The 72,089-nt window shown below is 42.2% G+C and overlaps 1 protein-coding gene and 1 long non-coding RNA gene across 2 annotated transcripts; both read left to right on the top strand.

Annotated features, from left to right (window-relative positions):
- The first annotated feature begins 22,535 nt into the window (after window positions 1-22,535).
- On the top strand, window positions 22,536-23,702 carry LOC146389356 (syncytin-A-like). Its single transcript, XM_084922927.1, has one exon. The coding sequence runs from the start codon at window positions 22,580-22,582 to the stop codon at window positions 23,630-23,632; it is 1,053 nt and encodes a 350-aa protein (XP_084779053.1). The 5' UTR covers window positions 22,536-22,579; the 3' UTR covers window positions 23,633-23,702.
- A 13,838-nt stretch (window positions 23,703-37,540) lies between these two features.
- On the top strand, window positions 37,541-38,525 carry LOC146389357 (uncharacterized). The gene is made up of 2 exons (XR_014798965.1): window positions 37,541-37,649; window positions 37,830-38,525. It is a non-coding gene; the product is annotated as an uncharacterized LOC146389357 (long non-coding RNA).
- The last annotated feature ends 33,564 nt before the right edge of the window (window positions 38,526-72,089 follow it).

Consider the following 72,089-nt stretch of genomic DNA (forward strand, 5'->3'; position numbering starts at 1 on the left):
GTGGCAAAACCCTGTCAAATCTGCGTCGGTGCACTTGTTGAACCACTGCTTTTAAATCCAAGACCCCAACTCCCATCAAAATCATTTTCAAATGGTAACGATCCCGAGGACTTGTTCTACACAACAGCGTGTTCTTCATGTTCCTGCTGTCAAAATGTGGCAACAGGAGCAATTTAAAAAGTGGGGTCATCCCGGCTGTTGAGACAAACTCTTGACTGAAAATATAATGTATTTCTATGGGTTGGTTAGAGGGTTATCCCTCCACTTGGATTCACACAATTCAAAAAGTTTACATCTCTGAGCTTTGAAAGACACGGTGTTGGAAAGACAACAACGACGTTTTGAGGGTAAAATGGTGGCTGTAGAGCAAACACTGTGCACACAGCAGCAGTTAAAAGAGAAGATTTTAAAAGAAATCTTGGCACTGACAGAGCTCATCAAGCAGGCAGGTGTGAGTTGTTATAGCATCCATGGCATCACACACACGTGCACGCACAGACATGCGCCTCACTTCTGCTGCTTTAAATAAACACAAAAGTACGGTGGCCCCTAGAGACAAAGCACGTACAAACTCCAAAACACTTGCAAACTCAAAAACACATGCAAACTCCAAAACACATGCAAACTCCAAAACACTTGCAAACTCCAAAACACATGCAAACTCCAAAACACATGCAAACTCCAAAACACATGCAAACTCCAAAACACATGCAAACTCCAAAACACATGCAAACCCCAAAACACTTGCAAACCCCAAAACACATGCAAACTCCAAAACACTTGCAAACCCCAAAACACTTGCAAACCCCAAAACACATGCAAACTCCAAAACACTTGCAAACCCCAAAACACTTGCAAACCCCAAAACACATGCAAACTCCAAAACACTTGCAAACTCCAAAACACATGCAAACTCCAAAACACTTGCAAACTCCAAAACACTTGCAAACCCCAAAACACTTGCAAACCCCAAAACACTTGCAAACCCCAAAACACTTGCAAACGCTAAAACACTTGCAAACCCCAAAACACATGCAAACTCCAAAACACTTGCAAACTCCAAAACACATGCAAACTCCAAAACACTTGCAAACCCCAAAACACTTGCAAACTCCAAAACACTTGCAAACTCCAAAACACATGCAAACCCCAAAACACATGCAAACTCCAAAACACTTGCAAACTCCAAAACACATGCAAACTCCAAAACACTTGCAAACTCCAAAACACTTGCAAACCCCAAAACACTTGCAAACCCCAAAACACTTGCAAACCCCAAAACACTTGCAAACGCTAAAACACTTGCAAACCCCAAAACACATGCAAACTCCAAAACACTTGCAAACTCCAAAACACATGCAAACTCCAAAACACTTGCAAACCCCAAAACACTTGCAAACTCCAAAACACTTGCAAACTCCAAAACACATGCAAACCCCAAAACACATGCAAACTCCAAAACACTTGCAAACTCCAAAACACATGCAAACTCCAAAACACTTGCAAACTCCAAAACACTTGCAAACCCCAAAACACTTGCAAACCCCAAAACACTTGCAAACCCCAAAACACTTGCAAACGCTAAAACACTTGCAAACCCCAAAACACATGCAAACTCCAAAACACTTGCAAACTCCAAAACACATGCAAACTCCAAAACACTTGCAAACCCCAAAACACTTGCAAACTCCAAAACACTTGCAAACTCCAAAACACATGCAAACTCCAAAACACATGCAAACTCCAAAACACTTGCAAACTCCAAAACACATGCAAACTCCAAAACACTTGCAAACTCCAAAACACTTGCAAACTCCAAAACACTTGCAAACTCCAAAACACTTGCAAACCCCAAAACACTTGCAAACCCCAAAACACTTGCAAACTCCAAAACACTTGCAAACTCCAAAACACATGCAAACTCCAAAACACTTGCAAACCCCAAAACACTTGCAAACCCCAAAACACATGCAAACCCCAAAACACTTGCAAACTCCAAAACACTTGCAAACTCCAAAACACATGCAAACCCCAAAACACTTGCAAACCCCAAAACACTTGCAAACCCCAAAACACTTGCAAACGCTAAAACACTTGCAAACCCCAAAACACTTGCAAACCCCAAAACACTTGCAAACTCCAAAACACTTGCAAACCCCAAAACACTTGCAAACCCCAAAACACTTGCAAACCCCAAAACACTTGCAAACGCTAAAACACTTGCAAACCCCAAAACACATGCAAACTCCAAAACACTTGCAAACTCCAAAACACATGCAAACTCCAAAACACTTGCAAACCCCAAAACACTTGCAAACTCCAAAACACTTGCAAACTCCAAAACACATGCAAACCCCAAAACACATGCAAACTCCAAAACACTTGCAAACTCCAAAACACATGCAAACTCCAAAACACTTGCAAACTCCAAAACACTTGCAAACCCCAAAACACTTGCAAACCCCAAAACACTTGCAAACCCCAAAACACTTGCAAACGCTAAAACACTTGCAAACCCCAAAACACATGCAAACTCCAAAACACTTGCAAACTCCAAAACACATGCAAACTCCAAAACACTTGCAAACCCCAAAACACTTGCAAACTCCAAAACACTTGCAAACTCCAAAACACATGCAAACCCCAAAACACATGCAAACTCCAAAACACTTGCAAACTCCAAAACACATGCAAACTCCAAAACACTTGCAAACTCCAAAACACTTGCAAACCCCAAAACACTTGCAAACCCCAAAACACTTGCAAACCCCAAAACACTTGCAAACGCTAAAACACTTGCAAACCCCAAAACACATGCAAACTCCAAAACACTTGCAAACTCCAAAACACATGCAAACTCCAAAACACTTGCAAACCCCAAAACACTTGCAAACTCCAAAACACTTGCAAACTCCAAAACACATGCAAACTCCAAAACACATGCAAACTCCAAAACACTTGCAAACTCCAAAACACATGCAAACTCCAAAACACTTGCAAACTCCAAAACACTTGCAAACTCCAAAACACTTGCAAACTCCAAAACACTTGCAAACCCCAAAACACTTGCAAACCCCAAAACACTTGCAAACTCCAAAACACTTGCAAACTCCAAAACACATGCAAACTCCAAAACACTTGCAAACCCCAAAACACTTGCAAACCCCAAAACACATGCAAACCCCAAAACACTTGCAAACTCCAAAACACTTGCAAACTCCAAAACACATGCAAACCCCAAAACACTTGCAAACCCCAAAACACTTGCAAACTCCAAAACACATGCAAACCCCAAAACACATGCAAACTCCAAAACACTTGCAAACTCCAAAACACTTGCAAACTCCAAAACACATGCAAACTCCAAAACACTTGCAAACTCCAAAACACTTGCCAACTCCAAAACACATGCAAACTCCAAAACACTTGCAAACCCCAAAACACATGCAAACCCCAAAACACATGCAAATTCCAAAACACAACGGAAGTGCCCCAGGACGCTAGGGGCAGTGTTGAGCTTTTGTTACCTAGTAACTACACAAGCCAGGAAGTACCAATGACCGGATTTGGGGTCTGCAGCCTTAAAGGCCGCATTTTAAGGCCGATTACGTCACAGCGAGACGGCGAAGGCTGTCCCAATTCAAAGGCTGCTCGAAATGCGGCCCTCAAATGCGTCCCTGAATTTTAAGGATGGGTCGGTGTAGCCTTCATGGCCCAACATATCCCAGACTTCATAGCGCCGCGGTGGTGTGGATAATTTTGCCGAAAAAAAATGGCAGAAGCGGAGTGGACGAAGAGTAAACTTTCAGAAGTAAGTACTGAATATGATGTCACTTATTTATGCGCAAATGTTTTACTTTACCTTTACTTCAATATATACGCCGTTCAATAGTTGACTTTAATCTTACAGAGAATGTGATGATTTTATGGATAATTAAAGTCAGTCATATATCCACAAACACAACAAGCTGAAAGTCAGTGATGCTGCTCGGTTTGCAGTCCTGAATATGACGGCACAAGCAGGATTCACTGCACTGTTAATGTTAGCTATGTTATATTGCTGCCTCTGTTCGGTGGTGTCGAGCCAAACGGACTTTAACGTGTGTTTGAACGAGCTGACGGTTCACTCGTTAAGCTGAAAGAAAGATGCTTTAATCACAGCAGTCACACATGTGTCCACTGTACCATCTGGGAACTCTTCTTGTTTCGTAATAACACAAACACTAAATCCTCCTCCTTTTGTGCTGTTGTGTAGCAGTGTGTACACCTGAGACTGTCACCTGTCTGTCTGTCCTGCACTCTCTCTCTGTTTCTTTCTCTCTGATTGTGGAATAAAAGTATGAACATTCATTTATAAGTTACACTTGTGTTTGAATCCTGCAGCTTATCACACATTTGATTTCCATGTGTGACGACTGCAAGTGTCCAGAGTGAGGACAGACTGAGGGACCCACTGCTGCACATCATCTGTGAGGCTTTGCAGCCCTGATGATCCACCAGGACAAACTCAGCAGTGTGTGAGGAAGAGGAGGAGGAAGAGCCAGCAGCAGCTGACAGATGGAGAGAATAGACAGACTGTTCCCTGTTTGTGAAGGACTGCTAGGAAAGTTTAACATAACTGTCTGTCCTGAATCAGTCTTATTAGGTAATGTTCAAATAATGTTATCATCCCAGTGTTTTCAGTGTGGGAGAAAGTACTCAGGGCCTTCAAGTTACACACTATGAAAGGCAGCAACAAGTTTAATGTTCAGAAACCTAAAGTCTGTATCAGCAGCAGAATGGAGCTAAAAATAAATGTTTGTTTCAGTTCTATGAAGCTTTGAGTATTTTGGATCAGTAGCTGCTGTGTTTGTTGCATCATATTGCTGTAATTGTTTATATGCTTTATATATTCTGAGCTAAGTTAATCTATAGTGTTACATCATATTCTATAAGGATGTTATGTGTTTGTAGACTTTCTGCCCAGTTTGACCCATTTAGCAGAAGTCAGCCAGTTTAAGGCTCTGATATCTATTCTGTATGACTTAAAGCAGTTATGACATGGTCTGATTTTCTCACCCAATAAAGGAATATTCAATATATCAGTCTACTCTTCATTTTATCAGAAACAGTTATCACAGCTTGTACATTTTCTTTTTATAAATATATGTAAGCAATGAGCCCAATTTAGTAATGCCAACATACTGAAGGAACATTTGTCTCTTATATATGATACACCTATATATACACTGTCAAAGATACTTGTCTTTGAGTGAAGATTTAAGGTGATAAGACATATAAATAACTGCAACTTGAATCTGTACTGAGGCTCAGTATTTGACACAGAGTTCATGTTCACTGCTGTAATAGCTAATAATGATTAATATAATAACTATAATATTAGCCATATGATATTTACATTACCAAAGTGATATGACTTTAGTCTCATGAACAACATCAGCTAATTGTTATTTACTAACTAATCTTAAATGACTGTTCAGTACAGAAATGAAGCCCAACAATCATGTTTTACTGTCCAGTGGTCTCAGCCTCAGATACTCATCAAATCACACAAAGCTCTTGTAGAAACAAACAAACAAATGAACAAAATATGTTCTCCTTCATTTCTGTCAAACCAAGTTGTATGACACGTTTCCAGCGGTTAGTATCATGGTTGCTAGGCAACCTGGGAAGCGCGACAGGGACTAGACCGTCCCATACAGACAAACTTGCCGTTTATTCCCAAGAAAAAACTACAAGTCGTATTGACAAAATTCTTTCACTGTGACCGCCAGCAATGTCCAGTCTACCAAATTCATGCCTGTGGAGTTTATTATATGGACTTGGTGACAGTATAAAGACAGCCTGTACTTCTGGTTTTCAGACGAATTTTGGGATCCATTTTAACATTAGAGTCTATGGAAGAGTTGGAGGGAGGAAACTGTGCATTGGTGACATTTATGAAAGGACCATAACAAATACTACAATAATAAACACATTGGATGAAAGAGGGCAACGATGGCTACGTTTTGAGGGTAAAATCATACCTGTCGAGCGAACATTGTGGACACAGCAGCAGTTTAAAGAGAAGATTTTAAGAAAAAAATTTGCCCTGCTCCCACTCTAGCAGTTGAGCTGTCTCACTCTAGCCTCCAACATTCCCATACACACCCATTAGAAACTCTGAAATGTAGATATTGAAAAGATAAATACAGGTTGAATAGTTGAGTGTCTTGACTTCATTTTAAAGTTTGAATGGTGGCTCTAGGTCAACGTATGTGGAAGTACATACAGTTGAAGGAGGAGTAAGTTGAATGAGGATTTGAAGGGTCTACCCATTGAAATACATTGTAAATGTTTGTTAAATAAAGTTGAATAAATTAAAAAATATTAATGTTAAAAATGAGAAAAATAGAAGCAGTCATGTCCAAAAGAAGAGGAATCTAATGGTGGTTGAATGGTTTTTCTAAGTTGAACGGCGTTGAAGGAGATAGATGCAAAAAAACGTACGGAATATGAAAAGTAGAAGGACAATACTGTGAATGCTTGAAAAGCATTGGGCAGGAGAACGGAGGAGGTGACAGTGGGTCAGATGAGCAAAGAGAGAAAGGCTGCCCATGGATGAGCAGGTAACAGACAGCAACAGTAATAATTGTCCCTTTACCTGCATGTGAATCTGTAATGCAATCGCATCCCTACCAACACTGTTCATCCTGTTAATGTCATCTGCCACCTCCTTATTAAAGTGATTTGAACTACATCACTGTGGAGTACCATTCCTTCTGACCGAGGACGACTCAGCTGAAGCGTGATTGGCAATCAGTGCAAACATATATTACAGCCAGGCTGATCTTTATTGTCACTGATGGACAGATTCATTTGGTTTTTGTGTCGTTCAGACTTCAGTATCACTGCTGCAGGTTGGATGAACTCTTATACTACGAAACAGGTTTGTGTTTCTTTTATTTGACATGATTCACTAGGAAGTTCTGATCAGTTTGTCTTTCCTGTCTCCTTTTAGTCTGAAAGAACTTGGTTTAAAGGTGCTTTTATTTTGGAGTCCCCTCTGACTATAATCATATATTTAATGTGAGGTATTGTTTGAGTGGAGCCTTTGAGTGGTTTATCTACACGGATCTATATTCATCAGGAGAGGAAACATCATGTTTGTATGACATTATTGTTCTTACTGATCAAACCAACAGAGTAAAGATGTTTAAAGGGTTTAGTGTGAAGACTGTGATCCAGGTCTGAAGGAGATCCACGTCACCATCAAACCTGTCGCCCACTCAGGACTCAAAGTCTTTGTATTTTCTGACATCACTTCCTGTGCTGTAAGTCCAGCCTCCCTCAGTTTGAGCAGCTCTGAGGTTAATAAGACACATATAAGAGTCAGAGTTCAGCATCAGCCCACAGTCATGTTACAGGTGACTCCAGGCTGCCAGCGTAGCTGAGACACTGACAGAGGAGCTGTGAGTGTGAATGTGATGAAGCATCACTCAGTGTTTCACATCCATCATGTTGAAAACACTCAGAAAGTGTGACTGTGTGGCTGTGACGTTTACAACAGTCTAACATGTGCTGTCAACCAAACCATTTCATGTTTCTATGGTAACTAAATCATTAGGATTGAATCTGTTCTTGTTGAGGTGACCTGTTAGTGTTTGGACTCTGATCACGTCACAAGATCACGTGAGATTTCAAACCACAGGAGAATCACTGTGGTTATAAGAGGCAGACACCCACACACACACCACGTGTCTGCTGTTGTTGTTTATTGTGTTCAACCTGTCAAAGATACAAACATGAAGAAAAATCAGCACCAAGCCCTGTAATCATACCTGTGCTGCTGTTTTTAGAGAGTGTGGTGTCGCTGTGGTCAGCTCTGCTGCCTCACAGCAAGAAGGTCCTGAGCAAGAACCCAACTTTGTGCTGAACATTGGGTGGGGAAGGGGGGGGGGTCAACATCTCTGTCTAAATAAATCAATACACTTGTTTTAAACAGCAGAGGACCACGGGCATGTTTACTGTCAGCTCTCCACTGCTGCACTGCCAGATGGCAACAACACCACATGGTGACTCTGCTTATTTATGGAGATATTCAATCATTTACATCACTGTACTGACACCAGTAACTATATATTACATGATTGTATCGAACATATTAACAACATTATTGACATTGTTAAATAAAAATGGATGAATATATCGTTGCATTCTCAGCTGCTCATGTGTCTGACTGTTGTGAGCCAAACACAGATCAGTTCAGTGTTCTGACAGTGTGTGTTTGCACGCACAATTATTGTGTTGTTTTTACCTGCTCATCCATGTGCAGCCTTTCTCTCTTTGCTCATCTGACCCACTGTCACCTCCTCCGTTCTCCTGCCCAAGCTCTGCACCGCCTCTGTCACCACTTTCACTTTCCTCTGCACCTCCTCTGTCACCTCCTTCACTCTCCTCTGCACCTCATCTGTCACCTCCTTCACTCTCCTCTGCACCTCCTCTGTCACCTCCTTCACTCTCCTCTGCACCTCCTCTGTCACCACTTTCACTCTCCTCTGCACCTCCTCTGTCACCTCCTTCACTCTCCTCTGCACCTCCTCTGTCACCACTTTCACTCTCCTCTGCACCTCCTCTGTCACCACCTTCACTCTCCTCTGCACCTCCTCTGTCACCACCTTCACTCTCCTCTGCACCTCCTCTTTTGCCTCCTCTCTCCTCCTCTCTGCTTCCTTGTGTCCCTCTTCGATCACCTGCTCTGCAAACCTCTTGTACCTGATATAAAAGCTCAGGTAATGTTTAACTGTTTGACAGAGGTGTGATATTCACATGGTTTTGGAGAACGCATGTTCCCTTACCAAGAAGCTGGAAAGCATTGAAACACCTTTTGCCTTTCCTGGGTATAATCACCAGTCACCTTGTTATAACACCTTGAAATGTTTCTACCTCTGAGGAAAACATTTATTATTTCATGATTTTGTTGTGTCAAGAAAAAGAGTTTTCTCAGTGGCCACTATAATGCTGTGATTGTAGCTAATCAACAAGCTAAATGTAGGACATCCTAGTTAACATCAAAGTTTGCAGTGATTTATGGTGGCAGACGTCAACCAACAGGGCAAATACTTCCTTTTTCTTACATTGCAATTACTTTACATTCAGTATTTCACAAGTTTTTGGAGCTAAGCTAAATAACAGCTAACCAGATGTTTCTGTTAATCCTCAACTCAGCGTTTCAGTCATAGACTACATCTTTTAGACTACATCTTTTAGACTACTACTACCTCCACAGTAGTCTTTTAGACTACTACTTTTAGACTACATAGACTACTAACAAGCCTACAAACATGCAGCATCATTCACCGTAGATCTGTGTGTGCAGGCGTGTGTGCTGGAAATGAGTGGAGTCATCTCTGAACCTTACTGTCTATGCTCTGAACTAACCATCAGCAGCTAGCTGTCAATGACAGAGTTAAGCAGGAGGGATGGCAGATAGCTAAACAATGCTACATGTGTGACTGTATTGTAGCAAATAGCTACTTAAGTTATAATTCAGTGAAACTGACATTGATCTTAGGCTACATCACTGGCAGCCTCTGGCTTTTCCTCAAATGAGGCTCGGCTGCCAATCTAACAACTAACTAACCAACTCCAGTCAACAAATCATCAGCTAACTTAACAACACAGGTATTTACCTCCTTTAAGTCGGACTTTTTTCATTTTTACATGCGGTTGGTCTCGACCAACAATTAAATAGTGTCGCCTGTCCGCCTCTTTTCATGTCTGATGTCTCCACAGTTCAGTTAGCAAGCATTTAGTTAGCACCAGTGACTGCACTAACAAACACGCAGCAAATAGTGAAAGTTCGTTAGAGAAAGCCGGTTGGGTGGGGGGGTTACATTACTAGATGATTGTGTCTCTCTGTGTTATTCCACCTTAATAAATGACTTCCTGTTAGCATTGAGTGCTTCTGTAGGACTAATGTAATTTTCATGGTTGGATCAACTCATTTAAATGAAGCTGGACTCAGATTGGGTCATTGTTTTTTTTAACCTTCCAGCAAAGTATTTGTCACACTAGTTAGCAACTAAGTGTGAATCTGCAGTAAATAAGTTGATTGATCATTAATGAATAAAGCTGGTCAAACACATCACGTGGACACATGTGATTGTGTGTTGTAGTATTGATCCCAATGCTGGTATTAGTACTGGATCAATAACACTGGATGGATGCGTTCAGCATGGAGCCCCTGAGCTGTGTTACAGACAAACATGGAAACTGACAGGTCTGTGTCATTCACAGTCTGTAACACTTCTAAACAACAGAGGCTGACCCAAGTGCCTCAGAGCCAGGCACGCTCACATCACAGCTCTCTAAATAAGCCAGTTTCAAAATAAGAGCTGAAAGCTGTGTTTGGTTGTGTTAGCTTCATTTTCAAATGATGAGCTTTCGACAATGAGTGAAACAGTAAGAGCATTTGGAGAGTTTGGAAACATCCCATTAAGAAAGAGAAATCAAACATTTGGATTCATTTTAATGAGCTCAGACTTGTTGAAAATGCAGAGGAGCTTCAGAGAAACACAACATACTGAGATTCACTTTGAAGCTTTGAGTGGAAAAAGACAGAAAAACAACATGTGGATCCTGGAATAATGGGAGCTTCCATATTTAAAGGACTGAAGAGGAAGAAGTTTACAAGGAATCATTTGGAACAGTTTAAAACATCAACTGATTGAATCCATGAATCTGAAAATGTATTTCTGAGTGAAAGAGACAGACATGTACAGACTGAACTATCTGTTCAACAGTCAGAGTGTTTCTCTAACAGGAGACACTCTTTACACTCAACTCAGCACAGGGACACTGAGGCACCACAAGACCAGAACATAAATCCAGGATAAAGAGTTTGAGTGAATGTGGTGTTGAAGGTGTGGAGGTGGATCAGAGTGTCAGAGGAGACTCTGTAGAAGGACAGAGTGCCAGCAGGACAGTCCACATACACTGCTGCTCTGTTAGAGACAGAGGAGGAGGAGGAGGAGGAGGAGGAGGAGGAGATGGATGTTTCTCTGTTATTGTGCCTGGCAAACTGAGGAGCATCATTACAGCAGAACAGACTCCAGGACTGATCATTCCATCCAAACAAACAGTCATCACTGTTTCCCTTCCTTCTGATTCTTCTGTAACTCACTGATATATCAACTCTTCCTCTCCACTCAACCTCCCAGTAACAGCGACCAGTCAGACCATTTCTACACAGCAGCTGAAGCCACCCATCAAATCTGTCTGGATGATCAGGATATGACTGAAACTCCTCCACAAGTCACCTTCCTGTTGTTGTCAGACAGTTTGAGTTTTCTGTTCACTGTATTTGTGTCGATTCGTCAATATGCTAGTGGAGGAGATTATCCCCACCGCGAGAGTCACCACATTCCCAAACCAGAAACCGTGGATGGACAGAAAACGCAGTAAACGCCAGGAACGCCTTCTACAACGCGGGTCTCGCCACTGGCGATATGAGCGCCTACAAAGCGGCCTCATACGGCGTGCGGCGCGCGGTGAGAGATGCCAAACGGCAGTACCGGGAGCGTGTGGAGTCCCGCTTCCACCAGGGCGACACACGGAGTATGTGGCACGGACTACGCACCATTACGGACTACAAAGCTAGGGACACTGCGCCGATCAACGCCGACTCTGCATTCACCAACGAGCTGAATCAGTTCTACGCCCGTTTCGAGGTTAGCCAGGCGGCTAATGCTATCTACCGCCTGACTACTGAGGACAGTGACGTCATCAGCGAGAGACCGGTGACCAGCATCGCGGAGCATGACGTCCGAGCGGCATTGAGGAGAGTGAACACAAGGAAAGCGGCGGGGCCAGACGGCATCACCGGCCGTCTGCTGCGCTGCTGTGCTGACCAGCTAGCAGGTGTGTTCACTTACATCTTCAACGAGTCCCTGGCGAAGTCTGTGGTCCCCACATGCTTCAAAAGATCCACCATCATCCCTGTGCCCAAGAACAGCAAACCCTAATCCCTGAACGATTACCGGCCAGTTGCACTGACCTCGGTAGTAATGAAGGTGTTTGAGAGGCTGCTGAAGAACATCATCTCCTCCTCCATCCCAGACACCACAGATCCGCTGCAGTTCGCCTACCGATCCAACAGATCCACAGAGGATGCCATCGCCCACGTCCTGCACACCACCCTCAGCCACGTGGACAAGAAACAGGGTAACTATGTGCGAATGCTGTTTGTTGATTACAGTTCAGCGTTTAACACAATAGTGCCCTGCAGACTGTTCACAAAGCTCAGGGATCTGGGACTCAACAGCCGTCTGTGTGCATGGGTGTTGGACTTCCTCACTGGCAGATCTCAGGTGGTGAGGGTGGGTAGATGTGTCTCTAACAGCATCACCATCAACACAGGAGCACCTCAGGGATGTGTCCTCTTGCCACTGCTCTACTCCCTCTACACTTCAGACTGTGTGGCCACCCATGGCTCCAACACCATTGTGAAGTTTGCTGACGACACAGTGGTGTTGGGCGCCATCTCCAACAACGATGAGGCGGCCTACATGGATGAAGTGAAGAATCTGGCATCATGGTGCCAGGACAACCACCTCCAGCTGAACGTCGGCAAGACCAAGGAGCTGGTGGTGGACTTCAGAAGGGGTCAGCACAGAGACTACAAGCCCATTATCATCAATGGAGCTCCAGTGGAGAGGGTGCAGTCCTTCAAGTATCTTGGTGTCCACATCTCCTCAGACCTGACATGGGCTGCCCACATTCAGGTCCAGACCAAAAAGGCTAGGCAGCGCCTGTATCACCTACGACAACTGAGGAAGTTCAGGGTCTCTCCAAAGATCCTCAGGATTTTCTATACAGGCGCTGTGGAGAGCATCCTCACACAGAACATGACATCGTGGTTTGGGAACAGCTGTGTGAAGGACCAAAAAGCTCTCCAGAGAGTGATCCGTACAGCAGAACGCTGCTGCAGGATTGCTCTCCCCCCGCTTCAGGACACCTACACCAGGAGATGCCGGACTAGAGCAGCGCAGATACTGAAGGACCCGTCCCATCCTGGCAACAAACTGTTCCAACTTCTGCAATCTGGTAGAAGGTTCCACATCATCCGGGCAAGGACAGAGAGACTCAAGAGGAGCTTCTATCCCCAAGCCATCCGGGCCCTAAACACACACACCCGCCCTCTTACATCATCTATAATTGACTGAGACAGGACTCTCTTCCAGACACTCTAAACCAAGGCACAATGTACATTTCAAATTCCTTTAATTTTAAATATGTTTGTATTGTCTATTCTGTAAAATAGTCAGATGTCTATTCATATTAATGTACAGAATTCACCTGCTTGCTGCTACTACTGCATATTCACCCAATGTATATACTATTTATATATATATATGTCAAAGGATTTTTGCCTTTAAAGGTTTTATTATTCATATAATAATCAACTAAGAATGTTTATATTTCTGTTTGTACTCAACCAGCTGCATAGTTAACCGCTGGCTGTCTGCTCTATAACGGAAACTGTGTGCCGTCATATTATCTGTCAGCAACAGGAAACCGCCACCCAAGAGTAAGAAACGACCTTGTAGAGAACACAACGTTTTGAGAAGTCACACCTGCATGCTTGACTAGATAAGCATAGTATTTCCTTTTTCGTATTCTTCATGCTGTGTATAAATAAAGGCAGAGAGCTGCTGCAGGGTGTGAGTCTCCGTTGAGTTCTCACCCGTGCACGTTAAACTGCTGAAGTGTCTGAGTGTTATTTCATTATATCTGAGTGTTTGATAAAAGATTATCTCTAACATTTAATTGGTCCTCCGAGCCGGATTGGACATTGATATTTTTTCATGCTCCAATAGGAAACCTTCATCAAGTCCTGACGTCGTGAGAAGCCCGCGCTGAAAAGTCTGTCGACAGCTCCTGTGAAGAGAAAAGTTATTAGAAAGGCAAATGAAGTCACACTCAGATATCTAATTTTTACATGCGCATGGGCGGTCAGTCCGATCTGCTCTGCTGTCAAAGTGTGCACAACAGATGTGACAGAAAAACCGCGCAGGGCTCTCAGCGCATTCTTTATTTATACTCCAAGTGAGCTTTAAAAGAAGTAGGAGTGGTATGTTCAGTATACAAAAACGTTTCCATAATAGGAGAAACCTTTAGCTTGTCTGTTGAAATAGGAGATAGCTTGGTATGTATAGAAACTTAAACATTTCCTTAAAAGGAGAGTGAGAGAGGGGGATGTAGTATGTATGTCACCGCATTCCTCTACACATCTGGTTCCACTTTCCTTTCCTGTGGTGGTTCCAACTCACAAGCTCTCCTATCTTAAATGAAGCTACAACTAAACAATAATCACAAAATTAAAAATCTTTCATCATTCCCTCCCGTTTGTAGCTGAAATTAAAAAGATACATCAATGTGTTTCAGACACAGACCCTACATTGTGAGTGCTTTCGGTCTGGTCGTCATAAAATGTGTATCATTCAAACATAATCATTCATCACATTAGTTTCATACTCATCGTCTTCTCCTTCTTCCTCGTCTGGCACAGTGACATATGCAACAAGAGATTGAGATATCATTCTTGATACCATTCCTCTTACACAGGGGATAATGCATGTAGTAAAGATACAAAACATGATAAGTATTAGGCCAATAAACATTAAAACCTTAAACATCAATGTTTTCCATGAGCCGCTCATAAACCAATTCCACCAATTACTTTGTGAATTTGCCCAATCGGTTACCTGTGCCTGTTGAACGTTTCTAAGTAATTGTAGAGCATTTGTCATATTATCAGAATGCACATTGTCTGGAATATATGTACAACAAGTTATATTAAACAAAACACAGTCCGCGCTTTTCTGCCAAGATCATGTCCAGGGCAACTCTGTGTTGCATAACAGTTATTCTCATGGCATCAATTTCCTGATTTTGCTCTTTGTTGATGCTGGTCGATGCATTTAAAAACAGTCCAAAACTATAGTCCAATAGTCAGGGGGTCGCTGTGGTTTAGGACAATTCCTGAATATTGATAACCTAAACTGACAAAGCTTGCTGCGCATGTCACTTGAATCATGTTCATAAGTCTGCCATATAATGTAGCATGCTGTGTTGTAGCAGGCATGTGTGAGCATATATAACAATCTTTGCCTTCTTTGCGATTATATATGTATCTATACCAGGCGTTGTTCATCCAGGGATGGATGTGGTCCTGTGTCACTTCAGCCAGGTGTGAGTTGTCATATGTCCATGCTCTTCTATGCATGTTGGCTTCTTGATCCTTTAAGTGCATCAGGGTCCATGCTGTAAGCAGCAGGGCCAAGGTGGTAAACAGAATAATCTTCATGATGACCAGACACACCGATTTACTCTGGTGAGTAGACTACAGGCGAGAAGTAGAAGGCGGGATATACCCAATCAGCCCTCCCTTCACCTGTAGATCACCAAAGAGTCGGGATGGTGGTGTCTTTAGGTTGTGCTGTCACTCACTTCCATTTTTGCAATGGCTCTGGTGGATCCAAGAGGGCCTCTCAGCGATTTTGCAAGCTGTTGGCGTCGTTAGGAGTACTTGGTATGGACCTTCCCACCGGGATGGGTTCCAATTCTTTCTCTGGAGTACTCGTATAAGGACCCAATCGCCTGGTTTTAATCTGCAAGAGACTTGAGAAGTGTCGCACGGCAGTTCAAAACAATATCCCTATTTTCTACTAGTTTTGCCATCCATTCTACTAAAGTTGTCTTTCTAACAGATTTATCTATTGGTTCACTTTCATCAATTCATGCATCTTTTCGCTGAGGTCTGATTCAAACTATCTTATTCTTTCCAAAAATAATTTCACATGTAACAATTTATATATGTGTGTTTTCTATTTTTGTTTACCTCTTTATTGTGATCTGGTGGACATCTCTAAACACCATCATACACTGTGATCCACAAGTATGGTCACAAATTCGCTTCCAAATCAACAAAATAAAATAATCAAACAAAACAGGAAACATACATGAGTCAGGACACAAAAAGAAAAATGCTGCTACTGAAACAGAGCAGAAGTGTGAGGGAAAAACTGAGCTCACAGACAGCTGTATGTGTTGGCTTTTAATGCAGCTTCTGCTCTTAAAACAAATAAATAAAAATAAAAGAAAATCACCTCCCATATCTCCTCCGTAGCGATCTTTTCCTATTTTTTTTTTTTCTGTGGATTTTCACCTAGTGCTATTTTATCTAACATGTTTTGTGCCTCTGCATAAGGACCAGGTTGAGGTCTGAACGGATCACAGGATTGTTTAAGGGGGGTCGCAGCAGCGGAAGTGGGGGCTGGTTTCACAGCAGCAAAAGTGGGGGTCGGCCTCGCAGCAGCGAGTGGAGCATATGGTGGGGGGTCTAATACCTCTGCCTTTTCTTTCTTCTTTTCTTGTTTCTTTTGTTTATTCTCACATCGTCTATTTGCCTCTCTCTTCCATGCTTGGAAATATTCTAATTCTTACGTGCGTTTTCCTTCTTTCTTTCTTTATTTTGTCTCTCCTATTTCTTTCACTAATGCTTCTTTAAGTTGTATTAATGCAGATGGGCTACATTCTCATTTACTCTTTTTAGAATTTCTCCATCTTTGCACACTGATTTGTCCGGCGCCTGGACACTTTTTTCCTAACCACTGTTCGTCAACAGTAAACTTAGTGGGCTAATTACCCATTAAAACAGAACTGCAGAGCCTTCTCTGGTATTAGACTTAAAGAGTGGTTACTGACTACGCCCTTCTACTCCACTCTAATTAGTGGAGCGGTGTCATTTTTGTGAGGCGGAACTCAACCGTTCTCTTTTGTCACCAGTACTTCAGCTACTGACAGGAAATAAAATGACAATAACAATGAGAGTGATTCAGCAGCGTATTTGTGCTGTTTAAATCAATTCACTCTCAACACACAGAAAACACAAACATTTAAACAGACATTTCACACAATCGCGCAGACCTTTTCGGCAAGTCAGTCCTAAAGCTTTTATTTTGAAAATCCTTTTGGCGGATTAGTCCAACGCTTTTATTTTGAAAATCCTGTCGGCGGATTAGTCCAACGCTTTTACAAATCCGTGCAGTGGATTAGACTAATTACACCCTTTCGGCGGGTGAGACCAAAGTTCGTTTTACGCGAGTGTAAATGAGTGACTTCCTTTACCTTCCCAAGATTCTCTGGCTATGTTGAAAGTCAGCCACTGGATCCCAGCGTCGTGGACCACTTGATAAAACACTGGCCAGGAATCGAATTTTAGCATCCCTGGACTTTTTCACTCCTACCTAGAGGACAGATTTCAGTGCAGCTTTCCACGACAGCAGGACACAGCGGCGGATGCTTCCTATCCGGCTCGAAGGACCAAGAAAATGTGAAGAGAAAAGTTATTAGAAAGGCAAATGAAGTCACACTCAGATATCTAATTTTTACATGCGCATGGGCGGTCAGTCCGATCTGCTCTGCTGTCAAAGTGCGCACAACAGATGTGACAGAAAAACCGCGCAGGGCTCTCAGCGCATTCTTTATTTATACTCCAAGTGAGCTTTCAAGGAAGTAGGAGTGGTATGTTCAGTATACAAAAACGTTTCCATAATAGGAGAAACCTTTAGCTTGTCTGTTGAAATAGGAGATAGCTTGGTATGTATAGAAACTTAAACATTTCCTTAAAAGGAGAGTGAGAGAGGGGGGTGACCGTTAACTCAGGATGTAGTATGTATGTCACCGCATTCCTCTATACATCTGGTTCCACTTTCCTTTCCTGTGGTGGTTCCAACTCACAAGCTCTCCTATCTTAAATGAAGCTACAACTAAACAATAATCACAAAACTAAAAAATCTCTTATCAGCTCCTCTTTTAGGAGAGGATAAAAGTCCAGAGACGTGAAATTCGGGTTCTGGCCAGCGTTCTTATAAGAGGTCCACGACTTTGGGGGTTGATGGAGGAGAACTAAGCAACCACACAATAACTCAGGTGAATATTTAACACTCACCCACATTTTGCGAAAAAACGAATTAAGAACTGACACTGTTCCCACATGTGAACGCTCGCCTGAAAGAGGGCTGGTAGCTATTCCCACAAGTAAATGCTCACCTGAAAAAGGGCTGGTAGCTAATATAGGGGAAAAATCCTAAAAGTAAATTCTCGCCTGAAAAAGGGCTGGTAGCTATTTTAGAGGGAAAGTGTCAGAATAATAACCATTAGAGCGCGCAATATTTGTCTTTTTTACTGTTTTGTTGGTGGAGTAAGTTGATTTCACAGCACATTAAGAAGGCTGAACTACTCTACTGAATTGTTTACCGTTGGTTGCTCAAGTACTGGTGGAACGAGAAAAAGGTTGTGCTTCATCACATAAAATTAACACCGCTTTCAAGAATAGCTTGAAAGTAGAAGGCTGTGTTAATAACCTCTCTCATTCCTCGTGCCAGAGAAAGCACCACGGGTGTGTGTGTGTAAACGTAAATATATCTATAAGTTGAGAGAAAATGGGTAACAAATCAACAAAACTCACTGCTGACGAGCAGTGGTTAGAGAAAAAATGTCCAGGCGCCGGACAAATCAGTATGAATAGATGGAGAAACCCAAAGAAATTAAATTGCCCTGCGTGGGAGGGAAAATGTAATCCCTCTGCAGTGACCACTTTAAAAGAGACCCTCCAAACAGAACTAAACAATGAGAAAAAGCCAAATGAAAATGACAAAAGTGACGCAGAAGTATCAAACCCCCCACCATATGCACCACTCCCTGGAGCAGCATCAATACTGAAGCCAACCCCCACTCCTGCTGCTGCGACCCCCCTTAAACAATCCTGTGATCCGTTTAGACCTCAACCTGGTCCTTATGCAGAGGCACAAAACATGTTAGATAAAATGGTACTAGGTGAAAATCCACAGAAAACCACAGGAAGTACAATTCTCAGAAGATACTTTAATAGTAAAATCAGCATCAGGTCACACTACAGTGCAGTGACTGATAAAACCCTTATTAAGTGAAAACTAGAGATCAAAATAGTTTAAAGTAGTTTAAAAAGGTTGGAAACAGACCCCACCGAATAGATATAAATATAAGAAGTACAAAAATAAAATAAACAAAGACAAAATTACATTAGAACTTATTTTTAATGTATTGAAACTAATAATAGGAAGGATAACAACCTGTAAACTGATATTAACAATGAAACATAGTTGGCATGACGACCATGCCCAGAATGTATAAAATGAATAAAAGGAAATAATTCACACGAAAACCTTTTAAATAAAATAGAGAGATGCATAAGGTACATTAAGGCTGTGTCATTGTTCAGCCAAGGAAAGTGTGTGAAAAGGTAAATGTCTCCAGCTTGGGAAAGGGTGAAACTGCAGATCACCCGAAGCCCTTGATGGATACAAAATAAAATATAAAATATATAATAATAAACTACTTGGTTCGCCACGCAACAGAGAGAATGAATGTGACTGAAGGTTGGATCTGAGATGAGACAAACAGAAGACCAGTCTAAGAAGTAGGCACAAACCTGTTCAGAGAAAAGCAAATTTGTACAGATTGGATGAATTCTAAATTATCTGTTTGCTGAGTAAGATGATCCTAACTATTAAATGGGCTCAGTAGTAGTATAGTGGTATACACTAATAAAATATTGTAATATACTATTGTTATTATATAGAAAGAAAAAGATGATAATATTAATAATGATATAATATTAATAATAAGAAGCAACCTAGTCAGTTATGATGTGAGGTGGACGATTGTTAGAAGTAATCTGCATCAAGCTTAAGGTTTGCTCAAACTCAGTATAATAACATATGAGATGAAGAAAATAAAGAAACTATCTAAACTAATTAAGTGCATAGAGGCACTTGACCTGCTTGAAAACCTGTCATTTATCCTAGATAAAATATAGAGCACACCTATAATAACAACTAATAAGCCAAACCCTGTAGACAACAGCTAAACCTACAGTATTGAGAAGCTGAATTAAATATGTGGACACTGCTAAGTTGATGAGCATGTTACACATTTTCTTTTATCTTTATTTATTTGATTTTTAGAGCACAAGCTGCATAAAAGCCAACACATGCAGCTGTCTGTGAGCTCAGTTTTTCCCTCACACTTCTGCTCTGTTTCAGTAGCAGCATTTTTCTTTTTGTGTCCTGACTCATGTATGTTTTCTATTTTGTTTGATTATTTTATTTTGTTGGTTTGGAAACAAATTCGTGACCATACTTGTGGATCACAGTGACACATAGTGATTAGGCATATGATTTACAAATGCCTAGTTTTAGAACTGTGAGCAATTCAAAGTTTAAAAAAAAATATATATAAAAAACCCTAACTTCAAAGTTTGAAATGTGTAAGATGTGTGAGATGGGTGAATTCTTTGAAAACCTAGAAATTATCTAAAAATGCATTAAGTGAAAATGTAATGTTGCATCTATAGAGAAGAAAGAAGAAGCATTCAGTTATTTAAAAATAGGCATTACAGACAGATACAGTTTTAGCACTGCCTGACTATGATAAGCCTTTCTACTTACGTGTAGATAGAGGAGCAGGTTATATGACAGCTGTGATAACACAGGCATTTGGAGAAAAATAACACCTGTTAACATTCCTGGTGAAACTTAGACTCGTGTAAATTAGACTCTGTTGCGTCAGGCCTGCCTGCATATGCAAGCCTGTGCAGCCGCAGCAGAGGCAGTAAAAAGTCAGCTGCACGTATGCAGTCATACATGTGTGCATATGAATTGCACACAGGCCAAAATATAAATATATACACTGACAGCCAGTTTGTTTTTTCAGCAGTGCACCACTTTGGAAAAATTTGGCATAACAGAGGTATGGTTACCTCTACGGATAACCCCGTGCAACACGGCAGAGCTACTAGTATCCGACTACTGCCCACAAATACCACTTGACGTACTAAAAACCGAACAAAAAGCTGCAACAATCACTGAACAGAACAAGTGGCTGAAATGTAGAGCACAACTGAAAGATGACTTAATGGTCTGTGATGGAAAACCAATATTACCAGAGTCGTTACACAGGACAGCGGCTGTAGTGACACATGAAGTAATACATGTGTCAACAGGAGGGAAATATAGTATAGATAAACAATACACACTTTTACACTACAAATTTTGAAACTTCAGCGAAAAATTTGTAAGAACATGCCTATTCTGTCAAAAACACAACTCACAAGGAAACTTAAGACCTAAGAGAGGCCAGTTCTCCACACCATCCACATGGATTTTATTGAATGAATGTCAAGGATTAAAATATGCCTTAGTAATTATAGATGTATTTTCAAAATGGCCAGAAATCTATCCAGTAAAAAGAGCAGATGCAATTTCAGTAGCAAAAGTGCTTATGCAATCATTTCATCCCCACATACGGCATTCCCAGCCTGATAAGGTCAGACAATGGAACACATTTTGTTAATGACATAATCAGCAAAGTCTCTGAAGCTCTAGGATTTAGCATCAAACATCACTGTGCATACCACCCACAAAGTGCCGGACTAGTGGAGAGAACTAACGGCACGATAAAACAGAGATTAAGAAAATGCATGGAAGAAACAGGAAGGCCATGGCCCGAGTGTATAGGCCTAGTAAAAATGTGGATGAGACTAACACAAAGTTCTCAGAAACTCACACCTTTTGAAATCATCCACGGTAGACCATTCCCATTACCAATCACAAGTGAGCCCATTAACAAATCAATAAGGGAAACTACCCTAGCAGAATGGATGACTAAATTGTTTGAAAATAAAGAGATTGTGCTAAACAACCAACTGCCGAGTGATATCTCTCCAGTGTCTTGCAGGTTGAAACCAGGTGATTGGATCCTAATCAAAGTACTCCAGAGAAAGAATTGGAGTTCACCAAGGTGGGAGGGCCCATACCAAGTCTTACTCACCACACCAACTGCCTGCAAAATAGCAGAAAGACCATCTTGGATCCACCAAAGCCACTGTAAAAAAGTGAGTGACAATCCAAACGTTTAGACGCCGGCTCCCCTAGCTTCCAGGTGATCTATTGGTGAAGGAAGGGCTGATTGGGTAAATCCCGCCCTTTTTCTTCTCGCCAATAGTCTACTCACCAGAGGCCTAGGTGTGCCTGGTCATCATGAAGACACTTGTCCTCCTAGTGGCCTGCATTGCGCTCCTGGTGAGCCTACTAACACTCACCCAGATGAGAGGAAATAAACAACACCACCTGCAAAAAAGATGGACACATGACAACTCGCACCTGCACGACCTGAACCAAGACCATAACCACCCATGGATGAACAACGCGTGGTATAGGTATGTGTACGATAGAACACGCACCGACAACAGCACGGAGTGCTATGTGTGTTCACATATGCCAACAACGGCCATACACGCAACAATATATGGAATGGCACCTAAATTCAACGAAGCGGTGTGTGTGTTCAACAAGGCAATAACTGGCAATTGCTCACGCAGAGATTTGATGGCAACAGGACTGGCCCTAAAAGGTCAAAGCATAAAGAAGGAAGACCGAATTCCATGGTGTAATGACGCAGACGTTAAACGTGTCATGAAACCAATTTCGCAGCGATGGGTCCAAACCGAACAGACAACTTCTGTGCCTACAATCTCACGAACTGGAACTACACCTGCAACGAAGAACATTGGGTAAACGTCAAGGCCAACAACACAAAAAGCAAATCATTCGCCATAATTCTGCCGCCTGACATACAACACCCAATATGTTTTAACTTCTCGGACGGAAGCAGACAAGTTGGACGTAACCGCAACTGCACACACACACTTGACCTGACCCAATCCACAGGAACACACACCTTCAAAAATGGAACTTTCTGGGTCCAGGGAGCCGCTTGGGCCTGCGGGCCTAAAACCTACTTCATGCTCCCACCAAACTCCACCGGTCTGTGTGCACCAGTACTAATTTCAGACCACACCTTCAAGATCACAGCAGAGACACATACACGCACATCAAGAGCAAAGCGTGAAGTCACTAAAGTATTGCCACATGACCCAATCTACGGATCAGATGTGCCTAAGAACTTCAAGCTATGGACTAATGGTCAGAAAGTCCTCCACTCCTTGTTCCCCTGGGTGGGAGCTGGAAAAAACATGCTCAGGATCGAGACACTTGACTACCGATTTGGATTGTTCCTAAATGCCTCAATGAAAATCAACAAGGCGCAAAATGAAGAAATCGACGCAATACGCATTGTAGTGATGCAACACAGAGTCACACTGGACATGATTCTAGCTGAAAAAGGAGGTTTGTGCGTATTGTTTAACACCACATGCTGTACATACATCCCAGACAATGTGCATTCACAAAACATGACCGACGCTCTGAACACCTTGAGAAAGATTAAGGACGCTCAACAACAAGACTATGTCACAAGCACTGAAGATTGGTTGACATGGTTGCTAGGTGGTTCATGGAAGTCCCTACTGATTAAAGGACTTGTTTGTATTGGATTTTTGCTTTTACTATTATGTGTTTTCACAACATGTGTAATACCCTGTCTGAAGAAAATGGTGTCAAACATGGTGACGACCTCTATCAACGCTTGTGTAACACTGTCTCAAATGGAAGAAGTTTTGAAAGATGATTCATATAGTGATGTCTAGTCTAATTGAACACAGGACTGTTTCATGACGTTCAAACCGAAAATGTTCAGACAAGAGGTTATGAACTGAAAAATATAACAGTACTGAAAAGAAAGTACTGGAGGGAAAGGAGGGAATGTCAAAGGATTTTTGCCTTTAAAGGTTTTATTATTCATATAATAATCAGCTAAGAATGTTTATATTTCTGTTTGTACTCAACCAGCTGCATAGTTAACCGCTGGCTGTCTGCTGTATAACGGAAACTGTGTGCCGTCATATTATCTGTCAGCAACAGGAAACCGCCACCCAAGAGTAAGAAACGACCTTGTAGAGAACACAACGTTTTGAGAAGTCACACCTGCCTGCTTGACTAGATAAGCATAGTATTTCCTTTTTCGTATGCTTCATGCTGTGTATAAATAAAGGCAGAGAGCTGCTGCAGGGTGTGAGTCTCCGTTGAGTTCTCACCCGTGCACGTTAAACTATATATATAATGTTCTTCCTCTACCCCCCCCCCCCGCATTTTTGCACATGTCGAGGAGCGTGTCAGGCTACATTTCACTGTGTGTTATACTTGTATAACTATGCATGTGACAAATAAAGAACCTTGAACCTTGTGAGTTGACAGGAATCTGATGGAGAGAACAAACACAATCCAGCTGCAGTTATTGATCCATCATCTGTTCATTGATTGACACTTTGATGATGACTCCTGACATGATGAAGATGGTTGAATGTGTGCTGCTTTGTTTTCATGAATCCCATTAAAAACACACTTACACTTCCTCAGAGCTGGTCTCAACCATCGGACTCCAGCAGGCTCCACCCTGAAAGGAGGAGGGGGGTCAGAGCAGCACAATCAGGATGCACACATGGACATTACATGGCTCTCATACACATACTCTTAGACACTGATAAAGGAACAGTCCAACATTTTCACAAATAAATTTCAATCCATACGTGGATCAAACTGCTGATGATTTGGACTGATCCTGGATCTGTCAGTACAGCACTGTATTGAATGAAATATGACTGATTCAAACTGTCACCTTCATCATCGTTATATTGCTCTTCTATATAGCTGGATAGGACACCTCGCTGCTTTTGCTCACATTCATGACCATTACTAAAATGCAACTGCTAACTTTCGCCAACATTTGCCTCCTTTTTGGCTTTCCTTGAAGATCCATGCTTGCATAAACCAATGGATTATAACAATACGTATGGAACCAAACCCAAATTATTACTACTGCTGTAAAACATAATATGTTTGTCGGTGTGAAGCCAAACATAGTTAAATGTTTTAGGAAACACTGGTGAGACGCTTCACCAAACATGTAGCCTGTGAGCTGTGGTGAGGAAACAGACTTGCTGTACTGAAGTTTAGGGTAAATGAGCTCTCATCCTGTATAAATCACTAATAATAAGACAGACATTAAATGGAGAAATCCTCCTCCTGTTTCTGTGCTGTTTTTGTCATGTTTATATCATACAACTTGAGTGTTTCACCTTTGTTAAAGACCAACATTTGTGCAGGATCGTATGTCCTGTTTCCCCTTTTTCTGGGTGTTATTTGGCACCATTAGTGATACTAATGGTGCCAATGGTGATACTGTCATTCCTGCTCCACCTGTTGTCCCGATTTCATCAAATGAAGATTTAAAAAATTTTCATTCTTCATTGTAATGTGAGGAACAATATCTCTCCTTCTGTGTCTAGGTCTGTTATTTTAGAAAGCTTTTTCATTTAATGTATTTATTTCACACTTGGTTCAACAGTTTCAACACTTTTGTCCTTTCATACACACAAACCATAGTTTTTCTCGCTATAACTCGCAGCAACCATGCGTGAAAAGGAGCAGGAAGAAAAAAAATATTCTTATTAAACCCTGCAATTTAGAAATCAAAATGGGATGTTGAAATGTACCAAAAGCTTTTTTAAAATCAACTAATACCCCAATGGTGCATTTATTATTACGGGTTGGAGATGAAATATCTTCAATAAAGGTCAACAATGCTAATGCTGTTGTTAAGTCAAATTGTTGAATGTTGTCATTGTGTTTCTTAAATCTGTAAAGTCTTAGTTCAAGCAGTAGGATCAAAGCCATTCCTTTGATCCTGACCACCTCTCCAGCCAATTTGGTGCTGTGGGAGGCTGACGTGGGTTTTATTGCAGATACATGCTATCTGAAGGATCTGTTTCTTGTGTTGTAAGCTTCCTGCTTTTATGATCCTTTTGGTGAGCAGGAGGTCACACAAACGTACCCCCATGACACACACACACACACACACACACTTGCACATGCATACAGGTGCATGGTCAAGGGAGCTTGCAAAGAAAAGCGTCTGGACTTCTTTAAGTTACTTGAAGACGTTTCACCTCTCATCTGAGAAGCTTCTTCAGTTCTAAGGTCAAATGGTGGAGAGTCCCAGATATAAACCCAGTGGGAGTATCCCCCCACAGAGGGACAAAAGGACCCCCTGATGATCCTCTAATCGCCTGAGCCAAGGTGTGAAACTGGGTGTGGGTCCCAATCAGCCAGAGTTTCGGGTGTGTTCATTGTGAAACCTGGCCCCACCTTATCATGTGAATTCCTGAGGTCAGATGGCCCAGGATGTGAGTGGGCGTTAAGGCGTCTGGGAAGGGATCTCAAAACTGGATTATAGATGGCAGAGAGTTGGTGTCGTAAACCCCCGCCTCTGTTCAAAGATGGTCGCTCACAGTGGACATAGATGCTTCTTTCACTCCTCTTTCAAACCATCTGTCCTCTCTGTCCAAAATGTGAACATTGGCATCCTCGAAAGAGTGACCTTTATCCTTAAGATGCAGATGGACTGCTGAGTCTTGTCCTGTGGAGGTGGCTCTTCTGTGTTGTGCCATGCGCTTGTGAAGTGGCTGTTTGGTCTCTCCAATGTAGAGGTCTGGGCATTCCTCGCTGCACTGTACAGCATACACCACATTGTTAAGTCTGTGTTTTGGCGTTTTGTCTTTCGGGTGAACCAGTTTTTGTCTGAGCGTGTTGCTGGGTCTGAAATGCACCGGGATGTCATGCTTGGAGAAAACTCTCCTAAGTTTTTCTGATACACCGGCTACATAGGGGATGACAATGTTGTTGCGTCTGTCCTTCTTATCCTCCCTCGTTGGTGTCTGGTCTTCTTTTCTGTGCCTCTTTGCTGACTTTAAGAACGCCCAATTAGGATAGCCGCACGTTTTGAGTGCTTCCTTTACATGTCTGTGTTCCTTCTTTTTTCCTTCAGGCTTAGAGGGAACATGTTCTGCCCGGTGGTGTAGGGTCCTGATTACTCCAAGTTTGTGTTCCAAAGGGTGATGGGAGTCAAAGAGGAGGTACTGGTCCGTGTGTGTGGGCTTCCGGTAAACTTCGATGTTGAGTTTGCCGTTCTCTTCAATGTGCACAGCGCAGTCCAGGAAAGGCAAACAGTTGTCCTTTGTGTCTTCCCTGGTGAACTTGATGTTTTTATCCACAGCGTTAATGTGTGCAGTGAAGGATTCCACTTCTTGTGTCTTGATTTTGACCCAGGTGTCGTCTACATATCTGTACCAGTGGCTGGGTACTCTTCCTTTGAAAGAGCCAAGAGCCTTCCTTTCCACTTCCTCCATGTAAAGGTTGGCTACAATAGGTGACACGGGGGAGCCCATGGCACAGCCATGTTTTTGTCTGTAAAAGCCTTCGTTGTATTTGAAATATGTAGTGGTGAGGCAGAGGTCTAACAGTGTGCAAATCTGATCGGGTGTGAAGTTGGTCCTGTCCTCCAAGGAGCTGTCTTCTTGTAGTCGTTTTCTGACAGTCTCCACGGCCTCCGTGGTGGGTATGCAAGTGAAGAGAGAGACTACATCAAAGGACACCATGGTTTCATCTGGATCCAGGGGAAGTTTCTGGACCTTGTCGGTGAAGTCGGTGGAGTTCTTGATGTGGTGTGGGGTGTTCCCCACAAGAGGAGCAAGGATGGTAGCAAGGTACAGGTGCATGCACACACACACACACACACACACACACACATAGTGCCTTGTCTTAGAACCATTGGGGGGGTTTACGGTGGGAGGTGTTGTGTTGTATTGTGTAAACTGTAACTGTCATGGGAATAAATAGCTGCGAGGAGAGCTGCTCTTTGAAGGGTTTGGGCTAGAGACAGGTGAGGAGCATTGCTCCGCCGCCTGGTTCTAACCAAAGCTTCCCTCGTTAGCGAGTTAAAGATGTTCTGTTATGTCTGTTATGTCTTGTGTTCTTCATGAGGAATAAGTCTCTAAACTAGCGAGGCCTGGGAAACACAGACTCAACAGCTGTTGATCTATTTTTTCAAAATCCAAATTCATTTTCATTTATTAGTTGTTTTTTTGTTTTTGATAAAACTATCAAGTCTTTGCGGAAAAAGTTTTTCAAGCACTTTGAGAACTGTGACAAAAGAGACACTGGCCTATAATTGTTAAAACTATGCTTATCTCCTGATTTGTCAGGAGATAAGCCAGGTAACACACACCAATTAGTTAAACTGCAGGAATGTCTTAAAGACATAAAGATCTGGATGGCCGCTAACTTTCTGCTTCTTAATTCAGATCAAACTGAGGTTATTGTACTCGGCCCTGAAAAGCTTAGAAATATGGTATCTAAGCAGATTCTTACTCTGGATGGCATTACCTTGGCCTCCAGTAACGCTGTGAGGAACCTTGGAGTCATTTTTGATCAGGACATGTCCTTCAACGCACATATTAAACAAATATGTAAGACTGCTTTCTTCCATTTGTGCAACATCTCTAAAATTAGAAATATCCTGTCTCAGAGTGACGCTGAAAAACTAGTTCATGCATTTATTACTTCCAGGCTGGACGACTGTAATTCATTATTATCAGGATGTCCAAAAAACTCCCTGAAAAGCCTTCAGCTAATCCAAAATGCTGCAGCAAGAGTCCTGACAGGGACTAGAAAGAGAGAGCAGATTTCTCCACTATTGGCTTCCCTTCATTGGCTTCCTGTTAAATCCAGAATTCAAAATCCTGCTCCTCACATACAAGGTCTTAAATAATCAGGCCCCATCTGATCTTAATGACCTTGTAGTACCATATCACCCTATTAGAGCACTTCGCTCTCGCTCTGCAGGCCTACTTGTTGTTCCTAGAGTATTTAAAAGTAGAATGGGAGGCAGAGCCTTCAGTTTTCAGGCCCCTCTTCTGTGGAACCAGCTTCCAGTTTGGATTCAGGAGACAGACACTATCTCTACTTTCAAGATTAGGCTTAAAAATTCCCTTTTTTGGTAAAGCATATAGTTAGGGCTGGACCAGGTGACCCTGAATCCTCCCTTAGTTATGCTGCAATAGACATAGGCTGCCGGGGATTCCCATGATGCATTGAGTTTTTCCTTTCCAGTCACCTTTCTCACTCTTTATGTGTTAACAGACCTTTCTGCATTGAATCATATCTGTTATTAACCTCTGTCTCTCTTCCACAGCATGTCTTTATCCTGTCTTCCTTCTCTCACCCCAACCGGTCGCAGCAGATGGCCCCTCCCCTCCCTGAGCCTGGTTCTGCCGGAGGTTTCTTCCTGTTAAAAGGGAGTTTTTCCTTCCCACTGTCGCCAAAGTGCTGCTCATAGGGGGTCATATGATTGTTGGGTTTTTCTCTGTACCTATGAAGCGCCTTGAGGCGACTTTTGTTGTGATTTGGCGCTATATAAATAAAACTGAATTGAATTGAATTGATTTATATAAGGGTATCACTTTTGCCACTTTCATTTGATCGGGAAATACTCCTGAATGTAACGAGCAATTAAAAATATAGCGAAGAGGAATAATTATACAATCTCATGTCTTTTTAATTATGACCATCACAGTCAGTAGATGTCTTATTTTTAAAGTTTTCTACAATTGCTACTATTTATTGGCCAATAAAGGTTATCTTATCTTATTTCTTTTATGGTAATATCAGCTAAGAAAATAGAATTTACCACTCTGCTTTCTCCTTTCCAGACTTCCTCATATTCTGAATCATCATTTTTTTTTAATTAGATTAGCTAAAGTAGGTCCAACATTTACAAAAAAGGAATTAAATTCATTTGCCACTTCAATCTTGTCATCAACTACTTGATTATTCTTAATAAACTAAATAGGCAGATCTGAGGGTGTGTTCTTGTTACCCAATACTTCTTTAAAAATATTCCAAATGCCCTTAATATTGTTTTTGTTTTCTTGAAAAACTTTATTATAGTAGTCTTTCTTGGCTTTCCTCAATATTAATACCAACTTATTTTTATAAACTTTATATTTCATTTCCACATTCTTAGTTCTGTGTTTTATACAATCCCTTTGTAATTTATTTTTCTTTTTACACGCATTTGCAAGACCCTTAGTTATCCAAGGTTTCAAATTCTTATTCTTTTTCTTATACTTAAATGGTACCAATGGACAATGCTTACCACACAAGGCCAAATAAGTATTTAAAAATGCTCCGTATGCAACGTTGACTTCGTTCACATAAACCTCCCTCCAGTCCACTTCCATAAGATCTTGTTTAAACTTGTTAATTGCTTTGTTATTTCTTACCCTTCTATGACTCTCAAAACCAACTTCCTCCTTTCTTTCCATATTAAAATCAAAAGTAAGGCCAGTGGACACTCTTTCAAGGATGAGGATGTACACATCCTGGACAGGGAGGAACGCTGGTTTGAGCGGGGAGTCAAGGAGGCCATTTACGTGAAAAGGGAAAGACCATCTCTGAATCAAGGAGGGGGCCTAAGGGTCCATCTGTCACCATACTACAATGCTGTGATTGCAGCCATTCCCCAACTCTCTGTGAATGGTACTCATGGCCATTGATCAGTGGGCTTTGATAAGTGTTTGTTGATCAATGGTCATGAGAATTTGCATAAGTAAGATTAAGGAACTGACCTCCCAGCCCATTGTTCCTTCAGTGGGCTGGTTTCAGTCATAATGCAATATACTGTTTATACGATTGGGGAAACCCGCAGTCAGCTGAGACTGAAGAATTCACTTGGATGAGTGACAAAACGTTTCTCCCACAAAATGCTACGTCCAGATGAACAAAATCAACTTTTGGAGATTTTGATGAGATGTGATGCAGGACAATGCTCTGTTTTGTTGATGTTAGACCGGACCTCTGATGCTGTCGACCATCACATTTTGCTACATAGGCTGAGACACTGTGTGGGTATATCTGGGTCTGCTGTGGTTCGCATTTTTTTTTTGCGTGAACCATCCTTTTCTGTGCCTACCTCTCAGTATAGGTCCTCTTCTACTCCTCTTGCCTTCTGTGCCACAAGGTTCCGTATAGGAGCCTTTACTGTTTTTGCTATGCAGATGATATTCAGTTGTATATCTCCTTTAAGCATCAAGATGTTTTCAAGCTACAGATTTTGCAAAGGTGCATAGACTCCATTAGAGGTTTGATGGCTGACAACTTTCTTCAACTTAATGAGGAGAAAACCAAAGTCCTTGTTTGTGCTCCCGATAAATTTGTGCTTTTTATGGAAAATTTACATCCTAATGCAACATTTGCCAAATCTTCAACTAGGAATCTTAGAGTAACTTTTGACTCAGCTCTGACTTTGGACGCTCATGTTAAATCTCTGGTTTGCTCCTGCTTTTTATTGTTTGAGAAATATTGTTTAGATGAATCCCATTGTGTCACTGGAAATTGTCATACATGCATTTGTTTCATCTTGTTTAGACTACTGTAATTCTTTGTTCACTTGTTTCTGTAAGGCCTCCTTTGAATGTCTGCAGGTTGCTCAGAATGCTGCTGCAAGGCTTCTGACCAAGTCTTCCAAGTACTTTCATGTTACAACCCTGCTGATCCAGCTGCACTGGCTCCCAATTAAATTCAGAGTCCACTTTAAGATTATTACTTTGAGATTCAGGGGTCTGCATGGACAAGCACCAGCACAGATCAAAGATATTTTACATCCATACATCCCCAGCAGGTCCCTGATGTCAGGTGATCAGGGCTTACTGGTTGTCCATCATACCAGGCTGAAAACGAAAGGTGACAGAGCTTTTTTAACTGTGGCCACCAGACTGTGGATCTCTCCCTTTGAGCATTTTTTCTCTCTTGGCTCTTGACGGAGGCGGTCGCACTTTCTCCCTCTCCCTTATCTTTCCCACTTGGCTTCTCATGTCTTTTGTATAGTCTCGCTTATTCTCTAACCCAAAGAGAATCTCCCAGACTTGTTCTTTAAAAACCTAAAGAAGAATTATGGATTTGATCAACTGGTCCCTTAACAGAATTGACACCCTCCTGGGCTTGGGAGAGCCCGATTGTCCTGCGGAGACGTTTGCTGCCGGATACTCGATGGTCGGTTGCGTCGTGTGTCTGGTGATACTCTCAATGGAGGACATTGAATGACATCTACCAATTCGGAACCATGATAACAGAGTTCTGGCTGATTGGAGCTGGCTCGGACCTGACTTATTGAAGTACAAGAAGCGGCTACAGCTGTTCAAAATCCCACAAGGCTGGCCAGCATGATAGATGATGGGCAGGGCTGTGAGTACTCAGACTGTGTTTTTTGAATGCAATATGGATAAGATCTTGGATGAGCTCATGGCTCTGCTATATGGGGAACATCTTGAAGAAGAACAATGAGAACTGAGAGACCTGGTGACCAGTGACGGACATTAGACCAACTGTAAAATTGGAAGCAGTTTGTTCGCACTAACCAAAACAACTACCATCTTCATCTTATGCGGCCCCCCTGGCGTCAGCTGGAAGCTCAAGGCAAAAGCTGACGGGAATAACTCTCCCTTAAATAATAAGACTGTTTGTTGTGACTCTCTCTCCCCTTATTGAAGGCCACCCGCATTGATCGAAGATTGTTGACTTTTGCTTAACCGGGTGAAGGGACACTTTCTCTTGGTTGAACATGGCACACACACACACACGCACACACACATACGCATGTACACTGACACAGACCTGCACTCACCCCCCCCCACCCCCCACCCCCCACCCCCTCCAAACGGCTTTGAAGCTTATGTCTTCTATGTTGTGAGATGTGATGATTCATGTGCTGAGGTGTTTTTTTCTGTTCTCAAACTGATCTCCCTGTTGGAGCTCAGTCTGGGAGGAGTTATTTTTTCTCTTCGTCTTTCCTCATGTTGTGCATTTTCTATTGTTATACCTCTCTGACCTGTCTACCCCATGTGATGTATGTGTAATGTATGTATGGTCGGAAGGGTAAGATGCCACTGGCAAGGCTGGCAGCCTTAACCCAATTTCCCTCGGGATGAATAAAGTATTATCAATCAATCAATCTGTGGACTCAGTTGTCTCTTTTAAAAAACAGCTAAAAACTCTTTTTAAACTTGCTTTTGGTTAATTTTTGCTTTTATGTTCTAGCTTCTGTGAAGCACTTTGTGATTAAACAGTGGCCTGTTTAATGCTCTTAATATCTTCAACATCTTAAATAAATTATACTGCACAGTGTTCTCATCAGTTTGTCTTCCATTTTATCTGAAATATACAAGGATCAAATCTTTTAAGTTTGAGGGGTATGGGATATTTCCCTTAAATAGAACTAAATTTTCAAAAAGTGGTCATTGTATATTAATATTTGTCTGTTAGACAGTCACACCACAGCTGTAGCTGCTTATTTCAAAGTTTTGTAGTCATATTAAGTGGTTATTATTTTGGTAATAATGGAGTATTAATAATACCATTACCAAGTAATAACCACTCGTTTCCCCCTTTTACCCTACTATTACCCCTTTATTATTGAGCTGTAATAGAAAGTGCTGCCAAACAAAAAACAAAAAAACTTTTAATCAGAGTATGGCATCAAGTCAGTTCTACTTGTGGAATATCGATCTGCTAAATTAAGTAGCAGAGGTGTTTGTTAATCAGTTTCAACTCTCCTGCCTCATGCCCTGGGGGACAGGGCTATGGCTTGTGGAGATACAGAAATTCTTTTATTGCTGCCATATAATCTGCATCATTATAATTGCATTAATAACATTCTTTACAGCATTATTCCATTTAATAATATTTCTCACAGTATTGATATTGCATTACAGTTGTTTATTGAAGATGTCCATTTGAGGATCCTTCCATTATGTTAACTTTTATTACAAGTACGGTTAGAAGTATTTTATACACATTGCATATCTGTGCTTATTTTGAGTTGATGTTCGGTTCATTAAGGGTCTTAAGCTTCACTGGCGTGACTGTCCAGGTGATACATGCTGAGGGAAACTAGAACATAGAAGGATAACTGCAATGCATGCTTACAGTACATATAATACATATAATCTTGGAATAGGCCTGAGCAGAGGCCCAAATGTTTCCAGCTTCTTGTTGCAAACCTGTTGCATTTTATTCTACTTGGTAACAGATGAGCAGAGTCAATAATTAGCCTCAGAGACCCTGAGGGCTTGACGTTTACTACCTTGTATGGAAGGTGTTATAGAAAAGAGAAGTTCTATGTCTGCTTATAGCTATTAAAAATGTACGATTAACTGTGACTAATGTCTGGAACCTATTTTAATCTGTCATTGACGCCATGGGGGGGCGTGTACCCCACTGCTTTATAAGTGTCCACAACATGTATTTTGGTCAGAAGACATATGTTGATGTTTTCTCCGGGCTGTTAATAAACTCAACGTTTGATTGCACTTTTCTGGGGCCTCCGTGAGTTTGTGACACTGCTCTACATTGATCGATTTCGCGACAGCTTTGGTGGAGGATGCGGGCACCTTGTAGAGCGCTAGAGATGTTACTTTCCGCGGTGGTCGAGCCGGATTTAGTGGTCAGACGGGCAGACGTCTCGGGTGGTTTCTTGACTACTGTGGGCCCACATAGAAAGGTGAGCACAAACCTCTTAAACTGAAATTGTGCTGTATTGGATTATAATTCTAAAAACACTTTGCAGGACAGACAGCCTCTATACTTGATCTTCAAAGAGGAAGTCCGACACAAAACACCTGGTGCTGTCAGGATGTTTAAGTGACACAGAAGTTCAGAAAATCGAGTCAGAAATGGTTTTGTGGCTCTTGGTAAACTGATTTTGAAGGAAAATCAGTGTTTATTGTGCTGAAGTAACAGATCCGGCGCGGTCTGATGGGAAGAATCAGCTGTACAATTCTGAGTGTGCAGCTTTGTTGATATTAACAGATCCGGCGTGGTCTGAGGAAGAAATAGATCGGTGAATGGTTGATATACCTACATGAATTTTGGTGGATCCGCTGAGGTCCAGAAAAATAATCAATGCAGACTGTGTTGGTTTGGATGTTGATAAATGATCCAGGAAGAATTGCCCTGGGTCTGTGTCTGTGTGTTGTTCAGTAACAACATGCGCAGTTAAAACTGGGCGCTCTTCCTTCCTTTTTAGTTTCAAAACACGAAGGGTGTTTGTTTCACTTTAAGGTTGGATTAAGAATTACTGTGTGAGGAACGGTTTCACTTTTGACTAGGGAAATAATATGCTTACTTTTGGGTCTATGAGAATTGAATTACAGTGGGAAGGGGATCTTCTGAAGGCGCAGGTTGTTTGCTACTGTGAGACAGTGGAGAGAACTTACGAAGTTACCTTCTTTCACCAAGTAAGAGTGGAAGATCTCGTAACATTCTGGTGGAGATGCCGGGGTAAAAAGAGTGAGTTCGGACGAGGAAGTCCAAGAAAAGGACACCTTGAGTTGAGCAAGGTGTTTAACTGACTCAGGATTCAGATAATCGAGTCAGCTGTGATCTTGAGTTCTGATGGTAAATTGATTTTAAAGGAAAATCAATGTTTACTATGATGAAGTAATTCTGATGATATTACTAGATGTGCTGTGATACAAGTGAAGATTAGGTTGTGTACATGAGGATACACAATACATCGGCTGCGGTCCATTTGATAAGTGAATGCTGACAAGAAACTGTTTTAAACCCTCACTGGCGGCGATGAGATACATGTGCTGAAGATTACTGGACCCGGCGAGGTCCATTTGATGAAGTTCTTGGGCAGATAAATGACAAACAGTTTTTCAAGTGTGTGGAGAATTTAAAAAGAAAAAACTGAACTTGCAGGTTCTCCGTACTGTGTGGACTTATATCAGAGTTATAAGTCCAAAGGTTATGCCCTGGAGGCCAAGAGTTGTGTTTAAAGAAGAACATGACTTAGAAAAGGACATTTAAGGTCACATTTTGTCTAAGATGGGGAGAATTGTCCCATATGTGTTTATTTCTCTTCTCTTTTAAGAGGACAGACGCAGTTACTGAGTGTTGTCTACTTCCTCTTTCTGATTCTTGAAAGCATGTTTGATAAAATACTCTTAGGAAAGCGTATTTTGAGTGATTCTAAGTGTGTGAATGCTGTGAGTACTGGATTTGAATGATTCTGTGTGATTTGTACAAAATAATAAATAACTAATAAAAACTCATAGGCGAGTGTGTGAACAGAGGAAGTCTGAGAGAGAAGTGTGTGCGTAGGCAAACTGCAGAGTGTGTGCGTCAAACAGGAAGTCTGATTATAGCTTGTTAGCTGGTGAGAGACGTTGAAACATGAAAACAGAGGAATTAGAGACTGAATGTATTAAGAAAAGAAATGAAAATGATATTAATTGTATGCTTTAGTGTGTCAATACAGGTGGACTCTCCTCAACCTGAAAACACGAGAACAGCGGGAAAAGGATGGATTAACAGAATTGGGTTGAAATTGAAGCCTGAACTCATGATGGCTTAGAGACGTCACAAACAAACAGATAAAAAAAGTAAAATAAAGAGAGAAAATGACTGACAAGTACATTAATGAATAGAAAACACACATGCACAAAGTGCTATATGTGAAATTATTGTTGGAAAGAATCAGAAGTGAGATAGTTTGAATCCACAGCTCAGTGAAAAGATGCATGAATTAAACCTGATTATAATATAAGATGCAATGAAGAAAGCAGCTTACACTCCTTTAATTTCCAGAGCCAGTGTGTCCCCTCCCCTCATAGCACCCCTGCCCACTTGGCCCCCGTATCAGGCGAGTATGGAAGGCTGGATAGCCCATGACGGGTAAGATCCCACCTCGAAACCCGGGGACAACCTAAGACAGGCACAGTCACGATTACTCGTCTCAGTCCCTGTGAGCTCAGACTCACTGGTGAGATGAAGTGAAGAAGATGGGACTTCAAGGGTAAAGCCACTGGGCTGAGGCGGAGGGGGAAATGTCATTAACAATGACCAGTGATGAGCCAAAGAGAGAAAACACTCCCTGTCTTTCTGGTTGAATTGTTCACAGCGCCATGTCTCCATAAACCTGACAAGTGGGCCCGAACTTCTGGCTGAGGACAAGGAATGCTGTTAAGGTGGGAAGTCAGAATTTGGGTTAGCAAATTTGGGAAGGAGAAAACTGACTGTTTAAGGGAAAATTGTGAAGGAGTCTGAAACACTGCAAAAAGAAACATATACGAACTCACACACTCAAACAGAAAATGCATTAACCTTACAAAGACAAGCTCATGAAGATTAATGCACAGACATTGATTAAACCTGGCTTAGAACACAAACATACGCAATGAAGATCAGCTTGCTACTAGTATGAGTGTTAAAATGGTGTGAATGTTTAATAAAATACACTTGAGTTTGAAGCTGAGGAATAAAAGAAGCTATATGACAGAGGGAGTGAGTTATGGAAAAAAGAAACAGTGATTAAAGTAGTTTAAAAGAGTGACTTAGGAGTGCTCTCGTACTGAGTGATCAAAACCAGTGATCACTGTAGGAAGAAATAAAGTAATTTAATAAGGTGGTAATGTTTGAACGTGTATTTCTCTTGTCACGGCAACTTCTTGAGAGATGACTCAGTATGCAAAGTAGTTGAATGACTCGGGGAAAAAAAAAGAGGAACTTGGGTTTCCTGTCTGACTGGGTGAGTGAAGCTTGCACTGGAGGAGACACTGTGACTGTGGGGCGTTTAACAAGACTTTCTGTGTATTGAGCAGGTGAAATTATGTCAGTTGACTTGGGAGTGTCAGGACCCTGAAGAACTTGTGGCAAAGTGTTCTGTGTTTAAGATTTTTGAGGTTGTTGTAGTGATGGATTGATTCGGTCAGTTTGCTTTGGATGGTCTTGTTATTTTAATGGAGGGAGTTTGATTAAGCATGGACATGTCTGAGAGGGCCCATTATTTTTGTAACAGTGCACTTAGTGAAAACCTGTCAGGTGATTTTGTTTTGTGCTTTGATGAGCTATTAATCAGCTCTCTTTTTCTCATTTTGTTCTAAGCAGGCCTGCAACAGTGAATAACAGCGCTGAAAATTCTCGGGAAGAACAAACATAAGGTGGGCTTTCCAGATTACAACTGGCTGAGGAGAAGCCTACCTGTGGGGACCTGATCAGGTCTAAGTCCCTGTTGTGATATTATTCTGTTATCATATGTTACCTTATATATGTAATCAAAGTAGTTGAATTATGATAACAGCTGTAGGACATATATTATCCTTTAGTTTAGATGGTGTGCTGTGTATGTAGCTTAGTTTCCATCATACTTTTGGGTTAAAAGAACATAATCATTTTTGTAGTTCATTAGATAAGTGTGCATCACTCTGTATCCTTGATCTGCTGTGAATGTGTTACACTGTTTTCTTGACATGCTTTATTGTTGAATCATAAAAAGAAGGTTGTAGGCAGGAGACTTGGTGTCTAGGGCAGAAGAGATAAACCACATTCCATACCCCCACCTTACAGAGAGCAGAAAGACAGGGAGCCGAGGTCATAATTTAGGCGCCGTAACAGAGAAAGAATGTGAATGTTTAGGCTTTTACGACTAGGTGGGGGCCGCTAGGAGCTATAAGAGGCTGTGTAACCCGTCACCATTTGGAGACTCGCTGTGACCCTCTGCAGGCAGGTCTCCCCATCATGATGGTTCTAATGCTCATAAGTGTTGAATTGTATGGAAATAAATGATTGTTGATTGAGCATTTATACACCGAGTATTGTCCTTCCTTCAGCCCAAAGATTAAAAGAACTGGGAGATTTCAACACTGTCTAAAAGGATTGTAGCGATTCAATCCAGTCAAAGGCATAAAGAACTAGTTTCCTAAAAAAAGAAACAAAAAACAAAACAGAATAAAACAAATGAATGAGCTCATGTTGCTGAGAGTGGAGAATCTGATTATTTGCGCGGGGGTCTCCACTATTAGCAATACCTGGTGTGAATGCGTGTGAATGGATGTGTGAATGGACGGTGACTGGACGGACGAGGTGAACTAAGGTTGGACCGACTGGACTCTGAGATAAAGACTGGACTAAGGTTAAACACATGACTGATGACTGTTCTGTTTTAAGTTTTCTTTCTTATAACACAGATTGGATCATAAGTGAGGAAAACTCAGTATGAAATGTGAAGTTCGGGTTAACACACGGGTTTTGTTTACCTGAGAGGAGGATTGCTGAGGTGTGAAATGATATGACAAACCTTTTTCTTTTAATTTTCTAAGCTCGGGTGAAGCATTTTGAGTTTGTGACACATAAGATGTGTCACAAAAGGGGGGATTTAAGGTTAATTTGAAATGGGTTTTAGGATCATTTTATGACTTTTGGGGTGTTTGATAATTTAGATATGGTAACACTGAGGCAGAAGTTGTTATTTTCATGTTTAAGTTGAAGGATTAAAATGAACTGAATCCTGTTTAGAAGATAAACTCTTTACACACATAAAGAGCATTGAGATTAAGTAAAGTTAATATAAAGGATAGAGCCCAGAACATGATATTTTGAACCAACTTTGAATAATTAAGGGAACATTAGATGAACACAGTAGATTAGTGAGGCGTAGCAGAGAGAGGCTTTTTGTTTTCTATCCTTTACAGGAGAACATTCCAGTACCACAGCGACCACAGGGGTGGCGAGGATCTCCAGTTTCACAAAACAGGTCACATCTGGAGTACACGCTGTGGACAGGGCGACCCCGGAGGCAAAGGTGGTGTGGCTGAAGGTGCTCAAACGAAAGTGGAAGGAACCACGCTGGACGGGTCCTTACGAGGTCATTGCCAGAACAACTACAGCGGTTCAACTGAAAGGGAAAGGCAACACCTGGTACCACTGGTCGCAGTGTGCACCCGCACACGAGAGCTTGGTAGAGGAAAACTCGCCTTCAAAGAACACAGGTGTCAACAAACAGAGGCAGAATAAACCCTCTCACCTGTGCAACGGGCCGACCAGTAGTCCACCTGGAAGGCCGAAGAAAGAAGAAGAGCATCGCAGACGGTCGCCGTGCCACCAAAAGGAGCGGTAACAAATTGAAAGAACTAGAAGGAGTGAAGGTGTAGGAAGTAGATTTCGGGCAGCTCACAGCCCGGCATAAACACAAGGTGCTGTCACACAGCTTGATTTATTTGTTTGATTTTTTGATGACAAAATAATTAGGAAACATTGAAAACATACAACCCGTTGAGGGGAGAGATAGCGTTGGGCAATTGAAAGGTATTGTTTTGTTTAGCAAAATCTCTTTTGTTATATTTTAGCTTTTAACATGGAACACGCCTCTCTGGAGCTTCTCTCCTTAGGGTACCCGTGGCAAAAACCCTTATCCATAGAGACTGTGTCAGCTCCCAAACAGACAAAAACAAACTAAAAGCCAGAAATAAACAACTTAAACATAAACAATCACAAAGAACAAACAATACAGAATCCACATCTGAACCAAAGATTAAAACAGTGAAATGTGGATTATTAAATATTAGGTCTCTCTATGTTGCAGGGCGCATTTTGTGAATCGGTCGGACGCGGATGCCAGTCCAGCACAGCACTTCCTGAGACAGTAGTTGCTAAAACGGGATCGGTGAAAAGACTGAAGCGCGAGGTGTCAGGTAAAGGTGATGAGTGTCTCAGCACATACAACGGCATAGAATTAAATTATGTTAAAGGGTCCACCAGCTCATTCACGCTCATTAAGTGTGCAGGAGCAAGTAGCAGCTGGAGAGCATATGATGTGTGAGTCTGAAATCACCCTATGATATGCTCCAGTCATGCTTATTGGAGCCCCTCGTGGGGCAAACACATCCACACATACACAGCAGGTCAGTGGTGCTCCTGGGAAAATGTGGTAGGTTGGACAGGAGTAGGATGGCAGCCACATGTGCCGGAAGGCCTGCAAGGAATAGTAATTCAAAGGGATTATTTGGTTTCTCATAACCCTGTCACCATCTTCCTAGGTCCATGGAACCTACTGCCCAAAGCCGAGAGCCCGGGAGGCGTATTCTATCTGGTAATCGGGGTGGACGTGTCAGGAACAGATCCGTTTGGGGTAATTAGGGTACACTTGGTTTACCCCAAAGCCTCAGTCGCACTTAAAAACTCAATCACCACTCTAACTGATAAACTAATAATCCCGGCACCAAACACGATAGGGCAAGCGGAGAATGCGAATTCATTTATGCCAAAACAAGATAATTATACATGTTTCAAGTTTTCTACAGATAATGTAAAGTACCAGGTGGGAGAAATCGACCTTACTTGGTGTGCCGTCACACCCACGGGAAGAACCACGAATAATGTGAGTGACCCGAGCACATTAATTGGAACATGGGCAAGAAGTGGGTTGTATTATTATTGTGGGCAAAGCACCCTTTTGGTTCGTGTCCCAATGGGAAGCGTAGGGACATGTGCGATGGTGCGACTGGGAGCTCCACTCATACTGATTGGAAATCAGGTAAAGACTATTCAGCAACACAACACACATACCTTAGCAGCCAGACATAAGAGACACATTTTGGCAAAAAGAGGGACCCAGGGTATACATGCATATGACCCCCGCCTAAACTCTCCGACTTGGATAGACTCCATAGGAGTGCCCAGGGGAGTTCCAAACAAGTATAAGCTGGCAGACCCAGTAGCTTTGGGGTTTGAAAGTATATTCCTTTGGATAACGCCTAATAAGAATGATGACTGCATTAACTACGTTCATTACAACTTGCTGAGACTCTCTAACCTTACCAGGGACGCCATGGAAGGGTTTGCAGAATAATCCGACTTCGCTGATGGGAGTGCAGAATCGAATGGCCCTTGACATGTTGTTGGCGGAGAAAAGGGGGCGTCTGTGCCATGTTCGGAGACATGTGCTGTACCTTTATCCCCAAAAATAATACTGCCCCAGATGGCTCAGTAACCCGAGCTCTGGAGGACCTGAAAATTTGTCTAAAATGATGCATGAGCACTCAGGTATCGGAAACCCAGTGGAGTCCTGGGTGGCATCCGTGTATGGACGGTGGAAAGGTTTGGCTATGTCGGCAATGGTTTCATTCGCTACACTTTTTAGGGATACTGGTCACGTGTGGTTGTTGTATCATTCCCTGTGTCATAGGATTCTTGGTAAAAACGATGGCTAGGGTTGTGGACCCTGGACGGGTGGATTCAATCTGAGGAACTTAGATGCCATGGAGTGGGCCGAGGAGTGATACAACACGAGGTGTGGTGACATTCCTTTTTTGGAATGTCAAAAGAGGGAATGTGGAGATACAGAAATTCTTTTATTGCTCGGTTCATTAAGGGTCTTAAGCTTCACTGGCGTGACTGTCCAGGTGATGCATGCTGAGGGAAACTAGAACATAGAAGGATAACTGCAATGCATGCTTACAGTACATATAATACATATAATCTAGGAATAGGCCTGAGCAGAGGCCCAAATAATTAGCCTCAGAGACCCTGAGGGCTTGAAGTTTACTACCTTGTATGGAAGGTGTTATAGAAAAGAGAAGTTCTATGTCTGCTTATAGCTATTAAAAATGTACGATTAACTGTGACTAATGTCTGGAACCTATTTTAATCTGTAATTGACGCCATGGGGGGGCGTGTACCCCACTGCTTTATAAGTGTCCACAACATGTATTTTGGTCAGAAGACATATGTTGATGTTTTCTCCGGGCTGTTAATAAACTCAACGTTTGATTGCACTTTTCTGGGGCCTCCGTGAGTTTGTGACACTGCTCTACATTGATCGATTTCGCGACACTAGGAAATGTGGTTAAACAGTTCTAAGCATATATTGTGTGGCAGGAAGTCACATATACAGAGACACACACACACGTGCTCACACATGCATACGCACACACACACAGTGCCTTAGTTTTATGACCATAGGGGTTTTACAATGGGTGGTGCTTGTGTTCACAGAATAAAGGCTGCAGGGAAGGCTGGTTTTCTTTGGAGTTGGCTGGAAACAGGTGAGGAGCTTTCAGCTCCAAGAGCCTGGTTCCGATCGGCTTCCCTTGCGCCCAAGTTAAAAACCGGTTGAGCTCTGATGTCTTGCTTTGTTGATGGGTGATAAGTCTCTGAACCAGCGGGGCCTGCAAGTGCAAACCCAAGACCTCCAAGCTATACAAAATGTATAGCACAGTGGCCAGACTACTAACACGTTCTAGCAAGCAAGATCAAATTAATCCTATTTTATATTCTTTACATTGGCTCCCAGTAGGTTTTTAGAATTAGTTTTAAAGTTCTTGCTTAACATACAGAGCCCTAAATGGCCAGGCTAGTTTCAGTTATTATGCAAATGTACTGTTTATAAGGATGGGGAAACCTGAGGTCAGCTGAGACTGAAGAAGTCACTTGGATGAGTGACGAAATGTTTCTCCCACTGAAAACAGTACGTCCAGATGAACAGAATCAACTTTTTGGGATTTACTTACCTGTATGATTGAGCATGAATCAAGATAATTTAACCCACTTTGCCAAGGACGGCCTAAAGCTTGTACGTCGGTATGAGCAAACAGCATGTAAGATGGCTGATTACAGGAACCACCTGAGATTCAGCCTCAGATGCCGACAAAACGGGATTAAATGAGCTAAAACTAAAATGAGCTCATCAGTAAAAGGCTTCCGGGCAACAAAAATCCTCCAGAAGGCACAGCACCAGCTGCTTAATGAACGGGTAAGGCAAACAAATTTTACCATCGACATGCTAAAATCTGAAGAGGAGCGGATCCGACAGAGACTTACAATGCTTCTAGGTAAGAATACTCTTGAGAAGGTGTTTGAATTCACCAAGAAGGCTCGTCTAGCACAGCATGAGAAGTCTAAAACCAGGCAACAAAGTGTCAAGGAAAACATGTTATTTTACGGTCACTTTGTTATCAGTTACATGCACTGTCATTGTTTCATCGTTACTTTATTAGTACAGTTTATCATCACTTTAATTAATCTATTGTTGTTCTCTATCATTCTTTCTATCTGCTTAAGCTGTTGCAAATGGTATCCATATCATTGTATTCACACCTCTCGAAGCTGTGGGTCCAGTAGGGCCTTCTACATTCACCTACACACATATTCAGGCCTACACCAACATGCACATAGAGAGTCATGGAAAATACGCACGTTCACTCCTGCACGTATTAAGAACAGGGAGGTCGTCTCAGGACAATCTCTCGGTTGGACACACAGTCTCACAAAGTTGCACAACATATCACACACTTGTTTGTCTCTAAAGTAGTATCGGATGTCTATATAAGGAGAACTTTTTGAACTGTTATCATTTCCAGTAAGATCTAACTGTGATGTCATCAGGGTAATATAAGGATGGGGAGCGGTCTGCTCGAGGAAGATTGTAAGATTGCTGTTGCAAGTTTCTTCTCACACTACTGTGTGTTTTAATAAAATAATTAGTGTCGACCCACTATGGACTTCCAGTCGTATGTCTCTTCCTCAAAATTCGAACCACGACAGTTTGGTGCCGAAACCCGGTTTGAGGAGGGACAAATGGAGTTTGGCTGAGGTATAGTGGTGTCAAACAGACGGACAGTCAGGAGGTCGACTGAGTGATGGGCCCCGAAATAGGAGGTAAGCACCACCTGTTGATTCAAGAAATATCCAAAGGTGCTAAATTGGAAATTAAGCTAAATTAAATGTTCACTCAGTAGAGCTTCTGGTCTGTGTCCGTGGTGATTTTGGGGTAATTAGTGATAAAAGTTTGGGGAATATTGGACTGACTAAATTTATTGCTGTTTATTTTGGGGGTGAATTTTGAGTTAAGAGGTTATGTGTCTAAGTCAATACGGTGTGTGTTTAAAGTGATGTGGGTTGACTGGGGAGGCCAGCCAGCCAACCAGTAGTTTAGGGTATTCGGTCTGATTGATCAGCAGAACGCGGTTCGGGCGTCGAAATAACCGCGGGCTAAGACCCGGGAGTGATGCTTATAATACACTTGAATAAATTGTCTTAGGACTGGGGCGTGGCCCCTAAGAGTGCAGTTGCTCAGCGTGTGGCGGCGACCCCTGATCGTGGACGCACGGTCAGGTTAAAAGCTCGGGTGGTACCCGGGGGATTTCGAGCCCCCCTTAAAAACTAAAGTGATCAAGGGGATCACTTTCCTTACTGCGCTGTTTGATTGACAGGGTGCGACCCGGCTGCGACTATTCAACGTCGGGGACTTGTGAACTTTAAGTAAAGCCAAAAGCGTGAACTGTGATATTTCACGTGGCTGGTGGAGGTCCTTGTTGCCTGGCGGGAAGCAGTTATAAATTAAGTAGGGCTTAGGAATCTGACCGCTCTCGGCGGGGGCGTCCTCGAGGCGGGTTTAATTGATTAGCAAGGCGTGGCCCTGGGCTGAAAGATGCTTTTAAATTAGTCGAAAAACTTAGGAACACCGGTAGAGAAATGAAGAAGATAAGTTGTTCTGGCATATGGTGTTTTCATACGTTTATACGGGCCCGTGTATGTAAATAGAATGTAAATTACCCGTGTACGCTTTTCTTTACAAGCTCCTTTGACTACGATGACCTGGATGACTGAGAACCTTCACAGACATACCCGTGTATTGTGAGATTATTCTGTTATCATATGTTACCTTATATATGTAATCAAAGTAGTTGAATTATGATAACAGCTGTAGGACATATATTATCCTTTAGTTTAGATGGTGTGCTGTGTATGTAGCTTAGTTTCCATTATACTTTTGGGTTAAAAGAACATAATCATTTTTGTAGTTCATTAGATAAGTGTGCATCACTCTGTATCCTTGATCTGCTGTGAATGTGTTACAGTGTTTTCTTGACATGCTTTATTGTTGAATCATAAAAAGAAGGTTGTAGGCAGGAGACTTGGTGTCTAGGGCAGAAGAGATAAACCACATTCCATACCCCCACCTTACAGAGAGCAGAAAGACAGGGAGCCGAGGTCATAACTTAGGCGCCGTAACAGAGAAAGAATGTGAATGTTTAGGCTTTTACGACTAGGTGGGGGCCGCTAGGAGCTATAAGAGGCTGTGTAACCCGTCACCATTTTGAGACTCGCTGTGACCCTCTGCAGGCAGGTCTCCCCATCATGATGGTTCTAATGCTCATAAGTGTTGAATTGTATGGAAATAAATGATTGTTGATTGAGCATTTATACACCGAGTATTGTCCTTCCTTCAGCCCAAAGATTAAAAGAACTGGAAGATTTCAACAACTTGGTGCCGTGACCCGGATCTTTGGTGTGCTGAGGAGGGGCAGATTTGGCCTGTGGTGAGATCGTGGGGCGAGGCGAACAGAGGACCGGTCCAAATATAAAAAGGTAAGCACAGCCTGTTGTATTATAAATACCAAATGTGCATATTGGGCTTTCCAAATTAATCTGTTCGCTGAGTTACACGTATCTTCACATTAAATTTGTCGGTGTCTGGTTTTCGGCGCAAGATACTAACAACATAAGTTGAGGCTGAACTCCAGTGTGTTAGATAAACTGCTTCTACCGAGAAACTAATAATACACTACTTGCAAAGAAAAGCGTCTGGACTTCTTTAAGTTACTTGAAGACGTTTCACCTCAAAATTATTGACCGCCTTACTTATCACCGCCTTTACCCAGGGGATGCCATACCCTGCATCTACAGACTTCCTAAAATCCACAAGGAAGCTGTCCCACTCAGACCCATAGTCAGTAGCATAAACTCAGCCACTTATAACATTGCTAAACACCTTGCTACCATCCTTGCTCCTCTTGTGGGGAACACCCCACACCACATCAAGAACTCCACCGACTTCACTGACAAGGTCCAGAAACTTCCCCTGGATCCAGATGAAACCATGGTGTCCTTTGATGTAGTCTCTCTCTTCACTTGCATACCCACCACGGAGGCCGTGGAGACTGTCAGAAAACGACTACAAGAAGACAGCTCCTTGGAGGACAGGACCAACTTCACACCCGATCAGATTTGCACACTGTTAGACCTCTGCCTCACCACTACATATTTCAAATACAACGAAGGCTTTTACAGACAAAAACATGGCTGTGCCATGGGCTCCCCCGTGTCACCTATTGTAGCCAACCTTTACATGGAGGAAGTGGAAAGGAAGGCTCTTGGCTCTTTCAAAGGAAGAGTACCCAGCCACTGGTACAGATATGTGGACGACACCTGGGTCAAAATCAAGACACAAGAAGTGGAATCCTTCACTGCTCATATTAACGCTGTGGATAAAAACATCAAGTTCACCAGGGAAGACACAAAGGACGACTGTTTGCCTTTCCTGGACTGCGCTGTGCACATTGAAGAGAACGGCAAACTCAACATCGAAGTTTACCGGAAGCCCACACACACGGACCAGTACCTCCTCTTTGACTCCCATCACCCTTTGGAACACAAACTTGGAGTAATTAGGACCCTACACCACCGGGCAGAACATGTTCCCTCTAAGCCTGAAGGGAAAAAGAAGGAACACACACATGTAAAGGAAGCACTCAAAACGTGCGGCTATCCTAAATGGGCGTTCTTAAAGTCAGCAAAGAGGCACAGAAAAGAAGACCAGACACCAGCGAGGGAGGATAAGAAGGACAGACGCAACAACATTGTCATCCCCTATGTAGCCGGTGTATCAGAAAAACTTAGGAGAGTTTTCTCCAAGCATGACATCCCAGTGCATTTCAGACCCAGCAACACGCTCAGACAAAAACTGGTTCACCCGAAAGACAAAACGCCAAAACACAGACTTAACAATGTGGTGTATGCTGTACAGTGCAGCGAGGAATGCCCAGACCTCTACATTGGAGAGACCAAACAGCCACTTCACAAGCGCATGGCACAACATAGAAGAGCCACCTCCACAGGACAAGACTCAGCAGTCCATCTGCATCTTAAGGATAAAGGACACTCTTTCGAGGATGCCAATGTTCACATTTTGGACAGAGAGGACAGATGGTTTGAAAGAGGAGTGAAAGAAGCCATCTATGTCCACTGTGAGCGACCATCTTTGAACAGAGGCGGGGGTTTACGACACCAACTCTCTGCCATCTATAATCCAGTTTTGAGATCCCTTCCCAGACGCCTTAACGCCCACTCACATCCTGGGCCATCTGACCTCAGGAATTCGCATGATAAGGTGGGGCCAGGTTTCACAATGAACACACCCGAAACTCTGGCTGATTGGGACCCACACCCAGTTTCACACCTTGGCTCAGGCGATTAGAAGATCATCAGGGGGTCCTTTTGTCCCTCTGTGGGGGGATACTCCCACTAGGTTTATATCTGGGACTCTCCACCATTTGACCTTAGAACTGAAGAAGCTTCTCGGATGAGAGGTGAAACGTCTTCAAGTAACTTAAAGAAGTCCAGACGCTTTTCTTTGCAAGCTCCTTTGACTACGATGACCTGGATGACTGAGAACCTTCACAGACAATAATACACTACGTTGAGCTAGTTGCAGTTAAACTGCTTCTACCGAGAAACTAATAATACACTACGCTGAGCTAGTCGCAGTTAAACTGCTTCTACCGAGAAACTAATGACATACTACGTTGAGCTAGTTGCAGCCCACTTTACCTTCCACATTTAACTTTGTCTAAGACTGGCTTCTGTAGCAATAATACATTAGAATCTCTTGGAGACGCGGCCATAAGTCCAGTACACTGAATAGAGGTTTTGAAGTTGGTTTATGGTGTCGGTTAAGTCCTCGTTGACGCGGCTGTAAAATTGAATATAGAATTAAGGAAAGCAGATGCTGGCTTACGGTGCGGTTAAACACTGGCAACGCCAAAAGCGCAACACGTCCGTAGGTTTGGTTTATGATACGGCCGTGTTCCGGTGGTGCGGCCGTAAGTGCAGTAGTGATTGGTGCTGATTTCAGTACATTGAATAGAGGTTTGACGGTGGTTTATGGTGTCGGTTGAGCCTCGAGGGCTGTGGTCATAAAATATAAGTAAAATTTTACTTGCCATGAAATAAAGGTAAAGCAGAACCTGGTTTATGGTGTCGGTTTTGAGCTTCGGGGACACATGCATCACTTTTTACGATGCGACTTTGCCCCGTGGTGGCGGTCATAAGCGCAGAGAAAGGGGTATCTGTTCGATGGTGCAGTTGTGCTTTAAGGGGTTCTAACAGTTGAGCTCAGAGGTTTCTGTGTAAAGTTCCGCTGATGAGAAGTGTTGTGTGTGAGGCGCGCTCTGGGTGTTGTGTGTGTAAGGTGTGCTCTGGGTGTGTGGTCTGTGTGTGAAGCGTGAAACACAGTGACAGTGACGGTTGATGTGTTTGAATAGGAGGACATTAGTGCGAAGAAAATGCTTTAAGATCTAAAGGTTGACGCCTAGTGGACCTGTGGAAACTAATTTTGTTCAAGGTGTGGCGACCCTCCTGTTCGTGGACGCGCGGGCAGGCCCAGCGGCGTCTGGATGCCGAGGTGGTGACTTGGGAACTGAGGACTCCCGTATAGCTACAGAATAACACTGGAACGGCCATGTAATCACGGGTTCACATTTATTCTGGAATAGAACAAGAGAATGCTTTTACATCTAAAGGTTGAGTTCTATCATAGGTGAAATATAAAAAGGTTGAATTCCTCGTTTCAGTGGTTGAGATTTCTGTTTGCCTGTCCCCTGACGAGTGTGAAATTAAATAAAGAGGGAATTTGGAGCCACATAGAGATAGACGGGCATAATTGGGTGTATTACTCTGTGGTGTAATTAACAAAAAATAAATAAAAAAGAGAGATAGTAAGAGGTGTGTAGTGGAGAATTATGGAGTAGAGAGAGGAATGTGTTGGGAGACTGGCGTGCAGTTTACGCTGTCGAGGTAGACGTGTTGCCTGCTTATCTGTCTAACTGTGATGAAAATGAAATTAAATAAATCTCTTAGTGTGTTAATACAGGAAGCTGCGGACCTGGACCAACTGCCCCCACAAGCACAGCGGCCGAAGCAAAATTATAAGTAATGGGAACCATACCCAGCACGAATCAGCAGCTGTGAAACAGACAGCAGCGAGGAGAGAATTAGAGGAGAAATGAAGGTTTTAAGAGCACAGGAAATTGGGTTGAATTTTGGGGCCAACGGACTTGTGGAGGTTGGGAAGGCGTCCGGAGCATCACAACAAAAGGTGAAACAAAAACACACACAAGCAGAGAAATGTGAGAGAAAGGCTCCTTTTAAGGTAACGCCTAGTTTGAGAAAAATGAAAATTAACCTGCCTGCCTACAAATGCACACACATGCAATGAAAAAAACAGCTTACACTCATGAACATGTGAAGATTTTCCAGCAAGGTTAAAGCAAAAAAAAAAAAAAATTAACATACTTCTGTTGTTAAATGATGAAGTTTATCCATTACTGACAAAGAAACCCTCTGGGTTGCAGGACAACAATTTAACTTAAAAAAAAAAAAAAGACACTGGTCTGACCAACCAGTGAAGACACGACAAATTTAGTGGTTAAAAGATTCAAATTGTGACATGTTTTCTGCTGATTGATTGATACAAGTGATTACTGAATGAAAGAAAATTCCTTTTTGGGCTTTTAAACATGATCTTAAGAATTTTAACATGTACCTGTGTTGTCCTGTCAGCTTGGTGGGTTATGAGTTGATTATACGGTGAGAAAAAACAAAAAAAGGGGGGGAGAACGCTGACACAGGGCCTGGCCCCGTTGTTTCTCCCCTCTCGGAATAACAGCCAACACAACATCATTTTCCTGTTCGTTTGTTTTTGTTTTGTTTTGTTTTTGTTTTTTCTCTTTATGCTTAATTACAGGCTGCTTTGCCGGCCCTGAAAGCCGAGGCTGACTTGGACTCCTGCTCTCCCCTCTACGTGACCCTGACCAAATGCTGCAACAGCTGGACCCACAACAAGTGCTGCAGGAATGCGATTTCATGCAGCAGAGACGGAGAGCGTTAAAACCAAGGCCCGTTTCACTACACGGGGGAAAATTCTCAGACAGCTTCAGCTGACAGAGCGGTGACGAGACGCCCGCCAAGCCCGAATGAAAAGTAAGGCCGAGCAAAAGAATGCTGACCTTGATAACTCTGCATTCACACTGTGCAGGACAGTGATGGACCAACACGGCAGCGAAAAGGGCGTGACCGAGACAGGAGGAGTAACTGAGGTCAGAAGGCACCTCAGAATGGACAAAAAACACAGAAGAAGATGCAGGTTTCACCTGCGGTGAGCATGGACACTGGAGAAAGGACTGCCCCAACTGGGGTCAGAACCAGGATGGACAGAACTTTGAGCAGCAGCAGCAGCAATGGTCGCAAACAGACTGAAAAGGAGGAGGGCAGGACCCCAGGGCATGCCTCAGGCCGTGGTTTACCCAGAACACCAGAACAGGAAGGTGATGAACATACACACACACAGACACACGTCTATACATACACAGATTCAGAATGAAGTGAAATACACACATGAACACATGTGCACTCGTTGATTGAGTGAGAAATGACACACACACGCACACACACACACACACACACACACACACACACACACACAGGAATGCTGATTCACTGAGAAGTGATCCACATACATATACATGCACACGCTTGTGCAATGAAGAGTGATGCACACACACACACGCTGATGCAATGAAGAATGCTTTGCTTATGCTGATATGCAAAATGCTGCACACAAACATCCCAATACATAATTTTTATGAGGAGCCACTGATTACCATTGATTACTTAGAATGTGTTATATGTCACACAGAGAGCATTTATGTAGAGTTAAGGAATAAGGTCTAAAACGGTTTGGTTATGAGAACAATGTCTGTGCGTGATGTCTGTTTATGGCTCAAGGCCTTGACTGAATTCTTTGCTGTGCTTCACACAGCCCTGATGAGGAACAGTGGCACAGAGTGAAAATGATGAATTAATAGGGTAAGTTTTAGGCATTTTCTGTGATTGAGATTTAATCCAAGGAGGAACAAAAGGTGTTACGGCACCTGAGGTTCTCATTCCCACACAATATTGTCCCGGCAGGAAGCAAAAGTTCCTGTGAATTTTTGGTTGATTTTTTGGTTTTGCTTAGCGCTAGCTTGATTTTATCAGTGAGCTTTGGCTTGTGTTCTTTCTCGTAAGCGAGAGAGGGATAGTTTTATGCTTGGACATGTCTGCAACGGGCCCTAGTATGTGTTATTTTAGTAGTATTTTGTTGGTTACGTCTGTTTTCGTTTTTTGTTACAGTGCACTGAAGGAAAAAAAAAAAAAAACATCTGAGAGGTGTGATACACCGGTGGTGATATTTTGTGAGTTCCTGATTTAACAATCAGCTCTTTAAACCAGGCCTGAAAGATTGAGATTTAAAGCGCTATAAAATATTATTACTGTAAACAGTTGCAAAGTGTACTTCTCCATGATTGTAATTGGCTTGAGAGAAATTCACTTATAGGGGACACTGATCACACGAGAAGTCCTGAGCCTAAAAGGATTGCAGCGAGCCAATCCGGTCCGAAAAAAAAAAACAAAAAAAAAAAACAAGGAATTGTTTCCTTTTAAAATGATGACGTCATCTTGCTGGTGATGGAGGCTCGAATAGGTTGCGCGTGAGACTCCATTATCAGCAACATCTGGTATGAATGTGTGTGAATGAATGCATGTGACTGGACTGGGATGGACTGACGACTAAAAGTTTTAACTGACTTGAGACTGAGACAAAGACTGCACCAACTTTAGGATTAGTAAATGCCGACAAACAATTCACCCAGCCGGCAAGAGAAGGGTGGATGCTTCGCTTTGTTTTGTTTTTGCAGGAGCAGGAGGATAAGAGAGACTGGAGGAGGAGACTGTAGCTTCACATGAGTGATGGCAAGGCTGGAGCAACGGTACTCGAGAGAAGAATTTCTGACACTTTCTGAGATATGATGTCACTAACCTTCTCTTTTAATTTTCTAGCTCCGATGAATTGACACATGGGAGTGTGTCAAAAAGGGGGAAGTTGAGTCTGAACATCAAACAATGGTTTTATGAACATTTTATGACTTTATTTGTGTGTTTAATAATTTAGCTATGGCAAAACTTAAGCTTATAATGTGTTAGACTTAGAAATGGTTCATTAATTTTTGATTTCTTTTACACACACATAGATTATGATTAGAATAGGTCCTGAACATAATATTTTGAACCAAATTTGAATCATTAGAAGAACAATGGATAACAATATTAGATTATCAAGGCTAGGGAGAGAGGTGTTTTGGTTTTCTGCTTTGCAGAGAAAGGAACAGACACCAGACGAGGTCACGGAGAGATGAGGATCCTTCACAGCAGAGACAGATGTAGGGACTGCCGAGACAGCAACTGGGGTCAAGTGTCATGACGTTTGGGCTCCTTGAGAAGATGGATCCCATAAACACAGCAATAACCATGAAGGGGTTGGCGAAAACCAGGAACACCAGACCAACGAGGTTCGAGAGGCTCTTGGTAAAAAGGGGGACACGGCGGTGACCCCAAAATACACAGATCGTTGTTTGACATCGGGGCAGAATAATCCCCTGATCTGTGCAACGATTAAAGGGTGGTCTAACCCCGGAGGTCGAAGAAAGAAGCTGAGAATCACCCAACTGGAAGACACTGGTAGCTGCAGCAATAAAAATAAAGGTTAAAAGCTCCTTAGACAGAGGTTCTAGTCTAAGTACATTTGAAAGGTATAAGGGGGCATCAAAATGGGGGTGGGAAACTGGAGCACCAAAATAAAGCTGTGGGAGAATTGGGGAGTGATGGGAGTGTCATCTGTAACTGCTGTTATGGTTGTAAGTCTAACTTTGCTTGCATCTGAACTGCGTAAACACAGAGGTCATCCCACATATGGTCCACCCGTTAAAGGGGGACGGAGGGCCTGAGGACCAAGGAGACGTGGACATTGCAACACTAGAGTGTATGTTGTAAGTGATCTCTTTGAGAAAAGAGATCAAAGGGGGAATTGTGAGATTATTCTGTTATCATATGTTACCTTATATATGTAATCAAAGTAGTTGAATTATGATAACAGCTGTAGGACATATATTATCCTTTAGTTTAGATGGTGTGCTGTGTATGTAGCTTAGTTTCCATCATACTTTTGGGTTAAAAGAACATAATCATTTTTGTAGTTCATTAGATAAGTGTGCATCACTCTGTATCCTTGATCTGCTGTGAATGTGTTACAGTGTTTTCTTGACATGCTTTATTGTTGAATCATAAAAAGAAGGTTGTAGGCAGGAGACTTGGTGTCTAGGGCAGAAGAGATAAACCACATTCCATACCCCCACCTTACAGAGAGCAGAAAGACAGGGAGCCGAGGTCATAACTTAGGCGCCGTAACAGAGAAAGAATGTGAATGTTTAGGCTTTTACGACTAGGTGGGGGCCGCTAGGAGCTATAAGAGGCTGTGTAACCCGTCACCATTTTGAGACTCGCTGTGACCCTCTGCAGGCAGGTCTCCCCATCATGATGGTTCTAATGCTCATAAGTGTTGAATTGTATGGAAATAAATGATTGTTGATTGAGCATTTATACACCGAGTATTGTCCTTCCTTCAGCCCAAAGATTAAAAGAACTGGGAGATTTCAACAGTATGTAAATAGAATGTAAATTACCCGTGTATGTAAATAAAGTGTAAATTACATTGAGAGCGCTTATATTGTTTAAAAGCTTGCATGTACAGGCTTGCTTTTGTTTGTGGTAGAGAGGAAAGGAAAAGCGTCTCTCTCTCTCTGTCTCAAGAAGCTGCAGAGAGGGGGGCTTGGTGAAGTGCATGAGAGCCGCGTGGCTCTGTGTTCCTGAAAGAAAGAAAAGGTGGGGGCTGTGTGTGTGTGTGTGACAGGAAGTTTGCATGCCCATATAAGGAGTGAGCACCCAGAGAGGAAAACAGAAGAGGCAGACTCTGGCCACATGAAGCAAGGGAGGCTTTAAGGAAAGAAATGAAAACGATATTAATGCTATGGTTTAGTGTGTCAATATATATAGGCCACAAATAGATAAAGGTGGACTTTTCTCAACCTAGAATTGTGAGCATAGCAGCAAAACCATAGATTAACATAATTGGGAGAAAACAAGCCAAAGTTTGGTTTAAAATTTTACAGCTTGACCTCCCACTTGTCCCCATCCTGAGGAGAAGCTCAAAGGACAGTTAATCTTCTGATGAGGACCAACAGAACATCGTGGATTTGGGAAGAATTAATAGCAGGCAAAAGATAGTGCAACTGAACCGTTAACACTGAAACCAAACTGACGGGACCAGCAGCATGGAAGGAACTACGAGATGGAAACGTGCACTGTGAATGACAGGCTGGACAGTTGAACAGTGGGAAAGCACTGGACACTGATTGTCAGATTTGCCATGCTTGGAGTAATCTTGAAAGAGACGACTGAAAGGATCAACAGAGAAGAAGAAACCACGTGATGAAACATGGACGGCGAAAGTGCAGGCTGTTCTTACCCTCCTCGACTAAATCGGTGTCAGTTATGTACTGAAATATAAGAATGGACACTAGAGGCTTCTTTCAAAGAAAAACTCAGGCTGGGACTTAATCCAAAAGGAAAATACTGAAGAGAAACAGAGAAGAAACAGACTGTGTTTGCTGGAGACTTCAAGACAACAAAAGGACACTGAGAAAAGAGGACGGGGACCAGTGAGAGGTGAAGCCGGACGAGTTCGACTGCAAGAATACAGGGTATAATTGGATTGAAATGAAACCCTGAACTCATGATGGTGTTTAGAGATGTCCACCAGAAAAAAAGGGAAAATGAAGAAAGAAAATAACTGACAACTACGTGAATGAATGGAAAACACACATACACAAAGTGTTACATGTGAAATTATTTCTGGAAAGAACCAGAAGTGAGATAGTTTTGGATTAAGAAATCAGTGAAATGATGTGTGAATTAAACCTGATTATAACATATAGAGGCAATGAAGAAAGCAGCTTACACTCACTGAACATTAACAAAAATACATAGGAAAAGCAATGAAGACCTGCTTACACTTATACACATGACATAAGCTGGTATTTCTGACCAGAGAGAGGGAAACGGGTAGTTTAAGTACTCACGATAATAATAAAATGTCTCAGTTGTGTTTCTTCAGGGGCGAAACAGACCTGGATCAATTCTCCACGTGCAGCGGTCGGAAGAAACCTATAGGTTAACTTGACTGGATATGATAAGGCAAGTTTCTGGTTGAATTGTCCACAGCGCCATGTCTCCATAGACCTGACAAGTGGGCCCTAACTTCTGGCTGAGGACCAGGAATGCTGTTAATAAGGTGGGAACTTAAAATTTGGGTTAGCAAATTTGGGTAGGAAAACTGACGGCTTAAGTGGAGAAATGTGCAGGAGTCTGAAACACTGCAAAAGCAACATATGCAAATTCACATACACAAGCAGAAAATGCATTAGCCTTACAAGGACAAGCTCATAATGATTAATGCATAGACATTGATTAAACCTGGCTACGAACACAAACATACGCAATGAAGAACAGCTTGCTGTTTGTATGAGTGATAGAATGGTGTGAATGTTTAATAGAATACATTTGAGTTTGAAGTAGAGGAAATTCAAAGAAGCTATATGACAAAGGGAGTGAGTTATGAACAAAGAAAAAGTGATTAAAGTAGTTTTAAGCATAGCAGACAGAAGAGGAGTGCAGATTTGCATAGGAAACTTATAGTTTAGTGATTATATGTTGTCGTAAGGGGGTGATTGTTGTGTGCAAATTGTGTGGTTTTAACAAGACTTTCGGTGTGTTGAGGAGGTGTAATTATGTGAGTTGACCCGGGAGTGTCAGGACTGCGGGGTCAATATTTGTGTGTGTAAGGTTGTTGAGGTTGTGGTGATGGGTTGATTCGGTCAGTGAGGTTCGGGTTGTTGTTGTTTTTGTTTTTAATAGAGGGAGTTTTAGGAAACATGGACATGTCTGAGAGGGCCCATTATTTTTGTAACAGTGCACTTAGAGAAAACCTGTCAGGTGATTTTGTTTTGTGTTTTCATGAGCTAATAATCAGCTCTCTTTTTATTCCTCATTTTTGTTCTAAGCAGGCCTGTAACAGTGGATAACAGCGCTGATAAATTCTTGGGAAGAGCAAATATAAGGTGGGCTTTCCAGATTACAACTGGCCAAGGGGAAAGCTACCTGTGGGGATCTGATCAGGTCGTAAGTCCCTGTCGAAAAGGATTGTAGCGATTCAATCCAGTCCAAAACATAAGGAATTATTTTCCTATCGAAAATAAAAAATGAATGAGCTAATTTTGCTGAGGGTGGAGAATCTGACGCGGGAGGCTCCACTATTAGCAAAATATGGTGTGACTACAGGTCAGTGAATGTGTGTCAAAATAAAGGGGGAATTTAGGGTTTAATAATTTAATTGTTAAATAATTTAGGATCATTTTATGACTTTTGGGTTTTTTGGTCATTTGGATATGGTAAACAGAAACTGTTATTTTTATGTTAAGGTTAAAGGATTAAAGTGAACTGAATCCTGTTTAGAAGATACGATGCCACTGTTTTAAAGCTGTGTACAAATTTTAGAGGGAAATTGTGGGACACGTTGACAAAAAGATATGCTTTGGGGAAAATTAGTGAGGGTTGTAGGAGTAGAACAGGTTTGATTTCTTTTTTGATTTCTAGGAAGTAGTGGTTATAATGTAGGCTTACACATACAGATATTACATAGATTTATTTTTAGGATAAAGGGGAGAGCTTATAAGTAGAAATGATTTTTTATACATATTGCATTCTGTGCCTTTAAAGGAGTTGTGGCTCAACTCGTCTCTTGAGGGTCACGAGCTTTTGGCTAGCGCTATGATTGGCCAATCTACTGTGAGGAGGATATGAGTTATTGAGGGATTGCACACGCTTACAGACACAGAGTCCAGAAACACACATGAGAGTATTGATTCCAGGCAAAAGGCCTGAAATTCGTTTAGCTTTTAACTGAACTTAAAGACGGACCAAAGAGGAAGGAAAGCATATATTTTGGTTACGTCTGATAAACTAGAGTTAGAAGGTATTTTTACATTAAAAGGAGCAAAATGAAATAAAAAGAGTTATATCAAAACAGGTTATAACATAGGAAATGTGAGGTTAAAGTGAAGTTAGTGTCAACACACAGGAGTTGTGTCTAGGCAGCATTTAGCTATGATGAAATTTATGCAGGAGTAATTGCTTATATGCTTAAACTCAATTGATTAGAGGGGAAATGGGGTTTTGTTTCCTTTGCAGAAGATCTCTGGACCACGAGAGAGGGTCAGAGCGAGGACACAATGTATTGCGACCTCTGGTGTTCCAGAGGGCGAGAGAGGGAGTGTGGAGCAGGGAAATTATTTTACTGCTATTGCTAAATAATAATCATCATCACCATTGCATTAATAATATAATTTACAGCACAGATATTGCATTCGGAGATTTATACAGTGTGTGTCTTTCAGAAAGACTAACTTGCATTCTTTTACTAAGCTCTTAGTAGGGGTTCTTGATTAAAACATTTATTCAGGAGGATGAGCCTCTGGTCTGGTAAAAGGTCAGAAGGGCAACGGGTGAATTGAGAGAGCATTTGAGGACGACACACACGCATGCAATGAAGTAATGAAATTCATTAGGATCAAACATAATTTTAAGTAGGTAATACTGTTACCATCATCCTGTTTGGTTTATTGAGTGGGTTGAGAACTGATATATAGACGACTGAATTAGTATTATTTTGGGGAACATGATAGCAGGAGTGAACAGAATCCTGCAGCCAGAGTTTAAATGAGTGAAACTAGCAGATTTTTGTTTTGTTTTATTTTGGGTTTCTGAAGTATGGGGAAGGTTTTACCATGGCACCAAGTTTTAGAGTGGGTATTTTTTCATCTATAAGAGAAAGAATATTCGGTGACAAGTCCTAAGACCCGGGCTTCTTTTTTATTTAATTTTGTTTTAAAGTTTTACTTTTGATTTTTGATTTATATTTTGAACAGTGCACTGATTTTTGTTTGAGAGTCTTTTCTTTAAGCAGATCTGCACATCGGAAATTACAAGCATTACACGTCGGCGAGAAAATTGTTGCAAGTGAGTTTCTCCACATTAAAATGGGCTCTGGAGAAAGCCACTTATTGGGACAATTAGAAAATAAGGGTCCCTGCCTAAAAAGGATTCAGCGAGGTAATCCGATCTAAAGTTCTTGTTTTTCTTTTTGAAATGACGTCATTTTGCTGAGGGCGGAACTCTAAATGCGGCGATGGTTTCCACTATCAGCAATGAACGAATGAATGAATGAATGACTGGAAATAGAACAAACTGACTGACTGGTAAAAGCTGACAGGACTTGACCACGACTCAAGGTTAACCTCCACCTAGATAGGAAAAAGGGTGGATGAATTTAGGTGTGTTTCTTTTTACAGGAGCAGATAGATGACAGCGACATCTGAGGTTGCATGACGATTTAACTGTTAAATACTACTTTCGGTGTTCGTGAACCTACCAGGGTGGTTGTTCAGGGGTTTGTGTTGTGTTGCTCACAGAGATAACTGTGAGAGAGTGTGTACACACCTGCGCAGCGTTAACATTTGCATTTTCTTCTTTTGAAACAGGGTGATTCTTTTTACAGGAAATGTTTTACAGGACCTCTGGAATGTGGATGGCTGACGCCTAACCCGAGATGGTCAAATGTGGTTTGCTAATGTTTGTTTTGGCATGTGGAGGATTCAGTAGAAAACAGACAAGTGACATGAGAAAACAAATAAGGGATGCAGTTTCTATGGAACAGTTTAATATGGGGTTCGTAGGGATAAAGCAAGTGGAGTGACATTGCTTAAGGGAAGTCACTGATTAAATTGGGGATAAAATAAATTGCGGCAATAATAGTGATGTAATGATTTGGGAAATCCTGAACGTGATACTTGTCTGTTGTGCTGAATACTTTATCACTTTCGTGATCTATAGTTGGTTATAAATAAGATGTTTGATTTAGCAGATTTGTTTTCCAGGATACAGGTTCCAGGTGGAGCTGGGAGTTAAATGAGCTTAACCTGTAACTGCTGACTGATGTTTTTACACAAGCTTGCAGGTTGGCAGGAGATTGTTTTAGAGAAAATGTGTAACGTTCGTGTACAGGCCTCAGTAGGGAGTCAACATGTGGGAGGAGGCCAGGAAGGCCCAAGAGGAGGTGGCCCCGGAAGAGAGCTTACTCGAGATAAGCTCCACCCCAAGTAACACGGGGGGGAACATAGAGGCAGAATAATCCTCTCCCCCTGTGCCGCGGTTCTCCCCAGCAGTCTACCTGGGGACACGAAGAAAGAAGAGGAGCGTGACATGCCAAGCATGAATTCATTCCAGGCTCCTAATAGGCTAGGGCTCTAGTCTAAAGTATTTGATAGTTTAAAGGAATCGTAATAGTTTTGTACGGTTTTTACTTTTATACTCATAACGTTATACTCTTATCACGGAGTTTAGAGTAAAAGTAAAAGAGCCTGGGAACACTGATCATGAAACTGTGGGAGAATTGGAAAATAACGGGGATGTTGGGGTTGATAAGTGTTATAACGTGTTTGTTTGTTAGGTTGGACTCGCAAGCGAGCCCAAGAGGAGGAGTTGTCAAGGAAAACATGTTATTTTACGGTCACTTTGTTATCAGTTACATGCACTGTCATTGTTTCATCGTTACTTTATTAGTACAGTTTATCATCACTTTAATTAATCTATTGTTGTTCTCTATCATTCTTTCTATCTGCTTAAGCTGTTGCAAATGGTATCCATATCATTGTATTCACACCTCTCGAAGCTGTGGGTCCAGTAGGGCCTTCTACATTCACTTACACACATATTCAGGCCTACACCAACATGCACATAGAGAGTCATGGAAAATACGCACGTTCACACCCGCATGTATTAAGAACAGGGAGGTCGTCTCAGGACAATCTCTCGGTTGGACACACAGTCTCACAAAGTTGCACAAAATATCACACACTTGTTTGTCTCTAAAGTAGTATCGGATGTCTATATAAGGAGAACTTTTTGAACTGTTATCATTTCCAGTAAGATCTAACTGTGATGTCATCAGGGTAATATAAGGATGGGGAACGGTCTGCTCGAGGAAGATTGTAAGATTGCTGTTGCAAGTTTCTTCTCACACTACTGTGTGTTTTAATAAAATAATTTGTGTCGACCCACTATGGACTTCCAGTCGTATGTCTCTTCCTCAAAATTCAAACCACGACAAAAGGAAGCTCGACTTACTTTTTGTACGTCGGAAACCACAGCAAAATAAGGAGTGTCCAGAAGAGAGAAGGATGCCACACCGAGGATGTGGATAAGTGGGTGAAGAATTTGTCTGACAGACAGCTCATGCAACCAGAGAAAAACATCCTTGCTAAAGGGTTGAATTTTGCTATGACGCCGGGACAAATCGCGCTTGTGGAACTGATCACAGCAACAGCAATTCCAAACAACAACACTACAGACAGCATTAACATCAGCTCTTCTTTGACAGCATGATGGGAGTTTCTAAAAATAACGGAGTCTTTATTAATCCCATGCAAGCGTACACCTATCTGGAACAACCCTGACATATGAGAAAACAAAAATATGATTAATTTTCCACCACACCCACCCACACATGAAGGCCTTGGGGTGCAGGTGTGTCACCAGGGTGCAGGGGAGGCATTCCGTCCCCTCCCCCCATCCCCTTCTGGCCACCTGTGCCTCAATTTTATTCCACAACTTAGACACCCACATTACTCACACTCTCATAACACATACATATAGGGACTTGGGGGTGGGCACGTCACACGGCGTCCAGAAGACGGTCTGTGTATTTAACCTCGCCTCTGGCGCCGGTGCCCACCTCTCAATTTTAAATGTATGTAGACATTGAGGGTCCTCTGGGGGCGGGGCTGTGCTGACACCTGCTGTTCTCTGGCAGAAAGCACCATGCCCTCCCGTCTTTTAAATACGCTTTAATACAACACGCAGCAACACTACACATGAGCGGGAGGAGGTAGGGTATGGGGTCTTCACACACCCCCATTCTCTGTTAGCCATCAGGGCGGAGGGGCTGTGCGGAGGTGTCGGCCATCTGATTGGGGTGGTGGGATGCGGGGCCTCCCTGCTGCTGCGGGGCCGGGGGCGGTCTGCTTGTCTCCACCCTGGGGGAAATGGTCACATCTCCTGGGTCTAGGTGCAATTTCCTCCTCAGGGGGGCGGGTACCTGGACCTGGGGTATAGAGTATGTTTGGGGAGTGTGATTATGTGTACAGTGTTCATTGGTGACTGTCTTTATGTTTGGTGAGTGCTGAGTAGGGATGGGTATCCAAACCCGGTTCGAGACTGAAGATGGCGCCGGTGAGGTCGGCTGCCGTGCTGGACGCTCTGCCCCAACTTTTCCACTTTTTCTGGTTTTTCGTCACTTTTTGCTATATCTGCCATAATCTTGCATGAGCATCATGCAAAACACACAAATTCGCTACAGTAGAGACAGTAGAGACACTCTGGTTTCTATTGGTCTACAATACACGAACATTTCACCATGTTTAACTCCAGACCCAACCTGGCCAAAGGAGATCCTGAGAGAGAACAAAGGATGCGACGCTAAGCGACGGCCTCGAGGGAAACGAGCCGGCATCAGGAACTGGCTACGGGCTTGCTCACACCGCGCACCCATGCCCAGTATCCTGCTAGCCAATGTTCAATCCATCGAGAACAAGCTTGATGATCTCAGAGCCAGAATTAAGTTCCAGAGAGACATTCGGGACTGCCACCTTCTCTGCTTCACCGAGACACTGAACCCAGCAAACATCTCCCCACTCACACGCTCTTGCTCACCCAATCTGGACCTTTTGATCGTTAAATGTCGCCCTTTCTATCTCCCTCGGGAATTCACTGCGGTCATTGCCTGCGCTGTTTACATTCCGCCTCACGCGGACTCGGACACTGCCTTATGTGAGCTACATGAGGCTCTCACACATCAACAAACACTTCACCAAGATGCCGCACTCATTGTTATGGGAGATTTTAACAGAGTGGATCTCAAATGGACATTTCACAACCTTCACCAGCACATCAACTGCCCCACCCGGGGTACTAGGACATCAGACCACTGCTACACCCCGTTCAAGAACTGTTACGAGGCTCAGCCCCTGCCGGCATTTGGAAAATCGGACCATGCCGCCATCTTCCTCATGCCTGCTTACAAACAAAGGCTAAAGCAGCAACCACCAATCAGGAGGGAGGTCGCTCGCTGGACGGACCAATCAGTGGCCGCGCTGCAGGACGCACTGGATGACGCACTGGATGACGCAGACTGGGACATGTTTCGGCGCAGCTCTGATGACATCAACATGTTTACGGAAGCGGTTGTGGGATTTATGGGGAAACTAGCGGACGACACAGCAGAAAGAACTATCATCCGAACGTTTCCCAACCAGAAGCCGTGGGTGGATAAAAACATCCGCGACGCTCTGAGATCACGCACCGCTGCCTACAATGAAGGGCTCGTCTCCGGTAATATGGACCTATACAAGGCTGCGTCTTACAACGTGCGCAGCGCGGTCAGAAAGGCAAAGCGGAGCTACGGGGAAAACTAGAGTCACAGCTACGACAGTGCGACTCTAGGAGCCTGTGGAAAGGACTGCGGACAATAACGGACTATAAACGACCAGCTTCTTCAATGATGAATGCTGATGCTTCGCTGGCTGATGAGCTGAACACGTTTTATGCAATTAAAACAACAAACGGCTGCGCACGCTCGGAGTGCACCAGTGAAGAAAATGCATTCGTCATCACAGAGCATGCCGTGAGGAACACTTTCAGGAGGGTGAACACCAGGAAGGCAGCAGGACCAGATGCAATCCCTGGCCGGGTCCTGAGAGCCTGCGCTGACCAGCTAGCACCGGTGTTCACGGAGATCTTCAACCTCTCCTTGGCCCAAGCTGTGGTTCCCACGTGCTTCAAACAGTCCATCATTGTCCCTGTTCCAAAGAAACAACAGCCCGCTTGCCACAATGACTACCGTCCAGTAGCACTGACTTCAATTGTGATGAAGTGTTTTGAAAGACTGATGAGAGATCACATCACTTCTTCACTTCCTGCCACCATCGACTCGCTTCAGTTTGCTTACCGGACTAATCGTTCCACTAATCAATGATTAGAATAACTCCGGGGTGTTGATTCATTTAAACTACATAATCATCCTGCTGCAACCAGGTTTCAGTCAATTTGTTGATCAATTATTGAGTCATGTACTAACAGAGACTTGGAGGAGAGAGACCTAATATTTAATAATCCACATTTCTCTGTTTTACTCTTTGGTTCAGATGTGGATGCTGTATTGTTCTTTCTTTGTGATTTTTTATGTTTAAGTTGTTTGTTGCTGGTTTTTAGTTTGATTTTTGTCTGTTTGGGAGCTGACACAGTCTCCATGGAGATGGGTTTTTGGTGGGATAACAGGGGGGGAAACAACTTAAATGAACAACTCGCTCTTGGTTAAGATCAAGTTTTGCTTCCACGCGTCTGCTTCTGGGTCCACACCAACACTTCTGCATAGTCTGCTTTTGCAGACTGACATTTTCAGCTTTACTCCACCCACAGAACGGTCTACACCAGTTTCCAGGTTACACAATATTTACAATATGTGCCACAAGTTCTCATTAAATCATTGTTGGTGTTCTGCTTGACCATCTCTCATGTGCCTAAATAATTAACAGTCCAAAGTGTGGACATGTATAATGATTGCTGTGATTTTTGTCCACCACTTCCAAGATGTTCTTTTCCACACTTTGGAAACTGAGGTAATGTTTGAATGTGATTATCGGAACAATTGAAATTTTCAGCCTGAAATTTTCACGTGCGTTTTGATAGAAAAAGTAACTAAATTTACGCAACGCTCTTTACAGTAAAGTGAAAGAATGTATCTTGCTCTTCACCTCTCTGTCCCTCTAATCTGTCTTGCTCTCAGGCCTTGTTGTGGCCCCTCTGCTATCTTTTATCCAGAGCACAGTTAATAATCATATAAAAGTACGGCATGTAACTGACCTGCGTCACACACATATCTGTTCCCAGGATAAAGTTGGAAGAATTGTATAAATGAAACTCACAGGATTGCCCTGGTGAGTACTCGCTTAGACGTTCACTGTGTATGCTTTTGCTTCAAAGTAAAATAAATGTGTTGGAACTCGCTGCTCTATGTGTCTCACTTCATAAGGGAATTATTCTAACACTTTTGTAGCCATCAAACTGGTTCAGGATGTGTAATTTGCCGCAGATACAAAAAAATAAAATAATTGTCTGAGTATTGGCAAGTTGGAATGTGAAAACAAATTCAAGCTGTCCTGTACATTCCCATATTTCAGCACACATGAATAAAAGTTAACAATACTATATATTTTTTTTTAAAAACGTATGTTTATTTGTTTTTTCAACAGTATCAACACCAATATAAAATGAACGTATGGCAGTCATTAAAATAATAATAACAACACTAATAATAATAATAATAATAACAATAACGATAATTGAAGTGTTAATCCTAAAAGATTCCAAATAAATACATAGTTAAATGAATTAAGATAGCAAACCATACAAATGAAAACAATTAAAAAAAAAAATCATAATATAGGTTACACAGTATATTCCCAACAGCAAGTCAGACATTATTCATTATCTAGTTGTCTTATTCACTCACCGCCCCCCCCCCCACACACACATCCCCACTCCTCAGTAGATCCAAAAATATCTTCCAGATGTTGTAAAATTCAGAAGCCTTCTTTCTAACAATATAGGTCAGTTTCTCAAGAGCTAAACTCGATGTTAAGTTATTTAACCAGTGGTTAAAAGAGGGGCAACCAACATTCTTCCAGCATAAGGCAATACAGCGTTTGGCCTGCAGCAAACAAAGATCGACCATTTTTCTTTCCTCACACGACAGAGCACAGTCATCTGGATACAAGCCTAAAATGCATAACTTAGGGCAAAGCGGTACAGGAGAAGTTGTGATCTGAGAGATATATTTTAACACAGAGCTCCAAAATTTTTGGATCTCTTCACATTTCCACAGGCAGTGGTATAGTGTACCCTGATGCCTATTACACTTATAGCATAGATCAATTATATTAGGATCAAATTTATTTAATTGTACAGGGGATATGTATGTTCGCATTATCCAATTAAATTGTATCATTCTCAAACGAGTGTTAATGGTTTGAGTGTGTGTTTTTGAACATATTTTACCCCATTCAGTATATGAAATATCTTCTTGTAAGTCACTAATCCACTCCCGTCTTTTACTATCAGAGTTGTCCTTATGGTTTTCAACTAACATGCTATAAAACTGGGACACCAGTCTTTTACCAAAACAGTTTTTTGTAACATGAGTTTCTAGGATGGAGAGTGGGGGTTGGTGCACTGAATTGTTTAAGTGTGCCAGAATAAAACTTCTAAGTTGTAGATACTTAAAAAAGTGTTTCTGCGGTAAATCAAACTTTACCCTTAATTCACTGAATGACATTAGAGAATATTCCTCATATACGTCCTGTAGTTTCGCAATGCCCTCGTTCAGCCAAGCTTTAAAGCCCATGTCATTCTTAGCCGGGGCAAAGAGTTCATTACCCCAAATTGGGGAGAAACAAGACAACCCAGGAGAGTCATTCAACATTTTTTGTACTTCATGCCAAACAACAACAGTGTTTTTTACAAAGGGATTAGTAGTAATTTTCTTTAAAGTTTTAAAGGGTGCTGAGTATAAATAGCTATTTTTCTCCGTTCACTTTGAACCCAGAGAAACTGCTAAATTGATCGAATAGCTTCAGGAGAGGTGGTATTGATTCTGCAAGGTGTGATAGAAACACAATAGTATCGTCAGCGTACATTGCAATTTTGTGTAGCATCTCCCCGATTTTAATACCATGGATCGAGGGATGTGATCTAATTGCTATCGCTAAAGGTTCCATGGCCAGTACAAAAAGCAGAGGTGAAATCGGAGACCCTTGCCTGGTGCCTCGAGATAGCTCAAAAGGACTAGAGATGAGATTATTGGTAGATACCATTGCAACTGAATCAGCAAGTAAAATTTCAATCCATCGGCGGAAGTGATCACCAAATCCAAAACGCTTAAGCACCTCAATTAGATAGGGCCATTCAACTCGATCGAACGCCTTCTCCGCGTCGAGTGATAGTATTGCAGTATCAGGTGACTCTTCACATTCGTGGATTATATTGAGAACGCTCCTCACGTTGTGGAACCCCTGACGATTTTGAACGAAGCCATTTTGATCGCCATGTATAATGGCTGGAAGAGCCCTCTCCAGCCTCATAGCCAGAGCCTTAGCTATGATTTTGGAGTCAGAATGTAACAGCGATATGGGTCTGTAAGAACCGCTTTCGGCTGGCGCTTTGCTCGGTTTTAGAATGAGAGTGATCAGGGCACTACGTAATGTAGCAGGGAGGCGACCTGTTTCATAGGATTCCAAATAAACATCTAATAATGCGGGAATTAATTTTGCTTTAAATAGCTTGTAAATATCTATCGGAAGCCCGTCAGGACCCGAAGCCTTACCACCTCTCATGTTCGTAATGGCATCAGAAACGTCATTGAAATTTATTTCTCTCTCCAATTCATTTTTCATATCCTCAGAAATACAGGGAAAGATCAATCTATCCAAGAAAGTATTTTGGCTTACCAGGCCCAGTGGGCTGTCAGATTTATATAGGGTTTTATAATATGAGACAAAGGTGTTATTAATTTCTGTGGGATCTGTAGATAATTCCCCTTGATCGTTCCTAATTATATTAATGGCTCTGTCAGATTCAAGTTTCTTTATCTGCCAAGCTAGAAGTTTACCCGGCTTTTCACCCTGATCATAAAACGTCTGTTTCAATCTTATTAAACCATCTTCAGCTTTAAGCATAGACAGCTCCTCGTATTTAGCTTTAAGGGTCAATAATTCCTGTTTTTTCTGTGTTGAATCATCTAAGTTAACTTCTCTCTCTAATTCTCTAATTTTATTGTCTAATTCGTTCATTGTCTGTTTGAATTTGTTAAATTTAGAGCTGGTGAAACTTATCATTTGTCCTCTAATATATGCTTTAAAAGCTTCCCACCTAACGGCTGCAGTTGTTTGAATTGTATTCATTGAGAAGTAGAGATCAATGTGTTCTCCTACAAATTTCATAAAGTCAGAATCATGTATCCATTTAGGGTGCAAGCGCCACTTGTTTGAGCGGCTATTCACTTGTTCTACCTCATAAAATAGTGAGGTTGGGGCATGATCTGACAACACAATGCTGTCATATATACACTTAGTTATATTGGGTAGCAAAGATGAGGAAATTAAAAAATAATCTATTCGGGAGTGGGATTTAAATACTCCATGGATCACAGAGGTTCAGATCTTTCAAATACTGTTGTATTTTTTTTCTTGTTTGAGAGTGTGAAGTGTCTATCCCCGATGAGCGGTCAAGCTTCGGGTCCAGAGTACAATTTAAGTCACCTGCCAATATTATCCTACCAGGAAGGGTAGCTATCAATAGAAATAAATTCTCAAAAAAGGAAGGGTTATCATCATTAGGGCCATAAACATTAACTAAATTGAAATTCTCTTTCAAGAGAGTTCCTTGAACCACCAAAAATTTGCCAGCTTTATCATAAATAGTGTTATTTACTTGGAAAGGCACTGAATTATGAATTAACACCATAACCCCTCTCGCGTGAGAAGGGCAACAGGATGCTAGCACTTTGCCTGGCCATCTCCTACGTACTTTCACCAGATCCTCTCTGAGTAAATGGGTCTCTTGGATAAACGCTATTGATGACTCAAGTTGTTTAAGCCTGGTAATAACCTGTTTCAGTTTAACCACTTTTACCATTCCTCTCACATTCCAAGAAGTACATTTAAAATTCTTATATGAAGTCATCTATTCTTATTAATACAACAGATTGTGCAACATAGTATCTTCATTTGGTTGTTGGTAAACCTTTCAGTATCTCTAACTGTTGTGTTGGGAGTAAACCAGTAAAAAGCAACACGTTGTGAAAAATACAAAAACACAACCAAACAACACAAAATCTGCCATAAATGAACCCCCTTAGCTGTCAACCTGAACCGGACAGCCCCTCGCCCTACCCCGCCCTCCCCCTGACCCTGGGGTGCAGTTAAGTGCACACGCTGATCCAATGTAAACAAGGGAGCAGCTCGACCAAACTGAGCTGACATTATGGTCAAACAAAACCAAACCACCTGGACAATTGCGTCTCCTGACGAAAATATATATCCTACATGAACAAGTATGTATACAACGATCATTACAAACTTTCTTGTAGCATAACTCTCATCCCGGAGAGCCGACTGTATGTCGAACAACCAGCACTCCAAGCCACAAATGAAAGCCCAATCAACGAGTGGGCGTGGCTAGTTATCTATAAGGGATAAATGAAATGCCCAATACAACTGAGGAGAACGAAGGAACGGTAAACCGAAGTAAACACACACAAAAAAAAAAATACTCTCCCCAAAAAATTCAACAGCAAGGATGAGCGATATTGACCATTTGACCATTAAATCCAATAATTTCAAACTACAGTTGTTATGGGCAGATAGTGAAGGATTCGACAGCTCCCATTAGATAATCTGCTAGTCCTCTGTATTCTGCAAACCTTGGATGAACTTTTCCGCATCTGCTGGGGTCTCAAAGACATGCGTATGTCCACCAGATGACACTCGTAGCTTCGCCGGGTAAATTAATCCGTAACGTATGTTCATCGCCCTGAGCTGCTGTTTCACTCGGTCAAAGCCCCTCCTCCGTCGGTGGGGATCTGTAGAAAGATCCGGGAAGAACATGACCTCTTGACCCCCGCAAATAACTTTCCCTTTGGCCATAGCTGCCCGCATCACCCGAACTTTGTATTGGAAGTTTAAAAACTTCACGATGAGGACTCTCGGTGAGGGTGGTCGATTGGGTTGCGTCCGGCCGGGCAACCGGTGAGCTCTTTCGATGAGAGGTTGTCTCGGGAATGTTGCTGGTCCCAGCGCTTCGGGGAGCCACTTCTCTAGGAAAGCCACCGCGTCATTTCCTTCTATTTTCTCCGGCACATTAACTAGTCGTAGGTTGGAACGACGAGAGCGATTTTCGAGGTCCTCGAGTTTGTTCGTGAGGAGAGCCACTTGTTTAACTAGCGCATCTGTCTTGCCTTTCTCTGAGTTAACGGCGTCCTCCACGCTGCTAATGCGCATCTCTGCCCCATCCATGCGCACCGAAAAGTCCTGCACGTCTCTTTTAACATCTTGGATCGCTGTCAGGACCACATCAAGTTTTGTGGAAAAGTCTTTTCTGATTCCGTCGAGTATTTGAATAACATCCATGTTATGGGCCATTCCAGTACTCACGTCCAGGAGACTCCCAGGGCTAGCATCACCTGCAGAGTTAGCTTGACTGCTAGCATCAGAGACGTCGTCTTCCTCACTCAGAGAAGAGTGTGCCTTAGATTTATTTTGTGCTTTCTTAGCCGGCATAATGTCGCGGACATACGATAATAACTCGTTACAAGCAATAGTTATCACTGTTCACGCAGTTAAAGGACAGTTTTCAGGAACCTACTAAAATATCGCCAGGAGCTCACAAAAATACGTGTGCCTAGTTCAGCGCCATAACCACGCCCCCCTGACAATACTATATTAATGTAAAGCAAGACAATTAATTTGTGTATGTACAAAAGGGCTTTCATGCACCAGGTAGGTGTGTGTGTGTGTGTGTGTGTGTGTGTGTGTGTGCCAGCACTTGCTTATACAAGTTGAAAAGCTTTCTGAGAACTGTGTTGATTCAGATATGCCAGTAAAAAGCAGAATACCAAAGAACTAGGCTTGTTTCCAGTTATGTGATTAAACAGATCTGTTCAAACAGGTAACCAACAGTCATTTTAATTTAGATGACTTTCAATTTTCAAATAATTGCAGATGCGTAAGATGACACCTATGAATGAAGGATGCTTGAAGGCTTCACCACAGGTTTCCCTTGCTGTGGAAATTTTAATTACCAAAGCCTGCAGACACGATGAGTTGTGACAACACCTTTATTTCAGCTATCTTATGCATAAGGAGGGACGTCAGTCAGGGGGCACTGAAAGTCGTCTCTGACAATGAACAATTCAAGTCCTTTTTATACACAGTCGCAGAACAAAAGGCTTTTACAGTTGCAGTTCACACCTTGGCTCTAAACAGAAAGACTCTCTATCACCTGTGTGAATCTCCCCCACTCTGGGGTCAAGTCTTCCTGTGTGAGCTTCCGTCTCCTGGCTTCCGTCTCCTGGGAGACATTCACCAGTTTCTCACCGTCTGTTTTGTGAATGAGGTGTGAACCAGACGTACTAAACTAAGTAACATGAAAGCATCACAGTTACACAGTCAGGAGAGCTCTGAAACAGAAGTGGAGCTCACACTCCTTTATGCATTCCAAAGAAGACGGAGGATGTCACAAACTGATCATACCACACATCACGCGGCTCGTTATGAAACCTAACAGAACAATGGGTATACTGTTTCGTGCTCTTGGCATTATCGGCACCTGCAAAGGGAGTTGTCTTCTCCAACCACTGAAACAAGTTCCTCTAGTTTTAGAAACTTCCACTGAACAGTCTATTTCAGTGTCACAACTAAGCATATGCATAAGCACTTAAACACTTTAAATGAGAACAATAGAAAATTTCTATTACAATAGCCAAGTATTAAATGTCACTATTTGATAGTTGTATGGGAAAAAGAAATAAATAAGCAAGGGTGATTCAGGAACTGCTTTTCATTTGGTTTAGGTGCATTTGCAGGATGTCGCCTTCTTCCCGCCTTCTGGTCTCCACACACCTGACCGCTGTACGCAGAGCAGTGAGCAGACTTAAGTGTGGATTTTGGGAGAGATTTGGTTGTTTGTTTGAACTTTGTAGAAAACGCACTGTTTGCTTCAACTTACGTCACTATGACACACAGATTTTCATATAAATACATGTCAGTTATTTTACTATTACTACTTGTAATTATTGCTGGTGAGTTTCTGATTTTATTTTATATAAACCACATTGTATACACACACAGTTACTTTAGACACTTTTGGGAGCACATATTTTGACACCCTTGTTAAGAGACCCCACCTTCTATCTGGTTTACGGAGACACTAGTAGCTGGAACTGAATGATCCAAATCAACTGAGACTTCAGATTTAAAGCACCTTTATTCTTTCTGATGTTTTACCTGTGGATTATGAACAAATACAACTACTATGACTTTTGGGGTCTTCAGCTATAGACAGACACACATTATGGGGCCAGTTTGGCCTTTATTTGATAGTAGAGGAGTGAATACAAACAGGAAAGTGTGTGTGTGTGGGGGGGGGAGACAT

This window comes from Perissodus microlepis, chromosome 3, assembly GCF_051167445.1.
Source record: "Perissodus microlepis isolate ML-2025 ecotype Zambia chromosome 3, ASM5116744v1, whole genome shotgun sequence".
Taxonomy (NCBI): domain Eukaryota; kingdom Metazoa; phylum Chordata; class Actinopteri; order Cichliformes; family Cichlidae; genus Perissodus; species Perissodus microlepis.

Coding starts and splice junctions, on each gene's coding strand:
- LOC146389356 (XM_084922927.1), top strand. CDS start 22,580: ATGGGTCCAAACCGAACAGACAACTTCTGTGCCTACAATCTCACGAAC.